This window comes from Miscanthus floridulus, chromosome 4 (genome assembly GCF_019320115.1).
Source record: "Miscanthus floridulus cultivar M001 chromosome 4, ASM1932011v1, whole genome shotgun sequence".
NCBI classification, from domain to species: domain Eukaryota; kingdom Viridiplantae; phylum Streptophyta; class Magnoliopsida; order Poales; family Poaceae; genus Miscanthus; species Miscanthus floridulus.
In genome coordinates this window covers 113,713,447-113,782,657 of record NC_089583.1, presented here as the reverse complement: position 1 = coordinate 113,782,657, position 69,211 = coordinate 113,713,447, and the positions used below count along the sequence as shown (strand labels likewise).

At 50.7% G+C, this 69,211-nt stretch overlaps 4 protein-coding genes and 1 long non-coding RNA gene across 13 annotated transcripts in view; 2 read left to right on the top strand and 3 right to left on the bottom strand.

The window, feature by feature from the left end:
• Positions 1-1,513, top strand: part of LOC136552698 (uncharacterized) — a 1,731-nt gene extending 218 nt beyond the window's left edge. Inside the window, exons 2-3 of one of the 2 annotated variants that reach the window (XR_010782868.1) lie at positions 1-86; positions 1,209-1,513. The exon at positions 1-86 is cut by the window's left edge and continues 7 nt beyond it. This is a non-coding gene — a long non-coding RNA (uncharacterized lncRNA). The remainder of the gene's footprint in view (positions 87-1,208) is intronic. The other variant, XR_010782867.1, reaches the window with a different exon arrangement.
• Positions 1,514-13,242: 11,729 nt separating this feature from the next.
• LOC136552696 (protein TIFY 10b-like) lies at positions 13,243-15,621 on the bottom strand. The gene is made up of 5 exons (XM_066544259.1): positions 15,273-15,621; positions 14,893-15,034; positions 14,051-14,310; positions 13,884-13,941; positions 13,243-13,793 (listed from the first exon to the last, which is right to left on the bottom strand). The coding sequence occupies exons 1-5, from the start codon at positions 15,391-15,393 to the stop codon at positions 13,667-13,669; spliced, it is 708 nt and encodes a 235-aa protein (XP_066400356.1). The 5' UTR covers positions 15,394-15,621; the 3' UTR covers positions 13,243-13,666.
• Positions 15,622-21,229: 5,608 nt separating this feature from the next.
• Positions 21,230-21,729, top strand: LOC136549119 (probable glutathione S-transferase). Its single transcript, XM_066540408.1, has 2 exons — positions 21,230-21,316; positions 21,388-21,729. Exons 1-2 carry the CDS (start codon positions 21,230-21,232, stop codon positions 21,727-21,729), a joined length of 429 nt encoding a protein of 142 aa, XP_066396505.1.
• A 675-nt stretch (positions 21,730-22,404) lies between these two features.
• Positions 22,405-38,498, bottom strand: LOC136550377 (pentatricopeptide repeat-containing protein At1g63070, mitochondrial-like). Of its 8 annotated transcripts, none has more exons than XM_066541925.1 (9): positions 35,604-38,498; positions 34,403-34,796; positions 34,159-34,310; positions 33,970-34,076; positions 33,802-33,871; positions 24,194-24,407; positions 23,762-24,011; positions 23,195-23,347; positions 22,405-22,887 (listed from the first exon to the last, which is right to left on the bottom strand). In XM_066541925.1, exon 1 carries the CDS (start codon positions 37,982-37,984, stop codon positions 35,801-35,803), a length of 2,184 nt encoding a protein of 727 aa, XP_066398022.1. In that variant the 5' UTR covers positions 37,985-38,498; the 3' UTR covers positions 22,405-22,887; positions 23,195-23,347; positions 23,762-24,011; positions 24,194-24,407; positions 33,802-33,871; positions 33,970-34,076; positions 34,159-34,310; positions 34,403-34,796; positions 35,604-35,800. The 8 variants fall into 8 exon arrangements, with proteins under 8 accessions (XP_066398022.1, XP_066398024.1, XP_066398025.1 ...); XM_066541927.1 differs by having other exon boundaries at positions 23,894-24,011; XM_066541928.1 differs by lacking the exons at positions 24,194-24,407; positions 33,802-33,871; positions 33,970-34,076; positions 34,159-34,310 and adding an exon at positions 27,593-27,678.
• A 1,752-nt stretch (positions 38,499-40,250) lies between these two features.
• Positions 40,251-43,261, bottom strand: LOC136552695 (uncharacterized). Its single transcript, XM_066544258.1, has 4 exons — positions 42,934-43,261; positions 41,865-42,819; positions 41,675-41,770; positions 40,251-41,036 (listed from the first exon to the last, which is right to left on the bottom strand). Exons 1-4 carry the CDS (start codon positions 43,131-43,133, stop codon positions 40,695-40,697), a joined length of 1,593 nt encoding a protein of 530 aa, XP_066400355.1. The 5' UTR covers positions 43,134-43,261; the 3' UTR covers positions 40,251-40,694.
• Positions 43,262-69,211: the final 25,950 nt, after the last annotated feature.

Genomic DNA, 69,211 nt, shown 5'->3' with positions numbered 1-69,211 from the left:
TTCGCCGCAGCAACAACATGCTGTACCCGCGGGAGGACAAGGAGACGCGCACCGTCCTCTACGCATGCCAATCTTGCGAGCATGAGGTGGATCCCTTGTTCGTCCTCAGATTTATCCATTCTTTTTCCAGATTTTATTATTGATTCGGGAAACCCTAGGTTCCCCTAGGGAGCGGGGGTCAGGTTGGTTATTTGAACAGCATACAGTTTCCCGTTTAGCATGTGGGTTTAGGCTGGGTTTAGTGATCTGTTGTGTAAGGATGGATGCGGATATGGCCTGGTGGTACATTGTTTCTGGGATTTCTTCATTCACGGTGAATGCTTTAGGCTGGCAATCACGCTATTGCCTTTTCTGCACCTGAATTTTGGTTTGTGATGGTACCTCCTTTGGTTCTGCTGGGAGTGCTGGTGCTTTCTTTCTTGAGCTTACACAGATGACTCATTGTTGCTTTAACTGTTACCTAAAAAAGTTCAGTTCGGCTCAAAATACTGCTGTATTTACAGCCTTTCTGGTTTGTGGTCTCCTAACAACGTGACCAGTGTCTGTGATACGAGCCTAACCCATGTTCAAGAAATACCCCTTAGTCAAAATGAAGCTGAAATATCTATAAAATTGTTTGTTGTAGACTTAGTTAAGTAGTGAGAAAATGAGTTTGCAAGGTTCTGAGATGCTTGAGGGTTCCAGGTTCCTTGACCAAGAAGAATTTCATGCCAAGAAAGTAGTATCCCGATCAATTCTGATGCTTTATTTGCCACGTCTCGCCTTACCAACCTAACTCTGTGACCTGTGCATGTATAGGGGGGGCGTGGTGGCCTTTGCCTTGTGGGTGCATAGACCTACTCATTGTTTTGGCATAGAAGGCGCATATATGGTGAAATTTTAGCCAAAGTCATGATTTTTTATATTTTTGATTGAGGGGGTGTATTTGCCCCTGGATGAAGGTGAAGGAGAGCCCAGCTTGAAACTGAATGGTTTTTAAATGAAGTCATGTATTGCCCTTGTCTTTTGAAGTTTACAGAACATATGAAGTAGATAGTTTTTAAGGTTTTCTTATTTCCCTAGATGCTCTTTCTTTTGTGTGCAGTGAAGTGTGAGCTTTTCTCATTGTTTATTTTAACATACAATTTTCATCCAAATTTTACATTCAATTAACAAGCTTGCTCGTAGTTTCGCTGACCGTTCCGTTTGTAAATCATTGATGTGAACAGGAGATTGCCACTGATACTTGTGTATACAAAAGGGTTATCCGTAAGCCTGTTGGTGAACCCAAAGATGTCGTGAAGGATGCAGCAACTGATCCTAGTCTGCCTTGCACCAGAAGTGTTAGATGTTACAACTGCAACCATCCAGAAGCTGCCTTTTTTCAGGTTTGTATCCAGATGTTTTTTATGTGCTTTTGTTGTCGTTAAAGGTGATGGTTGTGTTATGTCATCTATACAGCTAATGCGAAAAGCATGTTGGAGTTTGTTAGCACACTGATATTCATAATAATAGTGCGTGCTGTTGCATGATTTATTCAGAATTATTGTGTCTAGGGAGGGTTTGCATCTGCAGCCAAAGCCAAATTGGATGAGAATAAAAGCTCGAATCAACCTGTCCAGATGGAACCAAATCAGTATTCCACAAAATTTCCATTTCCTTGGAATCATAACCCTGTTCGCTTAGATCATTTTTGTGGCTTATAAGCCGGCTGATGCTGTTTTGTTGCGAGAGAAAAATACTGTAGCATGGCTGATATTCGCTTGATCGTATCAGCTGAAGTCACAGAAACGATCTAGCGAACAGGGATTGTTTTGTTACGAGGTTAGGCTGGAGACAAAATCTGTTCCTGACGTTTGTCGGTCACGAAGAATACTTCTGAAAGAATGAACTGTTACCACAAAATAGAATAGCATTCTGTCACGGAAGACATTATTGATGCTGTGAACCTATCCGTCTAGGCCCTCTTCTTTCTTACCTCAAAATCTGTTCCTCTAGGCCCTCATTCTTTCTTACATCAAAATCTGTTCCTTACCACAGAGCTCTCACTCTGAAAAAAGTGTGCCGGAAAACCATCAGGTCCCGGTGCCTTCGTCAGAAACATTTGAAATAATGCCTCCTTTACCTCGCCGATCAAGCAGTTTACTGTTCATCTCTGCCATCACCTTCGATGGTACAGTAGATAGCACCCTGTCCATATCCTCTGTGCCCTCTGATGTATATAAATTCTCATAGAACTGAGAAACAATAGATTTCAGCTCACTTTCATCCTCTCGGTGAACTGCCCATCCAATTTCTTCAACCTTGTAATCCTATTTTGTTTCCACCTCTTGCTCGCCCTGAGGTGAAAGAAACGAGTGTTCCTATCACCCGCTGCAAGCCACATCACACGAGAACGTTGTCTCCACATGAGCTCTTCTCTGTAGTTGAGCTCGTGGATCCGTTCTACCACTTTCTACCACACCTCATCCGGCGGCCCAGCCCACAGAACAAGTAAAGCCCAGGAGAAGCTGACGCAGGCGATCCAAGAACTCAGATGTATTCGGCCCAGACTGGTCCAGCAAGATGTGCGAGCTGTGCGCCAATATTATGTAATAGGGAATAGGGAATCACAAACTCTAACGTGGGCCGGGCCACACACGCATGCCCACGCAACCTAGCGCCCGCTCCCACGCACGCGGCTAGGGTTACTGGAGATGACGACGAAGAAGCGGCTAGGGTTCCGATGACGGCGGCGGCGATCTTCCCCAACTCCGGCGGGCTTAGAAGAGAAGGGGCTCTTGGGAGGCAGGCCGGCCAGGCGGTCAGGGGCCCTGGTGGCGGTGGAGGTGGCTAGGCCAGGTCATGGCGGGGGCGCCACAGCAGGGACGAGGACGACGGCAAGGGAGGGGCGCGAGGAGGGAGAAAGGGCCGGGGAGGAGGCGGACACGAGGTAGACGATGACCCATCGCATGTTAACGCCGTCCATAGGGAATAGCTGAGGGTAGGAAGTCTAGTGGATTGTAACCAAAATTTAAAAAAAATGAATTGTAACCAAACTCAACTATGTTCTTCCTCTTTGAGAATATCCAACATCACCGTCTTATCCCACTTCTCAATTCCTCCGAACAACCCTTACACATTCCTTACCATGCGCATATTCTGCTACACTCAACATCAATGATCAGTGTTCACCTACCAAAAAAAGCTAACAAAAGGGGCAAAACTCGAGACAGAGTTTGTTTGGCCAAATACACATTCTGTATTGTTTGTGCCAAAACTTTACAGGAAATCAAAACTCGCATGTAAAACCAAACCATCCTCGTAGCACTCGGTTTCGTGCGGAGCCATCATGCGCTACGACTGTTTGGCCTTGCTCTTTCCCCTAGTTTGGTCATCCGGCCTTGGTCTTTTCCCTGGTTCGCTATCCCTATTTATGTGTTGTTCTGGCCTTCTACTAGATACATGAAAGATTCTCTGAATTTGGACATACATGATGTCTAGATACATAGAAGATGTTTTGAATGTAGACACCTAGAAACATAGCCAGACCGACACATAAATGGGGACAAAGGGAGTATGTAATTGGTAAGCGTACGTCACGTCACTTAACCCACACATATTTTAAAAAAAGGCCCTCGCGGGTTTGATAATGTGTGTTGTGTTTCTTCATATATTGTAAGTGTTAGGCCCTGTTTGGTTCCAAGCTCCTAAAACTTTAGTTCCTAAAAGTTTTAGGCAGCCTTCTAAAACCTTCTAAAAGAGTGTTTGGTTGCACCTCCTAAAACTGACTAAAAGCAATAAATGTTGTTGAACAAAGACACTTTTACCCTTCTTTAGGAGAGAGAGAGGGGGGGAGGTGACAATAAATGAGGGGTAGTGGGGGTCCAGGAAGAACTTTAGGAGGTTTTAGGAGGGGGTGGAGCTCCTAAAGAAAAACCAGCCTCCTAAAACTTTTAGGAGGTTTTAGAAGGGGGTGTTTGGTTCTTTAGACAGATTCTATCCAGATTTTAGCTCCTAAAGCTTTTAGGAGGGGTAACCAAACAGGGCCTTAGTAAAGCTAGGGACTACGGTGAATATAAGGAAAGAGTTGTTGTGCTGCCCGCCTATAAAGCAGATGTATCGATTCCTCAAACCAGAGTAGTTCACATTGTCAGATTAGATTAGCCACCGGAAGTATTGCTCCTTGGAGTCGAGGAGGAGCTACCGATTTGGCGTGGAGGGTAGATCTCCACAAGAGGTACATATATATTCTGCAAAGTTTACTACGTGACTGGTCGCGCTCGCACCTACGACTGCGCGCCACTGGAGATGTAGAAGAAGACGGCGGCGGCTAGGGTTCCAGCGAGGAGTTCACCGGCGTTAGGTATGGAGATCTATTCCCCGGCGGTCTTAGAAGGGGGGTTTGGGGGGGGGGGGGCGGGCGCAACACGGAGGTGGAGGCAGGCGGGGCGGCGGGAGAAGGCGGTTGAGCAGGGCTGGCAGCGGGGGCGTCGCGGCGGAGGTCATCGGCGACCTGCCCTGGGATTAGGGAGGGCGGGGTCGACGGTCCGGGGCGGGAGGTGTGGTGGGGGCGGGGGCGAGGATGACGCCGGCGAAGGTGTCACAGCGGAGCTTTTTGGGGAGGGTGGGGGTGGGAGGTGGGCGGTGGGAGGCGACAGCGGCCAGTGGTGGAGGGTGGGGGAGGGGCAGCGGAGGAGGGGTGCCAGGGAGGGAGAAGAAGACGAGGGGGCGGGGCGTCGTGGCTGAGAAGATGTTCGCGTTCTCCCGGAACACGCGACCGGTCGCGCGATATTGGCCTCCTATATATTTTGATTCTAGTTTTTTTATCTGGTCAAGAAGAGTTGTAGATACGTATGTGCATCTCAAGGCTAACGAGAACCTATATATGTATCCTGTTCAGGTTTCTCTAGCAACGCCATTGTGTCGAGAAAGCTTGGTTATTTACGGAGAAAAACACACAAGATGCGTGGAATAGAAGATGCACCCACGGGCATGAGCCTATGGGTATGCATGCATCATCCTTGTAATCGGAAAAAAAAGGCACAGAAGGTGTAGAAGCACCCAGGGAGGTCTAGAAGGGCCAACAAGGCAAAACTGCATGACAAGATGCAGAAAGGCCGAGGCTCAGAGCTTCATGGGCATCCTCTTCCTGCTCGGCACCTTGCTGATCTGCAAGAATTTGGGTTATCTATGCCAAGTACAGAAGATATGATTTGTTTTGTGGCAGTTTAGATATGGTGTGTTCGTCAGGAACACCTACTTGTACTCGACGTGCATATATGTTCAGATGATATCAGTCTTAGAAAATAATCGGAGCTAATCGTTATTAGGATCCTGCAAGTTGTTGCAAATGGTTTCCAGTTCCTTCATCGGCAATCCGTCTTGAGAAAAAGAAAATTAGTGATTGATCCTGTTGCTTAGCAGATTTCTTGCGTACAGAAATATGCCAAGCACAGTTGTATCATGGAAGAAATATTATTACCAAGAATTTGCAGATGTTTTTAGCGGGTTTTGGTCATTTTTGGTTCAGGTGCCTCAAACCCACAATAGCAACTCATAGTTCAGCATTGTTCACTGATGTTAACCTTTGATTTTAATTTGTGTCCCAAAAAAAGTCAAAGAATGCTAGTTCAGCATTGTTCACTGATGTTAACCTTTGATTTTAATTTGTGTCCCAAAAAAAGTCAAAGAATGCAAGATGAGAGGAGCCTCGTCCGTTTCGGAAGTGATGGGGTTCTCTAGCTACCACCCAAGGCAGAAAAACACTCACACAGTTACATGTGCCCTGCGTGCGTGCGTTTGACCAACAAAGGAAGAAAAAAACAAACGAAAAAGAAAAGGAAAATAAACACCCGTCTGCTGGGCCATACTCTTACAGTTTGGCGGGCCAGTCCAGATCCAGGCCCGACCGCGCAAACAAAGGCCCCGTGGACACTGGACAGGAGCGAGGCGCGTGCTGCCGTGGGCGGTGCTGCGCCCGTGCCCCGTGCTGGGCGCGGGCGTTCGACCGGCACGCGTGGAAGTGCGTGGCCGGTGGCGGTCCCAAACGACGTCCCACTGCACGGTCCCAGCTCTCGCTCAGCTGGGGAACCGTATCCACGGTACACGGAGCGTTCTCAGGGCCGCCGGCGTTGTTACACGACGACACCTGTGGCTGCTGCAGCAAACCACGCGCACGATTACCTTGTACGAGCCTGAAGGACGCCAATGCAAGTGCGGGCGTGCAGGAAAGTCGCGACAACGTAATTCCTCCCTTCTAAACTATAGGTTATTTTAGTTTATGTTATAAATCTATACTATGTCTAGTTATCTGCTACCACCTAAAAAATAACTAAGGGCGCGTTTAGTTTGCCCTCAAAGTTGGCGCCGTCAAAAGCTCAAGGTACTGTAGCACACTGTAGCGATCATTTGTATTGGGTAACAATTGTTCAATCATTGATTAATTAGGCTCAAAACGTTCGTCTCGCAAAGTACAACCAAACTGTGCAATTAGTTTTTGATTTCGTCAACATTTAGTACTCCATGCATATACCGCAAGTTTGATGTGACGGGAAATTTTTTTTTTGCATAGTGCCAAAATTTGGATTCTGGGGTAACTAAACAAGGGCTAAAGTAATCGTCAGCGTCCCCACGCCTCCGCTCCACCCGGCGCCCGCGTTAAAAAAAAGGACTGCCTCAAGCCCCTAATTTTTGTTGCCAAGCAAAATAGAAGAGAAAGAAGGGTTCCACGTGAAAAAGTGCAAGAGAGAAAGAAAATGTGAAAGAATCTAAATTGAATTCAAGAAACTCGGGGATTCCTGATGTAAATGTTCAACCCACGTTATGTCTCAGCCTTTTGCACCAGTAGACTAGGCCGAGCCGTGGTCTGGCCCCCTTTTTTCTTTTTTTTCTAACAAAACAACAACTTGATTAAAACACCGTTTCCGAAAAAAAACATATACGGCAAAAAAATTGTTTCAGAAACAAACTCTTCTGCATCCCCATTTATAAAAAAACAAATACGACGAAAAAAAATGTTTTCAAAAAAATATTGTCGGGTATCGGTATTAGGAATACCCGAAGAAGGGATCTGAGGACCGTGGACGACAAACTCGCCTAGATAATCAAGGACGTATTTCAGCTTCGACCGACCCCGAAGGGACTGTCTCTGTCTCGCCCGACCTTGAGGGCACGGCCCCATGTCGCCCGACCCCGAGGGTACGGGAGCCATCTCGCCCGACCCGGAGGGCACGGGCTCCGTCTCGCTCGACCCCTCGGGGCACGGGCCCCGTGTCGCCTGAACCCAAGGGTACAAGAGCCGTCTCGCCCGACCCTGAGGGCACGGGCTCCGTCCCGCCCGACTCCTGGGGCGCGAGATCCGTCTCGCTCGACAGGAACCCATACTGTCTCCAACCACTACGGGTCAGAAGGTATGACCCCGGGGTCAAACTTCTGACACCAGGTGGGAAGCAGGCACGTCTCAACGCGACTCGTGGCCACTCAGGCCACGCCTGGGGAGGTCACATCGCCAACAGAGACGGATGCGTGGTCGTTGTGCTGCCTACTCCCCGTACGGCCGCTGACAGGCATGACGGTTCACCATGACGTCCGCTGGGATGGGATGGGACGCCACGACCAGCTCATGACGTCGATGCATGGCACCAGTGGTGAACAGGGGCTCGACGCAGAGCCGTCCCCGTCACCATCTACAGCGTCGGCGGGACCCGCATGAAGAAAAAGAAGGACCCAGCGGCCTTGGAGGTCTTCTTCCTTGCTTTTCTCCTTCTTTCTCTCTATAACCTGCACCTTCCCCTTCACCTATAAAAGGGGAAGGAGGACACCCCAAGAATGGCGAACGGGCACACGGTTGACGAGCTCAACTAGACTCAACTCCATTCGATCTCTTCACCAAGGACTTGGGAACTTCTTCCTCTCTCGTCTGTTTGTAACTCCTACTATAAACTAGTGCCAGTAATACGAGCAGCAGCAGCAAACTGGACGTAGGGACATTCCGTCCGAACCAGTATAAATCCTTATATCCTCCGAGCACACCATCAGGGGCCAGACGTGCAGATACAAATTTACTAGCCGGTGATCTGAAACACCGACAAATATATACAACAAAAAACATCAATAAAATCTATGCGCGCGCAACATAGATTCAACCTGCGCCGCCGACGGCGAGCAACTGCGACCTGCTGTCGTGCGTAGTCCCGCAAACGTCGCAGCGCGCCTCTCGCCATGGACGTGGCGATGTGATGCCAGTACGTGCTGGCGGCGGCCGCGGTGCTCACCACGCTCTACGACATGTTGGTCGTGTGCTCCGCGTCGCCCGCCCGCGCGTGCCCTAGCTCCAGCCTGTGCCGGCGGCGGCGGGCACCTGCAAACGCTCGCCCCGCTCGCCCGTCACCGCATGCACGTGTGCGTGTGCCCGCGTGTCTGCGCCCCGCTAGCCTCGTGCGCGTGTGGCCGCCGTCTACACCCCGCTTGCCGTCCTTGCGAGAGCATGAACGAAGAAACGACATGTCGTGGGACGAATGGACGGACCTCCTTGCCGCACGTAACAGACGAGTCTCTTGTGTGGCAAAAAAACCATTTAGAAACAAAAAATTTCACATCCCCGTTTCTAAAAAAAAACAAATACGACAAAAAAAAAGTTTCCAAAAAAATATATACGGCAAAAGAAAACAATCAAATCTATCCGCGCACGACCTACCTCTAGCCTGCACCGACGACGGCGCGCAACTGCGACTTGCTGCCGTGCGTAGTCCCGCATGCGCGGCAGCACGCGTCTCGCCATGGACACGGGCCATGCGATGCCAGTACGTGCTGGCGGCAGCTACGGTGGTCGCCACGCTCTACGACGTGTTGGCCCTGTGCTCCGCTTCCCTCACCTGCGCGCGCCCTAGCTCCAGCCTGTGCCGGCGGCGGCGGGCTCCTGCAAACGCTTGTCCGTCAACACATGCCCGTGCACGTGTGCCCGTGCGTCTGCACCCCGCTCGCCTCATGCGCGCGTGTTCGCCTTCTGCACCCCGCTTGCCCTCCTGCGAGAGCAGGAACAAAGGAACAACGTGCCCTGAGACGAACGGACGGACCTCCTTGCCGCACGTAATAGACGAGTCTCTTGCGTGATGATTAGCTACATGCCCGCATGTAACAATGTGGCCCATTAGTCTATCACGTCCACACAGAAGAAGGAAAACCTGAAAATTTTAGAAATAGTTTAGGGTTCCAAATACAAAAGTATTTATTAGATTTTTTATTATTTTTTGAAAATATAAAATAATAAAACACACAAATAATAATTAAAAATGAATATTAGGTTTCTAAAAACCAAATCCACGCAATATAGGTCATAAAGATCATAAAATATGCTCTATGTAATCAAATTTGTATATTGCTTAATATGTTTATCTAAATCACAAGCTATGTGCATCGTCATAGACATGGATAAAAAATTGTTAATATGTTCATCTAAACCATAAGACACGTATATCATTGTACACATTGATACAAATTTGTTACCTCGTGCAACGTACGAGCATATATATAGTGTAATAAAAAAATACGTATTTACACAAAATCAAAATAGTTTACAATTTAGAACGAAATGAGTTGGGACCCTCGATCGACGCCAGCGCACGTTAAAGTTGGAACGGTTGGTTGGACCACGGCGACAGCATGGATTGGAATTGGAATGGATAGACATGTGTGCCTTCTCGGTCGTCGATTCGAAACCACACGCCATGTACAGTGAAAGTACATGCATCTTTGTTAACAAAATTAAATCTACTAATAAAAATGTAAGCACAATGTCAAAGTCTATTTTTTTTCTTTGCTTCGCCCAGAAATTTCCATGCATGCTTGCTAGAGCACGTGGAGTACTCCGTATCTTTTGCTGGGCGCTCCGGGAGCCGGTTCGATCTCCGGATGGAGTACGTCCGGAAGCACAGTTCCATCACGAACGGTGGCGGCCCACGACGACGACGACGGCGCGCGGACGCTTGAGCTGAATGCCCGCCATGTGCCGCGCTAGCTTGTCCCTGTCTGCACCGCACACGGCAGACCACAGTGCGTGCAAGTGCATGCACCCCCGTGCCCACACAGTGACATTGTACTGAACTTGCACTATATGCTACTCCGTACTACTCCTATATAATACTTCCTCCGTTTCTGAATTTAATTCGTTTGACTTTTTTCCTCAAATTTGATACCTCATTTTATTTAAAAAATTTATGTAAATATAGTCAAATTTAAGTCATTCTTGAATAACTTTTGTTAATAAAATAAGCCACAACAACAACAAAAAAGTGATATTTAGCATAAATTTTTGAATAAAACGAATGATTAAATTTGGAATAAAAAAAATCAAACGAACTATAATTTAGAATGAATTTTGTATTATGTTATATATATTGCTCATCAAGCAATCCCCCACGTTGCATTGCAGCACAGCTCTGGCATAATATATTAATATAGAGAACACATTTACAATGGGCTGGGATGCGTCTCGTCCTTGACACGTAATTGACGTAAAAGAATATACGAAGTAGACTATCGAGCAGTGGAGCTGTTGTTGGCGCATGCCAGACTCCATCGAAAGTTGAAGCTGTGTATCACAAGTATATAAGGGCAAAATACCCGATACCTATTATCCGTACCCGAACCCGGACCCGAATTACCCGAACTCGAGGTACCCGATCACAAATTCGGATAGCGATTTTGATTACCCGAAATTAGTTTGGGTAATTCGGGTAATATCCCCCGGTACCCAAACTACCCGAACTACCCAAAGATTTGTTTTGTCTTTGTATTCATCATGTGTTGTTAGCTGAACCATTTAACTTATCACTTTATTAGAATATAATTTTCTCTATTTGAATGAGTGACTGTAATATATTATTCTCTACAAATTGCTATTGAAATTCTATACAAATTGCTGCTGAAATTATGTATAGATCGCTACTGAAATTTAGTGTAGTTTGTTGTTTTCTGTAAATTTGGGTATATCGGGTAATACCCGAACCTGAACCTGAATTATCGGGTACCCGAATTTGCGGGTAATGTTTTTTCGGGGGTAATATCGGGTAGCAATTTTTATTACCCGAATTTTGAATTACCCGAATTACCCGACCCGAAAAAATCGGGTAACCCGAACGCCCAGGCTTAATCACAAGGTCGCCACTCGCCGGCAGGAGGATGAACCCGGAACCCCACACAGGTCGACCGACTACTACTCCTCTTTTTCACCCTGTTCGCTGATTAGTTTTAGTCAGAGCTTATCAGTCAATTAACACTATTTTTCTCTCATAATAAATCAGCACCAACCGAGCTTATCAACTCAGAAATCGACCGGAGCGAATAGGCCGTTTGTTTAAACAATCGCCATGTGATGAAATGAGCCTGAACCTGAACAAGAAAAGGGACGATAGATATCTATATAGTAGTAGCAGCGAACTGGAAAGATGCCGGGCGGCCGGCCGGTGCCAAGAAACCGAGATATTCCTGCGTGCTGCCCATGCACGCATGTTGGTTACCCATCGTGCGCTGCGGTCGTGGCGTCGTGCCCCCATGCTCCAGTCCCAAGCTAACACCACCACTACCGAGAATTCTTCACTGGAGCAGTTGTTTACAACCCCATGTCCGACGACTCTATGTCCATTGACCACGGGACATGTCAAAAAATTTAAATATGGCGCGCCTCCCTCGGCGTCAAAAGCTTCCGTCCCCGTCCTCGTCCACGGTCCATGAGCGACTTTTTGCCTAGCAGAACCTCTGTTACAAACTTACAACGCATATGAAAATGAAACTACGAATTTGAATCTGTTCAGAGAATTTGCCATGGAACAGTGAGGTTACCTATACGGAGTACGTACTGCACAACTTGGCCACAACTTGTGTTGATTACGAGGCAATGAGAGGCGCGCATGTTCGGTACCAGTTCGTTCGGTAGGTTTCGGGGACCAAAGATGGGATCGGATGGCTCGCTCGCAGCAGTACTGGTCCAGGTCCATGCAAAGCGATGCAGTGGAGGCATGCAGAAACGTCAGTCAAAGCGGGACAGAGGGAGTACTCAGATTGCTATTGCTTGCTATTGGATGGGCGGGGCCACTACTGCTCAGTGCGACCAAGAACGCTCCCATCCCATCCTGAAAACCAGGGCACCATGTTCCCTGGACCAGCGGACGGTACGCGTTTTTTTTCCACAAAGAAATTAGAAAAAAGTTTGGCTTATGGACAAACCCGCACATGGCTCTTCCTTTCTCGACGACTTTGCATTGCATGCTTGGTTTGGTTTTGGTTGGTCATGCGCGTCACGCGAATAAACGAGTGACACACAAGCCAACCCAACCCCCAACACAACGCATGCACGCTTGCGATTGCGAGCAGCAGGAGTTGTTTACTGCACTTGTCTGAATCCCTGAACTATTATATGCAATGGTTTTAGATTCATTGGTTTAGATGTCAGCTCACTCGCGGAACCTTTTTTTGACGACATTCAGTCAAAGAACCAATGATCAAAGGAGCAGAAACTTTCCACAAGAAACAATCAAAAGCTGGAGAAAAAGGTTTGAAAAACCAACAGCAGCAGCGAGCAAAAGGGCTCTGAACTCTGGAGTCCTGCTACTAGGAACGAACAAGTCGATGGCTGGCAGTGGCAGCAGCAAGTTGCGCCGGCGAGGTGGGGTCGCGTGTCCGTCCCCGGTTCTTTTTCGTCCCCCCACGCAGTTTACAAACAACTTGCCGCTGCCTTTTCTTCTTCTTCCGTAGAGTATTGTATTGGAGACTTGGAGTGTTCTTATATTGTTCCAACGCGTTGCGTTAGCTGTCAGGAAGAGGAAGAATCCGTCCTCCCTATTTCTCACATGTGCTCCATCTCCATCGGTGCTCCTGCCTTTTGATTAAAGAATCCGGCATCAGGGACAAGTCATGCCCGTGTGTGCATCTTCCTCCCCCCTACCCTCCTCAGCAGTCAGCTATGGCCCTCTATCTTCAACCGGACAACGTCGCTCAACCTACCGCCTCTCTGACTCATGTGCTGCCTTCCATGGCTGTATCTATCTGCATGATTATTAGGTGAATCAAGATGGTAAAACTGTCTCATAGGTCATATCAAGATTGTGTGGGTAATATGTTCTTTTTTTTGGCAGCAAACTGTATAGTTGGAGGCGCAAGCAAGAAACAGAGACAGATTCTCATGAATTGGTTGTAGTTTTACAGCCTAGATTGCTCCAGTTATTACCATAAACTACCAAAGATTTGCAGCAGCAGGAACATAACAAGAATCCAAACAAACCTGGGTTTGCGAAGCCATGTGATCAGAAAACAACAATACAATGAGGATACTCAGGATCCATTACAATCACTTGTTCTGCATACATCAAGGCTAGAGCCAAACGATCTGGCTTTTAGAAAATACATATACTCTCTTTGCGCTATCATTTTCCTTAGCATGGCCAATTCAGAGTCGCGTGTGTTAAACACCCCCCAAAAACTTCTCTCGGACTCCCGGTGATGGTCATGACTGGCTGGCTACTTTTCTTTACATCCAGAACTATGTGACAAGAAGGCGTAGAACCACAACCTAAACAAAACACTAAAACACGACAACGAGAGAATATTTATGGTTTCGGTACTCGATCTAGCGGCAAAGCAAATTTCAGATAATTCTGCAAAAGGCTTGGTGAGGTTGCTGTGCCGTCTTATTTGGCTGTGTTGTTGTGTACTAGCTCAGGCTCAGGTTGGGCTTCACGGCATTCGGTCCTAATCCAAGCCATGCCTGGCTCTCGGGCTCCTTCTTGACTGGTGCTGCATCTGAAGGAGAAATTTGATACGGTGTCTTTGCATTGAGACTGAAGAAGAGAACAAAAGGGCACAAATTAGTTCCAAATACAACACTGAAAAAAAGAAATGGCCATACTGAAAAAACAATCACAACTTACCGATCCTTTCTCTTCTCAAGGAAGCGGTGAAGGGAGGCCTTCCTCATAATAGGCATATCTACAAAAGAAAAGACATGTTTCGATCAATAATCTGCATAACAAAGTTCACCAGTCATATTTTAAAACTTCAACTAAGTAAGAACAGAAACAGAGGGAAAAACATTTACCAGAAGCATTTGTGCGAGCAGGCTTCTTAGCATCAGCCTGAGCAGCAGACAAGCTGATGACCGGGGCCAGCACAGCCTTGTCGGTGACAGCAGCAGGTGCAGCAGGTTGAGGCAAAACAACGTTTTGTACCACAGGGCTGCCCTTGCTGGCAAGCTGCATCAGGTTCTTTGCCTTGTCGGCAGGGAAATCGTCAAACACCAGCACCTTCCCGCCATAGAAGATGGTGAGCTGCTTAGGCTTCTCTTTATTTTCTTGCTCCCTGACAAATATTACAAAGAACAACACTGAGAACAGCGGTGCTTGTACAACACTACTTCAGCTTAGCAAATCGATTGTCTACTCTCTTTTCCTTTCTTGGTTAAAAGACCTTATCTCACATGGACAGGGTTCCATCTCAGAAGATTAACCCCTCCTATGTTGTTACCAGCAAGGTAGTTCATGAATAAACATTAGGTACAATCTAAACAACTCTGAGCATGTTGGTTGCTTTGCCTGATAAAAGGAAACGTCGTGTTGCTTCTTGCAGAAGACACTTAAAAGAAGACTCCTACAAAGATACAGTTTTGACCAGGGAATATCACAGAAACCGAACTACAAGGATGCTATACACACGGGTCTGTCATTTACCATCCGGGTCAACTAGATTTCAGACCACCTTGTAACATGTTTCACCTATGAACACTCATTAAACTCAGATTACTATGTTTCCAAAGTCAAATTGCTTGGCCTTTTGTCCATGAGACCTAAGACAGCTAGGTTCAAGTTCTACTACCACCAAACAACTGTTGGGCAAACCAGAATCGAAGTGGATTTATAAATGATGTAAAGCAGCAGTACGCACCTAGGGGCAGCAGCATCCTTGACGCCGAACCCAGCGCTCTGCGGGAACAGCTCCATGGTCTCCTTCCTCCTCTCGGCCTCCTCGCCCTCCGCTCCGGGGAGCAAGTTAATTGTCGCTGGCGTCCTCTGCTGCTCGACCTCGCCTGAGAAGAAAAAAAAAACAACCGGATAAGGTAGTGCGAAATTCGAAGCCCGAAAACGAGGTTTCCAAACCGGATAACCAAGGCCCCGCCCAGATCTCACCACACGCCCCCCACAGGAATCGAAACTGGACCCCCCAGATTTCGACATCTCCCCCCACACCCAGAACAATACAGGAGGAGCCAGGTCTCACAACAGGGCAGACCCGGCCCGCCAACGCCGCCGGATTCCGGTGCTCACCTTTGATCCCGAGGCCTAGCTCGGCGGCCGCGGCGCCGTTCTGGCGGACGAAGCGGCTGAGGAGGCTGCACGCGACGGCGAAGCTGGTCGCCCTCTCCCCTGGTCTCGCGGACGCCGCCATCGCCGGTTGTCTCTCTCACCCCCAACCCCAGCCGGTCAAGCACAAATCTCCGCGCCGCCGGCTCCAACTCCGCCCAGGACGTCGTGCGCTGCTCCTCGCACTCGCAGGTCGCAGCTGCAGCGGTGGTTAGCCTCCCTTCTCTCTCTGGCTCGTGAGCGCGGGCCTCGTGTGAGCACGCCGCGCCCCCACGCGCTTATAAAGGACCCCGCGGTTTCCACCCAAATCCCGCGATTAAAAGCCCACGGGAATCGATTGCTCGAAATTGTTTATCCTCGTTTTCGCTGGCGGAGGGAGGGGGAGTAATTTAATTTATTTTAATGCCGATGGGGCCCGCCATTAATGCTTCGAGAGAAAAACGCGCACGTGCTTCGTGTGGGGAAGGGACAGGACAGGAGAGGGGTGGAGGTGGAGAGGAAAAAAGGTTTTCCTTTTGGGACGTTGCGTCCGCCGAGCGCTCGTTTCCGACGGGACGGATGGGGCCCGCGCGCCCATGTGCGCGCCTCTCGTGCGTGCGCGCGCGCGCGGTGGTGGCCTCGTGTTCGCGGGTGGGCCGCACTGAGCGGGGTCGATTGGACTGCTGGGTAACACGAGTTGCTGCTGGTGCTGGGTCAGGGTTGGGCCGGGCTCGCTCGCTTTGACTAGACCCTTTGGGTTAGGCTAAGCAGATTATGGTGCTACACTGCTCATTCACTGAAAGTGCTGATAAACGGGACGTACTGTGGCAGGACCTTCTGAAAAAAAAAATATGTGACAGGACCAGGTGAAATTAACCGTGCGTTTTTTTAGACCAATTCTTTTTATGGAACGTCTTTATCTAGTATTGGCAGATTGCATGGGGTTCAAACATGTGTGCGTTCGACTTCTTCAATCAAGTCAAAGGTGTGACCGGGAACCTTAGCAGCGCAGTTGGCAGAGGCCGGTGGCTGCCTTCGTATCGGTCAGTGTTAAGTCTTACTCGGCACCGGTTTTCCATGGGGGTTTCCCCCTTAGTGCAGGGAGCTCAGGCGCCTATGGACTATATGGGGAGGCGACGCGCCCGTCACGCTAGCGAAGTTGTGTCTTTGCAAACATCTTGTTGGCATATATGGATGGTACATCATAGTGGCGTGTGTTTGATGTGTGTCGAGTATGTGCGTGCGCGTGTTTGGTTGTACGTTTAGATACTACAACTTGTATTACCAGATCTGAGAAAAAAAAGTTAAAGGTGCTACTACAATAACCATACGTCAAGTAATTTGTCATTAGTCAACTTTTTGCCTAACTTTGGCAATTTTAGACAACGAGACAGTACTCAGACTCAAAGCAAAGGTTAAATTGTGCTTGCTGAGAGCATTATCTATTCCCTTCATTTATGCCATACATTGTATCACATTAGTAGGTGCATATTTTTTCCACGTAAACTATCAAAAGAATTTGTGTATAAAATTAAAAATTTGTAATTATAAATGGTGTTACCTAGAGGGTCTGCTTTACTTTGGCATAAGGGGACGGACTTGACTCGAAGTCCTTGAGATATTTATATATTCTTACTAAATGGAAAAAAAAAATAAAGCAACCCTAGCTAACACGTCCGGAGGAGCAGGAGGTGAAAGGGGCCGAAGCAACATTTTGGGCGGTATAGCACTATAGCTAGGTTAGTAGGTCACCACGGTCGTGGCACAAAAATAAAATAAGGTAAAGGTCGCTCCCACCATGAAACTTCCTGCTCTCTTCCTAGCCACCATCCTTTTCACCCTATCTTTGTCTCTGTCTGGTGAAATTCGTATGCGTCTGTCCCAGCGTGATTTTCCTCTTCTTTAAATGATATATCTCTTTATTAAAGGTGCTTAAATAGATTGCAGTTGCAGAGGAAAAATTTACAGGGTGCAAGTCGACCAAGCTTATGTACTGTATCATCTGTCATCCAGTGTGCTCATGCAGTATGTACCGTACAATACCGTCCTGTGAGATTTGAAAAGGCTATTTAGCCAGTTCTTGCAAGCATTATATATTGATTGACAGGAATTGATAGATCTATTTTACATCATCTTTGCTGATACATTCCTTCGTAACGTCCGGTGGTTTCTGCTTGTGGGATCATGTAGCATGTCTGTGTTGACCGTTGATTGATCTACGTATATACAAGCAGACGAGAGGGTAGATGTTACTGGTTTGTGTTGCTTTCTTTGGCTCCTTTTGCGCGACTGCTATTCCACAAGCAGCTGTCATCTCCGTATATAAATTGTGCTAAAAGGAAAGCGAAGTACGAGTGTTCGAGAGTGATGCTCCAAAGCCTCCACTCTGGTTTGTGTGCTCCTGGTTTCAAAAATTACCGAGGATTCAGGATTTCCATGTAGCCGTTGTAATGCTAATCACTGTAAAAGTTTTAATCCAAGGCTCACATAGGTTCTCGTACATGTCTTTATGCATGGAAGATAAAAAAAAACTATAGTATATATATTGAAAAATTATTTAATAATACCCTAATAACAATAGTAGGCGAATTTTGCTCATAAACACAGTTTTTGTATGTTATTAGCTAATACACACCGCCAACGCTTGGTTCCATTATGAAAGGATGTACCTTTGTCATTGGTTGTCGCAACTATTAAAATGATCATTTCTTTAGTAATGGGAGAGAGCAAAGTGTGTGAATAAACCAAATTGCCTCTGACACCTGACTCAACTGCATATTTCGACTGAAGCGAAAGCACGTACCTTTGTCATTGGTTGTCGCAACTATTAAAATGTTCATTTCTTTAGTAATGGGAGAGAGCAAAGTGTGTGAATAAACCAAATTGCCTCTGACACCTGGCTCAACTGCATATTCCGACTGAAGCCACGTCAACAAGACGGACCTAACCTATTCGGTAATCTGTTGTAAAAAAAACATATTCGGTAAGAACCCCCCCCCCCCCCCCCCCCCCGAGCAAGCAAGCAAGCAATGGGGCGTTGGCAAATGGAGGTTGAGAGGAGGGAGATGGATGGAGCCCGGCGGAGGAAGAGGACAAGGTCCTAGAGTGACACCTTGAATATTATTAAGGTCCTATTAAAGTGGATTCATTCACACCATGTAACTGAGCCCAGAAGCAATTTGTTGTATTCATCCGTCTTTCTCTCTCCCACACTAAGAAATAAATATTTTAGTGGTTGCGGTGTCCAATGATAAAGATACATGCTTTCCTTAATATTGTTGGGCAAATTTGAACATTGACGGTGTAGAGTGTAGACCAACCAATACCACAGAAGAACGGTGTTCGTGGACAAAGTTTTGCACTATTGTACAGTACTGCTACAAGATTTTAAAATGATAAGAAAGAATGGCTAAATGACATAAGATGCATGCGTGAAAGAATAAACTTAAGACTTGATCAGCATCGCACACCAGCAGACTGCCGGGGCAGTGCAAACCGCAGGAAACCAAATTTTATAATGGGCCGTGGAACTAACACCGAAGAACTTTTCAGTGCCACACGATAACATACATTGGCCTCCACGTATATAAAAGACGAGCTCGTTTTGCACGCATATACTTGAAGTCTCGAACCAAGCCAAAATCACAGCTATATCTACTTTTATATGGCAAATTGCAGCATCTTTCTCCCTCTTAGGTGAGGCGAGAAGGCCGACAGCTGCTTTGACGTAGACGATGCAATTAGTATCTTATAAGCCAAAGGAAGCACACTTGCTTCCTTAAAAGGAGTAAAAACAACAGATGGATTTGTTGGACCCAAGCTTCTCATCTATCGTCTATCTCTCTACTAATCGTTGATTAGTACGTGCACCACGCAGATGCATTTTTTATATGCACAATGATTTTATATATATGGTTATCTTTTGCCGTTAGTCATAAACAAGTTGATTGTAGATAATGACCTCTAGGTAACATCGGTCTTCATTGTCTGCAAGAAACCACCACTAATTTGTTGATTAATTACTCTCCCGGCCGGCTCACTACCTAGCCTCTTGCTGTCTTGCACAAGTGTCTGGTTCACATCCGACTGTTCTCGCTCTGAAGTCTGACCGTTCTCACCTGTTCCCAAATCAACAACTTGCTGTTCAGAGTTCAGACTAGTATATATGGTGATTAGGCATACAGGTGCATTATTGCAGACTTCAAAGAAGTGTGGTCTTTTTCCCCCACATCGAATGAATGGTCATTATATTTACTCATTAGAGTCTGTTGTTCATGTGGTGACTGGCTGGGCTTTCCAACAAAATTCTTGGGAGATTATAGTGTTCGTGATGTATATGTATTTCTTGAGCACTACAGAAAAGTTGCCGGGTCTAGAAGTACTAAGTTTCTTTAGGAGTTGGTGCTAGCTAGGACCGCTAGTCGACGTTCAATTCAACTCCAAGCGCATATGATGGTGCATTGTCAATGCAAAACACGGAGAGGTCGTACCAGTAGTCCAGGGAATAGTCCAGTTGCAGACTAGCAGTGCATGCAGGCATGGCTATTCCATGGCAGTGACCTGAGCGTATGCATGGGCCGGGTGGTTGCGTTGAGCTGGAGACCTGGAGTGTTGGTGGGTACAAAGACCTGCACACCCACGTACTTGACTCGTTCTTGAAAACTGGCGGCAATCTGTTACGTATGTATACATAGACCCGGTCAGTCGTCCTGGCATCTCATGCCTGGGCCACTCTGAACTTGACTAACACTAACGAGCTGTTTGGGTGTGCCAATGGAAACGCAAACGTAAATGAAATTGACCTGCGAACGTTACCGGCGGGAATGAATCTGAACTAGCTGTCGGCCATCGGATTGCCTACAGATAGCTAGCGGCCTCCTGCTGACGCAAAGCCCATCCACCGCGATCTGCGAAGGACGTAATACGTAGGTGTTCACCGGGCGCTGGTTGGCACCAACGCGCCCATGACGCTGCCCTGCGCGCGGATGCGCCTCGTAGTACTGTGCCTGTGCTCGACTCGACTCGACTCGACTCTTAGGTCCTGAAAAATCTCTCCACCCAGTCTGCGTCGCAGCAGTTGGTCCATAAATTGACGGTCCGTGTCAGTGCCAGTGCACCACGCTGACCTGCTGACCCGCGCCGCTGGCTGGCCGGTGGGTCCACGGCCGGTGGAAAATCGGCGCCCGATCTCGCTGGCCGCCCTCCGCTCCGCTGCAGCGGCGGGTCAGGTCAGGTCAGGTCAGTCAGTCGGTCAGGGAGAGAGTCCTCACTATCGGCTGCCCGTGCCCGTTGGTTCGTGTTCCGTGGAGCGGAGTCGGGCTGCTCGTGCTCGGCAACGGCAACTGTGGCGTGCACTGGGCGCCGAACAGTGAACAGTGTGGCCATTGGTGGTGTACGTACGGGTAGTAGTGTCGGGTACGACTGTACGAGTCCCCCACGCTGGCGAGCGTGCGACTAGCGGGAGGGGCCGATGAAACACGTGCGAATCAACAGAGCGTACGGAATGGCTATTGTGCAGTCTGTCAGGTACTAGTGTTACGTCAAAACACAACCTAAGTAATCTAATTAAACTAACAAAAAAATTAAACTAACAAAAACACACGTACCTATAGCAGCCGAGCGCCGACGTCGCTGGAGCACCAGGCGGGGGCGGTGGCGCAGCGCCCTCTGTCGAATCCGGCGGACGCCGACGAGGAGAGGCCGCCCACACCGCGGGGTGGCGAGCGGTGGCGACGGTGACAGAGAGCGGTCAGAGGGAGCGCATGAGGTGGGGCCTGTCGGCGGGGGACTTGTCGGCCTTCGGGGAGCCGATATGAATACTGGGCTGACCTGGCCCATTGAAGGGGACCTGTCGGCCATCGGATTACCGACGGGTACCTATCGGCCTCCGGGGAACCGATATTTCTGTTGGCCCATCAACCGCTCCGTCCCGGTCCTCCTCCATGGCGGCCGCGCCGTCTGCGAGTCTCGAGGCCTTCGCCTCCCACGGCGACGACGCCACGCCGAGGATCCTGCCGGCCGAGCCCTACGTCCGCTTCTGGGCCGGCTTCGTCGCCACCAAGTGCCTGAAGCCGCTGTGGCTGTCGAATTGTCGATGTAGGCGGACGACGGCGAGGCGCGGGTGCGGTTGGTGGCGGAGACGAAGGCGAGCCTGGCGGTGCTGGACGCGGAGCTCCAAGGCCATGGGAAGAGGTTCTTCGGCGGCGACGACCTCGCCGCCTGCACGCTGGCGCACTGGCTCGGCGTGCTGGAGGAGGTGGCCGGGGTGCGCCTCGTGGCGGAGGGAGAGTACCCGGCTCTGCGCCGGTGGGCCGAGCAGTACACCTCCCACGCGGTCGTCAGGCGGTCCCTGCCGGCAGGGACCAGCTCGTCGCCTTCTTCGCTGCCAACCAGGAGAGGTACAGGTCCATGGTCAACGCAGCGGTGCAGTAGGCAGGAGTAGTACGTAGTAGCTCCATTACGTCACATCACTGTGCGATCATGCAATTGCCTTTTCGTTTCGACTAATTCGTTGTGAAAGAAAAATATTATTCATTAACTAAAAAAAATATGACTTATAACTCAAGCGAACGGCTCCATGAGCCGTCACCATATTGAAATCAGGCCAAAGCGACACCGACTGTGTTATCAGGAGATACTACTCCAGTAGATAGTACTACTGGTAGGAAACAGTTTTCAAAAAGTAATGGCTGAAGTAAACAGCCAGTATACGAAACAGCCAAACTGTTCAGCTGGTATTAAAGTCGACTGAAGCTGATTTGTTATAGAAAAAAAATACTATAAATTCTAGCTGATAAGCCGGCTAAAGCTGCTCGAATCGCTGCTAATCTTGTTCTTTAGTACACACCAGAAGAGAAAGAAAGGAACTTGCGAGTAGGTCGGCAGGAAACGTGTTGCACCTGCCCTCGCTCCATCCAGATCTGAATTATTAGCATATCGCCGTGTCCAAGATGGACATCTGAATTATGAGTTTAAAAAAGAAAGATCACGCATGGATAATGAAGGACGAATTAACGCATGAGGAGACAATCGCCGTCCTGGAGCCGTATGGATGCTTCGCGGCCAATACCAGCGATGATTGATGATGATCAAGTGCAAACCAGACTACCTGCAAATATACTTTACAAGTATCTCAAGATTTTGCAGTTGCCATCGTGTGATTTGATGCAGTCACTTGTGACAGCTCATGATGGGAAGATGGAAAGCACGAGGCCAGGGGGGACAGGCGATATCTTGCCGATGGAGACGGCCACATGGAGCTTGGATACGTCGTCCCCGGTCCCGGAGCCGCAAGCACGCCGCTCACGATGGCCAAACCCCTCAAGTCAATTGTGGCGTGCAGGCCAACCGTTGGTTGCGCGAGACGAGACCCTGCTGCTCCCAGCCCTCGTCGACGCTGACCTCCGGCCTGCCGTGGCTCATACAAACTGAGAACGCATGTTCATCGCCATCGTGGGCACTCTTGACTCTTCCAAGCCTGCTGCCGAGCTCTGCGTACAAACAAAGGACTGTCTGAGGTCCTGCCATCGTGTTCGTGTGGACTGTGGACTGTGGAGATAGCAGCTAGCAGTGACATCTTGTGCTGATCAGATCCCTGGCGCTGCATGTAGTATGCGAAAAAATTATTTTATGGAACGAAATGAACCAAAACATAATGATACAATACAATACCAGTATGGAAACAAGTTATGCCTAATTCCTGATAACTCTGTCATCAAGGAAGGCATGACACAGGAATATATAAAATAAAACACTGAAGTTGTGGTTGTGGCAAGAGGGAAGCATAGATACATGCAAGGATTACTTAATACTATGGATAACCAGGCACATCAATCTTGGGACTAAAACTATGGTCACAGCATTGGCACAACGATGCGATGCGTTTGCAGTCCAAGTGTCATGCTCACCTGGCAACAGTCTGAAGAGTACCCGCTCACGCTCATGATGGTGCCATGGCAGACGGCTGGCCAATCCGACGCCATATGGATCCTGACCACTTCTTACAACAGTTGCTTCATCGCCAACTGTTTTCTGTCAGCAGATCCTTGCATGATCATACACTGAAAATAACCAAAATGAAAATATATGTATATGAGGTTGACTGGTTATCATCCTAATCCTACACCAAGTGATTTCTCAAAAAAAATTAACGCAATGCTCCACCCTACTTTCCAAAGAAACAGACTAAATGTTCTGCAAATCTACATGCCTTAAGTGTCAGCTTGATTTGAACTTTTGCTTTTGCTAGGACATACCTGTAATCCTAGAAACTTATATTCCTAAGCGGAGATACATCGCTAATTTCTTTCTACACTAAGATCACCAGACACTTCAAAGACGTGCTAATTTCTGCCACACTGAGATACATTGCCTAAGCAAGCATAAACAAAGAACACCAAAATACATGATTCAACTATGTAGTTCAAGTTGAAGGAAACAAGTATTTTCAACAACATCGAGGATCCACGATTTACTTTTTAAGCGATGTATCACGCCACATAGACAAACTTCTCACATGGATGGTTCATCTTGAAAAGCCCAATCAAAAAGGCAAACTGATTTCGATACAATTGTTCACCAAATGTTGAATCAAGCATCCTACATACTTCTCATTCTCAAGCGGAACATGATTGTTTTGGAAGGTGTGGTTAAGTACGATACAAGATCATGGAAGTGATGAGACTTCGGTTACAAATTCTGATCTTCCAATACTAACAGGGCGACCTGCACAAATAAAAATGATGTCACAAACATGTCAGCAAAAAGCAACGAACATTTGGGCCAAGAATGATAATGATAAATTGTTCCAAAAAATAAAGTGAATGATGAAATGATGAAGAGTACAAATAATGTGTATCTGTACAAAGAATATAACGATGAACAATAGGGCAGGGTATACAATCAACCTGCATGTCAGTAAAGGAGTATCTCTTCACGTGTTCAGGTTCAGCATTGTAATTAATCTAGTGTTGTATGTCTGGATCATGCTGTAGCTGTGCCGAGCCACAAGAAACTATCTCCTGGCTGCCACCAGCAGCATTTATATGTGCATAATCGCTTTCTCCCTTGAGATAACCTTCCTTCCTTGTCTATGTTCAGTCCACACGCTTTCGGTGACACCTTCAGAATGCTATATATCATATATCACTACAAAAGGAGCTTCAATAAACGGATCAGAACGGTCTATCATGTGAAGCAGTTCTGCGACGTCTGCGTGTTGACGAAGCAGAGGCGACTCCCCTTTCCCCAGCAGGCGAGCTTTCAAGCCAAGGAGAGGCTCGAGCTTGTGCACGGGGACTTGTGTGGCCCGGTGACACCGGCCACACCGGGAGGACGACGCTACTTCCTGCTGCTCGTCGACGACCTTTCCCGCTACATGTGGGTGATGGTCCTCGGCGGCAAGGGAGAGGCTGCGGACGCCATCAGGCGCACGCAGGGTGCTGCGGAGGCGGAGTGCGGCCGCAAGCTGCGCGTGCTGCGCACCGACAACGGCGGCGAATTCACGGCGGCTGAATTCGCGTCGTACTGCGCTGATAAGGGCATTCAGTGCCACTACTCCGCGCCGCATAGCCCGCAGCAGAACGGCGTCATCGAGTGGCGCAACCAGACGGTTATGGGGATGACTCGGGCCCGTCTCAAACAGAGGGGGATGCCAGCTGTCTTCTGGGGAGAGGCGGTGGTGTCGGTCGTCTACATCCTCAACCGCTCGCCTACCAAGGCGCTCGACGGCGGGACGCCGTACGAGGCTTGGCATGGGCGCAAGCCGGCGGTCTCCCACTTGCGGGTCTTCGGCTGCCTCGCGTTCGCCAAGGAGCTTGGCCACATCAACAAGCTCGACGACAGGAGCACTCCGGGAGTGTTCATCGGCTACGCGGAGGGCTCGAAGGCCTACCGCATCTTCGACCCAAAGACACAGCGTGTGCGCACGGCGCGCAACGTTGTGTTCAACGAAGGGCGAGGATGGACGTGGGACAAGGCGGTGGACGACGGCTCGGCTCCGACGTACGACGACTTTACTGTCGAGTACGTTCACTTCGAGGGAGCTGGGGGAGTAGGCAGCTCTTTTCGACGAGCGCGTCTACCCCAGTCCCCGAGCCTCCACCGACCCCGACGCCTGCTACTTCGATAGCACCACGCTCTCCAGCCAAGACCTCGGCTGCGATGAGTTCTTCGCCGGCTCCACCACAGCCGGCACCGCCACGCACTCCAGCACCGACAAGCACCTCTCCGGGCACGTCTACTCCAACACCAGCTTGTGTCGAGCACAGCCCGGTTGAGCTCGCTACTCCGCTCTCTCACGACGAGGAGCGCATCGACGCGTACCACGACGGCGAGCCGTTGCGGTACCGTATGATGGAGAACCTTCTCGGCGACCAGCCGGTGCTGGGACTGGTGCCTCACGACCTGGAGGTTTCGTGCAGCAGGAGGGGGTCGACTTCGACGACGCCTTTGCTCCCGTGGCACGGATGGAGTCCGTGCGACTCCTCCTTGCGCTAGCTACCCAAAAGGGTTGGCGTGTTCATCACATGGACGTCAAGTCAACGTTCCTTAACGGCGACTTGAAGAAGGAGGTCTACGTGCACTAGCCGCCGGGATTTGCGATCCCCGACAAGGAGGGCAAGGTGCTCCGCCTACGCAAGGCCCTCTATGGCTTGCGGCAGGCACCAAGGATGTGGAATGCCAAATTGGATTCCACGCTAAAGGGGATGGGCTTCAAGCAAAGCCCGCACGAGGCGGCCATCTACCGACGGGGCAGTGGAGGAAATGCTCTGCTGGTGGGTGTCTACGTCGACGACTTGGTGATCACCGGCACCAAGGATGCGGAGGTGGCGGCATTCAAGGAAGAGATGAAGGCCACCTTCCAGATGAGTGACCTAGGGCTTCTCTACTTCTACTTGGGAATCGAGGTGCACCAGGATGACTCCAGGATCACGCTTCTACAGACCGCCTACGCCAAGTGCGTCGTTGAGCTAGCCGGGCTCACCGACTGTAACCCAGCTCTCACTCCGATGGAGAGGCTGAAGCTGAGCCACGACAGCACGACGGAGGAGGTGGACGCTACGCAATACCGGCGTCTTGTGGGGAGCCTTCGCTACCTCGCCCACATACGGCCGGACTTGGTATTCTCCGTCGGCTACGTTAGTCGGTTCATGCAGCGACCGACGACGGAGCACCAGCAGGCTGTGAAGAGGATCATCCGCTATGTTGCGGGGACTCTCGACCACGGCCTCTACTATCCTAGGTGCCCTGGGGCGGCACACTTCGTCGGGTACAGCGACAGCAACCACGCCGGCGACATCAACACCAGCAAGAGCACGAGCGGGATCCTCTTCCTCCTTGGCAAGTGCCTCGTTAGCTGACAGTCGGTCAAGCAGCAGGTGGTGGCCCTGTCCAACCGCGAGGCCGAGTACATAGCGGCCTCCATCGCTTTGACTCAGGCGCTTTGGCTCGCTCGACTGCTTGGTGATCTCCTCGGCAGACACTAGAGCGGTGGAGCTCAGGATGGACAGCAAGTCCGCTCTGGCCCTGACAAAGAACCCCGTTTTTCATGAACGGAGTAGGCACAACCGGATGAGGTACCACTTCATCCGAGGCTGTTTGGAGGAAGGGAGTATCAAGGCAAGCTACATCAACACCAAGGACCATCTTGCGGACCTGCTTACCAAGCCTCTTGGGAGGATCAAGTTCCTTGAGCTCTGTTCCAGGACCGGGATGGTTCAACTTTCCCACAAGACGACGCACAAGACTTAGGGGGTTAATGATGGGATAAGTCTCTTGGTTGGCTGGTCTTTGTGAGGCTGTAGCATATGGTCCTTGTGGCTGCATGTTGGTCTTACTGCTCATCAAGGACAGCATCCTTGACTGGCTAGGACAGCATCTTAGCATCTAGGACAGCATCTTTAACTGACTAGGACAACATCTTAGCATCTAGGACAACATCTGTTTTAGGACATCATGTTACTATCTAGCATCTTGGCATATGCTTTGCTAGCTAGCAGCCTATAAATATGTATCCCTAACCCCTCAGGTTGGCATAACATTTGTGTGAGAAATAAACCAGAAAATTGCCCCAACTCCTGGTGTCATCCTCTCTCGATGAGAGTAAGAATTCTGCTACTACCAAGAGTAAGAATTCAGCGACTAACACTCATATCCGGCGATATGAGAACAATTAATAATAGCTCAACTGAGGAGCCGAGAAGCAAGATGGTCAAACCATACCAAAATGGCACACAAACTGAGGCAATACACTACATACCCAAAAATGAAACAAAATAGAGGGTTGTATGAGTTTTGTTACTAACCAATTTTCTCTAGATGTTGAATTATCATATCTGGAAGATCAAATTTCAGTATATCCTTTTCAGCTCTATATCTCATAGGAAATATACTGAAAGCACAATAAACACAATGTAAAGAGGTAACAGTTATAGTGCCTTACAAGATACATAGCACAGCTGAAGTAAACAAGTGGGTGACACATTCCCCATTGAATATTGATGTTTCAACTTTTTTTTTGGAATTAAACAATAGTTCTAAAACCTTAATGACTATTTAAAACTGTCACATTGCATATTTCTGATGAACATTTAACTTACTTCTAACATTGCAGCTCATGCATATCTTTATCCCTTTTACACTGCTTCATAGAGAATTTATGATTCTCTAGATGAACTCCACATTTGAAACCCTAGGAATGGCATTGGTGGTAGTAGGCTAGTGCAAAATTTACATTTGAACAACTGGAAGAAGCCCCAAGTGAAGCTACCGGTGAAGAATCTCCTGCAGCCCATGTTTCAAAGTTCAGATACACACATTTCAGGATCGGAGGAAGAACTCCGGCACAGTATCAGCGTCAGAGGGCGGTGTCAGTATACTTCATACTTGGCAATCATTTTCCCCTGCCGATTGTGCAAGCTATTGATGAGGTGGGCAATCACAGTGCCGCTCGGGTAGATGAGCTTGTTAGACTGCCATATTATGGGTTGTATCTTGGGTCATTAGCATTGTTGTATGGGCTGTAACGCCGTGGGCTTGGGCTGAGTGCACCTGTAGGCGTCCCTTGGGGTTTTATGGTAGATGATCTTGGTTTAGGCAAGGATCACCGTTGATTGGGTGTTTCTATAAACCCTTGACATTCCTTGCCTATATATATTGTATTCATTTGGTACCTCCATCATCAATCTACTGAGTTTTCGCAAGCCACCTCTTCTCTCATGGTATCACAAGTCTGGGTATTCACCCCGATTCCACCTCCGCTGCCCTAGCACGCCTTCCCCCTCGGCTGCGCTCCTCCCACCCATCTGCGCCGGCTTCCCCTGCTGTTCTGCGATGCCTGGGAGTCCTCCCCCCTCTCCCAAATCGGCAGCCGCCGCCGCCGCCCCCACGGTCGCCACAATATCCAGCCTGGACTCCGATGCCCAGGCCAAATCTGTTGCCGCCGCCAAAGCCGCCGATGCGGATGCCGCTGCGCGCCTGCGCGCAGCCAATCGGAAGGCTGAGCGCGATGCCGCCCTCGCGCGCGCCGCCGCTGCTGAGAAGGAAGCCCAGGCCGCCGCTCTGGAGCGCGACGCCGCCGCCGCCCGCGCTCGCGACGCCCTGGCACGCGCCGAGCAGGAACACGCCGCCGCTGGCGCTCCCGCGGACGGGGGCAATGAGGACGCCCTCTCCGATCACGCCTCCGACCACAACGACAACACCGATCTGCATCAAACCCTCCTTCTGCACGAGGCTGTTGCAATCGCCAACCTCCACTCCCAGGCAGTAGCGGTCCAGAACATCCGCAACCTTGTCACGGTTGTTCTCGACCTCAACGCCGGCAACTTCAATCGGTGGCGCGATCAGTTCCTCCTCATCATTGGGAAGTATTCTCTTCAACATCATGTCCTGCAGGACTTACCGGCGCCTGGTTTCCCTGACTGGCAGCGCATGGATTGCGTTGTCAAGTCATGGATCCTCTGCACCATCTCTGACGACCTCGCCGCGACGATCTCAACGCGCAACTCCACTGCCCGCGACACTTGGCACACCATGGAGTCCCAGTTCTTCAACAACCGCGAGACACGCGCCCTCGTCCTCGACGCCAAGCTCCGCAACTTCGTTCAAGGTGATCTGTCCATCACCGATTACTGCAAGGAGCTCAAGCGCATGGCGGACACGCTTGGTGACTTAGGTGAAGTCATCACCGACCGCACCCTCGTCCTCAACCTCATTCGCGGTCTGAATGAGCGCTTCAAGACCGTCGGCATGCATCTCCGGCGAGGGCGCCCCTTCCCCACGTTCCTGGACGCGAAGGCTGACCTCCTGGAGGAGCTGACGATGGAGAACACGTCGTCGTCTCAATCGACAACGCTCACCGCTTCCACCACTACGTCAGCCCCGTCGCGCCCTCCTGCTGTTCAGCAGCCTGCAGCCTCCAGTGCAGGCTCCGGGGGCGGCTCTGCTCCATCCAAGAACCACCGCGGAAAACGCGGCGGCCGGCGCGACGGCGCTGGTGGCAACCCGGCGCCCACTGGTACGCAGCGAGGTGCCCAGTCCAGCGTGCCCTCCGGTGGACAGTTTAAGCCTGGCAGCTCCGGCTCCGGGGGCGCGCCATGGCCCTCCTACCGCCCGTGGGCCGGGGCCATCCAAATGTGGCCTGGACCACAGCCTGGGCAGCGGCCTCCACTTGTGCCACTGCCCGGCACCCCTCAGCGCGCTCTGCTGGCCCAGCAGACTCTTCAACAGCATGTTGTGCCTGCCCGGGTTATGGAGAACACCGGGTCCTAGACTGCACCACCCCCCGGCTACTACCAACTGCTCGTCGGGCTTCCTACATGGGATTAGCCATCTCTGGCCTCGACATTCAGCACCATGACGCTGCGGCAGCCACAAAACAACAATGACTGATACTTCGATTCAGGTGCAACCTCTCACATGTCCTCACATTCCGATTCACTTTCACATACTACTTCGCGGTATCCTACTCCATCGTCCATTGTTGTCGATAACGGATCCTTACTCCCCGTTACATCCACTAGCTCTACAGTTATTTCACCGTCTTTACGTCTTAATAATGTGTTGGTTTCCCCACAACTTATTAAGAGCCTAATTTTTGTTCGCCAGTTCACTATCGATAACAATTGTTCTGTTGAGTTTGACCCGACTGGGTGTTCTGTGATGGATCTTCTGTCTCGAAACGTGATCATCAGGTGCTATAGTTCCGAACCATTGTACCCTCTCCGGCTGCCAGCTACTCACTCCTTGGTCGCCGCCACCGAGTCTTCACTTTGGCATCGCCGCCTCGGTCATCCTGGACACGAGGCCCTCTCCAAGCTTGCGTCGAGTCTTCCTACTTGTCGTCATGATACTACTACTGTTTGTCATGCGTGTCAATTAGGTCGTCATGTGCGTCTTCCATTTCATTTGTCAACTTCTCGAGCGTCCAATAACTTTGATCTGATACATTGTGATCTGTGGACATCACCTGTTCTTAGTGTCTCGGGCTATAAATATTACTTGGTTATTCTTGATGATTGTTCACATTATTTATGGACGTTTCCTCTAAAGTTGAAATCTGACGCTTTTCCGACACTCGCTCACTTTATTGCCCTTGTGTCCACTCAGCTCGGCACCACCATCAAGGTAGTTCAGTGCGACAACGGTCGTGAGTTTGACACCTCCAGCTCTCGCACGTTTTTCCTTACCCATGGTGTTCGCCTCCGCATGTTTTGCTCATACACTTCCGCCCAGAACGGTAAGGCCGAGCGTATCATTCGTTCCATTAACAATGTGATTCGCTCCCTACTATTCCAGGCTTCCCTACCACCCTCATTCTAGGTCGAAGCTATGCAGACAGCCACATATCTCATTAACATCTTGCCCACCAAAACGCTGATCTCGTCCACCCCGCACTTCGCCCTCTTCGACACAGCGCCCTCCTACGATCACCTACGCGTTTTTGGCTGCACTTGTTATCCCAACTTGTCCGCCACAGCTCCCCACAAACTTTCCCCTCGATCCACCTTATGTGTCTTCCTGTGATATTCAGCTCATCATAAATGATACCGCTGCCTTGATCTCTCTTCCAATAGAGTTATCATCTCTCGTCACGTCGTCTTTGACGAGTCAGCATTACCCTATGCTGAGCGTGCCTCCACTCCATCCCCGGCAGACTTTGATTTTTTGGACATTACTGACTATGTGTCGGCTCCCATCGGACCAGCACATAAGTTTCTCTCTGCAGGTACTGGTACTTTGACACTCGCACAGCCACGTGCGGTTGCGGCTGACACCGATGATGACCTGGCTGGTTCAACAGCGCTTGATGCGCTCCCAGCCGATCCACCAGTTGCGCCTACACCCTCGCCCGCATAGCCACGTGCGGCCCCTGCCTTGCCTTCGCCCGCACAGCCACTTGCGGCCACGATGTCACCATCGCCTGCACGACCACGTGCGGCACCGACTTCTTCGACCTCGCAGTCACCTGCAGCTTTGGCCGAGCCGCGCGGACCTCCGCCCGGTTTCCCGCCGCTGCCCGTCTTCCCGGTGCTCGCAGTCCGTCACGTCTACACGTGCCGGGAGCGCCCAGCTGCTGTCCAGCCAGCTGCTGCCCCTACGCCGCGCCGGGAGAGCCCAACTGCTGTCCGGCCAGCTGCTGCCCTTGCGTCGCTGCCTAAGGGTGATGTTGTCCCCCCAGTGACCAACCAGCACCCCATGGCCATGCGCGCAAAGGCCGGTTTCCGGATTCCTGCTCTCTATCACGCTACGCCGCTGTCTCCAGTGTCCAAGACCTTCCGCAGCGCACTCGCCGATCCGAATTGGCATGCTGCTATGGAGGAAGAACATGCTGCTCTTCTCCAAAACCACACATGGGATCTTGTCCCCCACCCCCCTCGGGCTAATGTGGTCACCGGGAAGTGGATTTTCAAGCACAAGTTTAACGCCGACGGGTCACTTGAGTGGTACAAGGCACGCTGGGTCCTTCGCGGCTTCACTCAGCGGCCTGGCATGGATTTTTCAGAGACTTTCAGTCCAGTTGTGAAGCCTGCCACAGTTCGCACCGTGCTTTCTCTGGCCCTTTCTCACCAGTGGCCCGTGCACCAGCTCGATGCGAAGAATGCCTCCCTACATGACACCTTGTCAGAGACAGTGTATTGTGTACAGCCGTCTGGTTTTGAGGATCCCACCCACTCGGACTTCGTGTGTCAGCTCAACAAGTCCTTGTATGGGTTGAAGCAGGCTCCTCGCGCTTGGTAGAGTCGGTTCGCCACTTTTCTGTTGTCTCTCGGGTTTGTCGAAGCCAAGTCAGACACCTCGCTCTTCATCTACAGGCGTGGCTCAGATATTGCCTATCTCCTCCTGTATGTGGATGACATCGTCCTCATAGCCTCCTCCCTGGGTCTCCTTCGACGGATCATTTCGGCCCTCCAACAGGAGTTCTCAATGAAGGATCTTGGCAAACTGCATCACTTTCTCGGTATGCATGTTCAGCAATGTAGTGACGGTCTCTTCCTTTCGCAGCGGCAGTACATGCTGGATATCTTGGACCGTGCTGGGATGGCTGAGTGTAAGCCGTGTTCTACTCCAGTCGACACAAACCCCAAGGTTGCAGCTGTTGATGGTCCTCCTGTGGCTGATGCAACAAACTATCGAAGTCTTGCTGGCGCATTACAGTATCTGACCTTCACACGGCCTGACATCGCCTATGTTGTCCAGCAAGTCTGTCTTCACATGCATGACCCATGGGAACCACACTTGGCAGCACTCAAGCGCATCCTTCGCTATGTTCGGGGCACTCTCCACTTGGATCTACTGCTGCGGCCATCTCCTGCCACTGATCTTGTGATCTACACTGACGCTGATTGGGCTGGTTGCCTAGACACGCGCAAGTCCACCTCGGGCTACGCTGTGTTCCTCGGTGATAATCTCGTCTCCTGGTCCTCCAAGCGTCAGAATACAGTCTCCAGATCCAGTGCTGAAGCTAAGTACCGCGCAGTGGCCAACGGTGTTGCTGAGGCCTCTTGGCTGCGTCAGCTCTTGCTCGAGCTCCATGCCCCTCTTCGGCACGCTACTTTGGTCTATTGTGACAATATTAGCGCTGTCTACATGTCTTCCAACCCGGTTCAGCAACAGCGCACCAAGCACATCGAGATTGATCTCCATTTCGTTCGGGAGAAGGTTGCTACTGGTAATGTTCATGTCCTGCATGTGCCAACTTCATCCCAATATGCGGACATCTTCACCAAAGGTCTTCCATCTTCGGTCTTCACAGAGTTCAGGTCCAGCCGGAACGTGCGCGGTGGCGACGATCAGACTGCGGGAGCGTGTTAGACTGCCATATTATGGGTTGTATCTTGGGTCATTAGCATTGTTGTATGGGTTGTATCGCCCTGGGTTTGGGCTGAGTGCGCCTGTAGGCGCCCCTTGGGGTTTTATGGTAGATGATCTTGGTTTAGGCAAGGATCACCGTTGATTGAGTGTTTTTATAAACCCTTGACAATCCTTGCCTATATATATTGTATTCATTTGGTACCTCCATCATCAATCTACTGAGTTTTCCCGAGCCACCTCTTCTCTCAGAGCTTGTAATCGACGATGATTATCTGAACACAACCAGCACCAGAATCTAATCAATAAACCGAGTTACAGTGACAGGATTGTTGATGGCATACAACTACTATTTTTGTGCTTTGCAACATACATATAGAAAATAGGAACAGCCATGCAAAATGGCAACAAGCACCAGGCAACGTTCAGCTAGCAACAGGCCAATTACTGGATAAAAACCAACAGGCTGGAGTGGACAACCTGCATACCAGGCAAAGGTTCAGCTAGCAAGAGGCCAATTAGTGGATAAAAACCAACAGATTGGAGTGGACAACCAGCAAACCTATGTTCAACATTGTTGTGCAGTGTACTCACTACTTCAGAAAAGGCATCTCATGAACCCCGAATTCCAGATAAAAATGCATGTTTGGTTTCAGGACAGTGCATCGCTGCATCTGTCTATTCTCGGCATTGCTCCAAGGGTAATATGTGCCACTGAAATGAAATAATAATTCAAGCGAGTTCTTGGGTGTGGATATAAATGCTAAATTATGTATTATATTCTGGTGCAAGCGGTAGAGTCTTACCGCCTGTGACCGGAAGGTCCTGGGTTCGAGTCGCGGTCTCCTCGCATTGCACAGGTGAGGGTAAGGCTTGCCACTGACACCCTTCCTCAGACCCCGCACAGAGCGAGAGCTCTCTGCACTGGGTACGCCCTTTTATTCCACAGGGCCCAGGATCTGTATATGCCACTTATGTAAAGTGTGCTTAATTGGCTGGAAACCATGCAGCCATCTCAAGTAAAGACACGTCTTTGGTGCTAAAGGCTAACTCCATCGGGAGCTTCTACTTCTTTCACATTGGTTGATGGTCAGTCAAGGAAGGGGTAACTCATCCCTAGGCTAATGTTGCCATTGCTCTACAGCCAGAGCCAACAGGCCAATCGAACAGAGTAACAACCATGCTTCTCAAAAGCCCAAGCTGTGAAGTTATGAAAAATATTAAAATATATTTGGAAAATATCATAAGAAGTAAACTTTCCACAGAAAGAACATTTTGATTCCTAGACTTCAGACATAGCGTACTTTCTACAAATGCAGAATAATATCATTGCCTTTTCATACAATTTGATTTATGGGCACCATAGCAAACCTAATCGCTTTCTACCAAACAATAATTTGTTCGAGGGATTTCAAAACAGAGCGGTGGCATGGTGGCCTGGAGTGTCTTGCCTCTTAAGCCATGTGGTGGCTTCAGTCAGAGTGCAGTGTCTTACAGCGAGGCGGCTCATACATCAGTCTAGAGAAGGACCCAAACTCCCTATGAGCCACACAGGAGAGGATATTTCTTAGATACAAGATGGATTAAATGAGGTTTTGTTCTCTTTGACGAGGATGAAAAGGCAGGGAAGGTGGTCCATTAAGCACCAATCAACTTATTAATGGCATGACATTGACTGCAGGTGTGGAACAGTCATTTGATTGCTTTCATGAATTGCTGTGATCTTTCAGTTCTGTCAAACTCATAGCTTTACAAGTGCTACATATGGTAAAAAAGATTCTACAGAAAAACAATCTAGAAATAACAGCATGGTTGAATGTATCGTAGAAACAAATGGAGAAAACCTTTCTAAACATGAAACTTGGAAAGCAGGGAAAATTTCAGTGTGATGGTATAGCTCAAGTAACCTGAAGTTAAAACTGTTAATGTAACACTTTAAACAAAAGGAGCATTTTTTAAATGCAGATTAATATCTTATCTTATTATTTGCATAAGACAAGGGCTAACCTGTATCGATTACACCCTCAGCTGTTGTCCATGGATTTAACTGACACTTTTCAGGTTACTGCTTTCCATTCCTTGTCCATAGAATGGCAGTGTGGAAGTGGAGGAAACAAATGGAGCCAACAGTGTCCTGCACTAGACGAGCTCAGAGCCATCATAGCGAAGTCCCTTCATCAAGTTAATAAATCTCTATGTGAAAATTATGTTACACCATTCGCTTTCTGAGAATCATCACAATCACCCCTGTCATTGCCAATGCCCAAAATGCAACGCAGCTTGACATCTGGAGAAATGCCTGCATGACGCATACTCTCATACATCATACAAGCTTCCTTCTCATCCCCCGTTTTAAGGTATCCAATAATGAGAGCTGTGTAGGTTACTACAGTAGGTTTAAGCTTTCTTTTTTCCATTTCTTCCATCATCAAGCGTGCACCATCCATTGCAAGCACTTTACTATAACCATCAATCATACAAGTATATACAAAAGCATCTGGGAACACACCACTTCTTTCCATTTGTCTGAGCCATTCATTAGCAGCCTTCATATTTAAACGCCTACAATAGCAAGCAATGATAGACGTGCACAAAACATTGTCAAGTAACAGGTCTTCCCCAATCATATCCCTAATCAATCCCATAGCTTCAGGAAGTCTATCATCATTACACAGCCCATTTATGAGGCTAGAATATGTAAATGTGTTAGGTTTTACGCCTTCATCCAACATCTTACGGTACAACCTTAAGGCCTCCTGCAACTTCAGAGCTTTCACGAAGCCATCAATAATAATACTGTAAAGGACAACATCAGGAACATAGCCCCTCTTTATCATGTCTGCTAAAAATTTCCACACATCACTATATTTGTTGGTCTTGCAAAGGCCATTGATAATAACTCTGTACATGCAAAGGTTTGGGACGATTCCCAATGACCGATGTATTCTATCCAGGAATAGGAAGGCTTCACCAACTAGCCCTTCTTTGCTAAACCTGTCAACTAGGATTGTGCATGTCACAATGTTGGGACTCAACCCATTTTCAAGCATGAGCTCAAACACTCCCAATGCATCTTGAAGGTTTCTATGTCTACATAATGCGTAAATCAGACTGGTATAATTGTAAACATCTGGAGCGATATCATGATGAATCATGTCAAACCAAAGGTCAGAGATGGCCTTGAGATCTACATGTTGGCAACAGCCATGAAGAATGATGCTGTAATTTATCTGGTCATGCTCAAAACCATGGTCTTGGAGGTTCTTGAAAATCTTTAATGCCAATGCAACCTGTCCAGTTTTGCAAAGGCCATGCAGAAGTGAACTGTAACTCACTTGATTAGGACATATTCCATTTCTTGCCATTTCATCAAGCATGTCATAACCTTTCAATAAATCCCCATGTTTGCAAAACCCATCAACTAATATGCTGTAGCTGTGGACATCTGGGACAAACCCACATTTCTTCATCCCATGAAACACTTCTATGGCTTTGTCAACCTGACCCTCGCTGCAGAAACCATGAATCACAGCATTGAAACAATAATTGCTGCAAGGGCCTCCACTCTGAGAAAGAGTTTGAAGAAAGTCCCATGCAGATGTTACCTGTCTGGAACGGCAAAGCCCATAGAGGTAAGTTCCATATGTTGTAGCGTTCGGTCTCACACCATTCGATTCCATTTCACAAAGAAGGTCAAAAGCTTCATTTAAGCATAACCTCTCTCCATGTGTGTACATACTCATCAAAATTGAATAAGAGCAGACATTGGGTGAAGGACCACAACTTTTCATGTCATCAAATAAACTCCTCGCATACATGATCCGATTCCCCTCGACTAAACACTTCAGCAAGAAATTGCACAAACGTCTGTCAACACCAACATTCTTGGCCTCAACATAAGTGAGAAGAGCATCCTCAAACATCGACGACTCTACAAAAATACGGATGACTACAGCATAAACTTGTAACAGCGTCATTGACTGACCCAAATTGCTGACCAACATAGGAGCCAACTCAAACAACTCTGACCCAGCATTTCCACAGTAATCAACAATGCTCTGAATCAAGCGTCGGACCTCTCTGATTCTCCGCGGCAAGAACGCCTGCACAATCAAAGCAAACAAACCAACTGACTGAGATGGCCCGTATAACCTCACACACTCCCTGAAGCTTATATTTCTGGCAGCATCCCAGTTCGAAGCCCGCACTGCTAGTGTGATCAAGGGAAGCAGACGACGACTTCTATAGTCACCATAAGCAGAACTCTGACTGGGCTCTTCGTTATCAGAGCTATTCAACCAACAAGCCTGAGAGGAAAGGCGCGACACTGGGGGATAGCTCCTGATGACAAGGGCTCGGCGCAGAAACAATGGGACCACCCGGCGCATAGACAAGGGATGCTGATCCCCTCCTTACTTTGACAGTACCAGCAGAAGCAGGGATGAGCTGTGCACGAACTACACTTCATGGACCAATATTACTTGACAAGTCGACGAAAAGGACCGCTGAGGCAACATCAAGTCCGGTAACCCCGGCAGCCGCAAAGGAATCGACGGCGCCGCGGCTTGGCTCGAACTGGAGGCTGGTGGCCCCAGTGGTCTCCGGGCCGCCGCCCCGCGCCCCGGGCAGCTTCAGTGGTCAGCTGCACGGCCCCGGTCCCCTGCTCCTCGCCCGCCGCGGCAGGCAGCGAGAGATGGAGGCGAAGACGCAAGAGGCGGAGCGAGGTGAGGCGGACTTGGCGCGGGCGAACTTCCGCTCTGGATGCCCTTCAGCCACGATGTGCACGGAAGGGGACTAGAGGGGAGGACGGCGTGGAACTACGGTGGCGGCGGCGCGGGTGAATAGCGCCGCTGCTATGGCCTGCTTGGGAACTTGTTTTTTTTTTTTAGGAAAAGAAGTGAGCCGGTGACAATGAGAAGTGGGATGAGTCTCTGCCGCGGGGACGATCCGTTCGTCGGAGGAGAGCAGGAAGGACCGGGCCACGAGCAACATTGCCAAATTGCGAGCCCAAAAGGCCCAAGTGACCAAACAGAGAAATAGCAAGGGCACGCGCTGCGCTGCGCTTCAGTTTTGTCCCAACTCGGCGGCTTTGAGCGCGCCTTTTGGCTAAGAAGAGAAGATCGAGTGTTTATCAGTTTAATATTAAGAGTGAAATACATTGACGGCCCTTTTACTTTTGGTCTGTATCAGTCCGGTCCACGAACTTGCAAACGCGGAAAATGGGCCCCTGAACTTGTCAAGTTGTTCACTGCAGGTCCATTTCCCATCCGGCGCGGCCTCCAGGCGACGTGGCAACGCCAGCGTGGCGAACGAAGCACGTGAGCCGCACGTTTCAATATTGAACGCGGCGGGGTGGCGCTGCGCCCACACTGTTTGGTGGAACGGGAGGCGCGAGACGCGGCGGCGCCCATGGCCGGCAACGGCGAGCTCGGCGGGGTGGCGCTGTGGAGCGCTAGCGTCTGTGCGGGCTACACGGGGGTGGAGAGTGCGACGGGGCGAACTCGCCTAGGACATTCCCCGCCAAGGTACGTGCGGCAAGGCGGCTCGCCCGCGGCGGTGCAGCTCCGGCGAGCCAGAGTGACGCGCAGAGAGGGAGAGGAAGAGCGCGGGAGCACTTGAGGGTGCCTTAGCATGCCCCGAAGCTCGTCGACAAGCTCACGCCTGCTGGAAAGCGGCAGAGGAGGAGATCGGCTGTGACGGCGGCGCTGCTAGCTCGGGATGAGGCGACGACGCCTATAGAGCGAGAGAGGGAGCACGGGGAGAAGCGGAGTGAGTGCGGAGTGCTCACGCGACACTCTGGGCACCATTTTAGAGGGAGAGAGAGACCGCGGGAGGAGAGGAAAGGCCGATCAAGGAGCTCGGCTCCATGCCGACAATGGCAAATCTCTGACTCGGCGCTGCGGGACGAGCGGCTTGGGGCGAGGGGCTACGGCGCGTAGAAAGGGTCCGCGCGGGGGTGCTCGGTCGTGCAGGGGACGCGGGAGAAGGGCGCGGTCAGGCGTGGTCCAAGCGCTGTCGGCGACGGCGTTCGTCCCGTGCGGAGCGGGAGGTAGGGGCGACCCTGACGTGAGGGGCCTACATTGAAACGTGCGGCTCACGTGCTTCGACTGCCACGCTGGCGCTGCCACGTCACCTGGAGACCGCGCCGGATGGGAAATGGACCTGCGGTGAACAACTTGACAAGTTCAAGGGTCCATTTTCCGTGTGTTGCAAGTTCGTGGACCGGACTAGCACAGGCCGACCAGTTAAAGTGCCGCCAGTGTATTTCACTCTAATATTAATATCTGACATGTGGGCCATGTGCTCATTTCGATAAAATTTTTTTATTGTGGGGACGCTTCAGCACAGTGGCTTGCCACTGGGCCCCTCCCGTGTCCCTCTGGGCGTTGCACTACAGACCGGGCTGGCGCACCCTAACCAATTCTCAATTAAAGCTTTTGTTAGCTCTAGTGGCCTTAATAGATTTGAAGCTTAGATGGGCTTTGAATATAGCAGGGCCCTAATTTAGTTATAGTCTTGGGCACCATATTTGGGCCCTATGGTCCCATTGATAACGAAATAAAACATACTTTTGGGCCCTGTGACCGTGCTGTATTTACCAAAAGAAAAGAAAACATTAGCTCCAAATTTGCATGATTACTGGCCCAACTTTGAAGGCCCAACCTTAGCTCCAAATTTGTATGATTATTACAGGTTACAGTTTGGGTGAAGTTTTTTCGTTCTTCTCTGACGCAGCATGTTTCTACTTACTCATGCAAAATCAGCCTTAGCTTCAGCTTTGAAAACCCAAGCTTAGCTCCAAATTTGTACGATTACAGTTACAGTTTGGGAGAAGTTTTTTCGTTCGAGAAGTTTTTTCTTTCTTTTCTAAACGCAGCATGTTTCTACCTATGCAAAATCAGCTAAATATCCTAGGCAAATAATAGCCTTGAGATTATATATCCAAGAAACGAGCAACACCGCAAACGAGCGTACAGACAGCTGCTACTCTCTGTATCTACGACATCTCTGGAGAGGCTTTTCTTCTTTCTTGCTGACGCAAAGCGTTTCTTGCTCTCGTACCCGTATCGTCAACCTCTCGTCGCTGGTGCTACACTGCTACACCCGCTTGCCTCCATCGCCGGCGGCTTTCGCGTACACGCCGGAGTCGGTTCTCAGAATGATGGTGGTGGCGTCCTTGGACACGGAGATGGCCCAGTTGTCCACGTACGACAGCGGGCCGGGCCGGATCAGCGGCCGCGTGTCCTCCACGTCGCGGTCCTCGTCCTCGCCCTCCTCCTCCTCGTCTTCCAGGTAGGCGTACCTCGTCGAGCTCTGCGAGGGCGCCCACATGAGGCAGACGGCGCACAGCAGCGAGAAGGAGATGAGCTGCCACACCGCCGGGATCACCCACGCCGCGCGCCACCGCTCGTTGTACTCGTCCGTCAACTTGAAGTGGATCTGCAAGCGAAGCGCATAGCAATTTGTAGATGGTCAGGCAGGATGTTTGGTGACCGCAAGTTTTGTCGCTGTCCAGGAAAGACGGAGTGCAGGGTAATGTACAAGAGTTCTTTCTTTCAGTTGCACATCATTCACATTCAGGCTTGTTAAGAAATCTCAAGGGCTTTTGTACTGAATAAGATGGGCATTCTGGAGGTACGGGACCAACCTGTTACCCTGAGTGCAGGGTATCGTCTGATCACTAACCTAGACTAGACCATAAGCATCAGGATTGTATCAGTCGCAAAAGATGGTTCTTTCCCTATCCATCATGCACCCCAAAAAATATTTACCAGCACATTGGCCGCAACAGGTTGATCGATAAAAGTCACAAGAAGAGGATTCTTTCGCTATCGATCTTGGACTGAACATGGGCTAAGATCCAAAGAAAAAGTAGCAATGTTGATTGTTCAATAGGATGGGTCAGGCTAAGGCTGTGCAATGCTCAACTCAAATTGGGACGTGTTCACTAAGCTCAGATGCTGAAAGGTACAATTCTGGAGCAGCGAGAGACTGGACAGCAAGAGTAGTTGAATGAATTCAGGCTCCTGCTTACACAAAAAAAAGATGGGGTTGTTTTGTTTGATACTAGAGTTTACCTCAAATGTGATCCAGCCGAGTGACACGGCCACCGCGATGATCAAGGCGTTGTTCAACCTCCGGTACATCTCCAGCTTCGCCGTCATTCGTTTCGCCTGCAAATGTTGAAAAGTTCCTGTGTTTATGATGTTGAAGAATTCTGAAAAAAAAAAAACTGAAACGGTCAGCCGGAACAGTGTTGCTCCTCACCTTAAGTTTGTTCAGCGTCTTCGACAGTGAGCTGAATATCCAGTACACGAACACCGCGTTGAGGGCCGCCACAGGGAGCAGCAGGAACAGCCTCCTCGTGGGCGACGGCGAGTGGTCGCTCACGGTGCCGACGTTCTCGCTGACCTCGAGCGCCTCCGCAGCGACGAAGAACGCGGCGCCGAGTCCGGCCACCCTGGCGCTCTTGAGCCACGACAGCGCTGGCCGCACCACGCCGTGGCCCATGGCCACGGCCAGCACCAGCACGCGGGCCGCCGCGCCGCGGAGCGCGCCGGACGTGGCCGCCCAGAACGTGGCGCCGCGGGGGCGGACGCCGGACTCGTTGAACTCGGCGAGGTCGAAGTACCAGGTGGCGGCCTCCAGCATCCCCAGCGCGATCACCAGCGTGGCGCAGCTCTGGAGCGGCACCACCTCCCGCCAGAACCGCGCGCACTGCGCGAACCAGTACGCCGCCAGCGCCGCGAACGCCAGCGACATGGCGCCGTAGAAGGGCAGAAGCGGCGCCATCCGCCCCGGGAGGTATCCGCGGCTGTTCTTCCAGATGGTCTTGCCCCGCGCGGCCACCTGCCCGCCGGCGAGCGAGGCGTCGCAGTGGACGAACAGGAGGGTGTACATGCCGGTGCGCGCCATGGCGACGGTCTCGTCCGGGAACGCCGCCTCGAGGCTGCCCGGGAGGAAGGAGGCCGCGAACACCCTGGGCCAGCCGGTGCCGTTCAGCGCGCGGTACGTCGCCGACCCCTCGGTGCACGCCCCGATCCTCGCCATGTCCGGCGTGCAGCAGAGCGCGCGACCGCCGGAGACGGAGACGTCCGCGCCCCCGACGGCGTCGCGGTCACCGGCCTCGAAGATGACAGCCGTGACCGTGGCCGTGCGGTTGCCGTCCTCCTCGGCCGCAGCGGCCGACTCGGGCGTCCTTCTGAACGCGACCTTCTCGAAGCTGCGCGCGCCGACCAAGAAACAAACACACCGCGTCAGCTTCGCAGCCACATCCCCTCGATGAAAGCAATGAAGCGATGAATTGATCCTCTGACGCGGTTTCATACGTACGTACCGGATGAACGCGGCGGCCTTAGCGGAGGCGTACACGCCCTCGCTGCCGCCGTGGAGGACGAAGGCGTTACCGTCGGCCGCGAACCGTTCACCGGCGCACTCGTGCACCGACGCGTCGGCGCAGAGGAGGGCGGACGACGTGAACAGCAAGACCACGGCCACCAGGAGGCGGGCGAGGCTAGAGGAGGCCATTGGCATCATACGAGGGGAGAGCGGCGGGCTTCCTGCCTTCCTGCGCGTGCTCGTGGTGCACTGGCACTTGACTGGAGCATCCGCGTTGAGTTGAGCAGGATAAGCGGGATTGGGATCCCAAGGAGAAGAGGAGTGGAGTCGAGTGGAAGAAGAACGGAAGCGGAGACTTTGACGTGGAGAAGGAACGAATTGTTAGGTCCACGCCCAAGCCGTTGCCATTGGCCATTGCCACAGCCCACGGGAACAGAGGAACGCAACAAGGGAACAGTTCCACGATTACTCGCCAGGACGATGAAAATCAGGCAGAAATGTGTTGGTGATGAGAAAACAAAAGCAAATAGGACAAGCGAGATTAGCCCATTCTGACCGGCATGCGAGGTTTTGCCTTGAGAGTATCTATCCTCACTGTTGGTTTCATTTTCACTACTTCGTTAGGCATTATGGGTTTTGTTTACGGAGTTTTTTTTTTTCTCAAATACGCAAAAGATTTGCACATCATTGTATTAGGATAAAAAAATTGGTTGTTTTTTACATCGATGTGTCGATGTGTCGATTGGGCGCACTAGGCGGGACAACTGGTTTACAATGAGCTCATCCCCGCCTTAGGACTAAGTACATGGTGACTATTCATGCAAGAGACAACCTAACTATGGGTTTTGTTTATGGAGTAAATTATTAGGTTCCACGAATAAATCTTCCAAGATGGTGCAAAGAAATTATTTAGAGAGTATTAGAGTAAATGCACAAATAAATTGAACATCTAAGATATGCATACCTTATACTAGTAGGAATAGGATTGCCAATAGAGATATGGGAGAAAGATATCTATCCCGTTCATTTCACGCGTAATAATCACAAAAGGAAACTAATAAATGACGAGGCCACCGGCTGGTCATATTTGTTTTGAATAACTAGATGGTACAACGCGTTGCTGTAGGAACTCTAACCTATCACTTATGAAATGGCCTATACATTTCGAGAGCACGTATGATTTTATATACTAATGGTCCTGTTCGCTTTGCTGGAAAAAAAAACCAAAACAATGTTCCAGTTGATTTGTTGTGAGAGAAAAACATTGTTTCAGCTGAAAAACAAGTTAAAAAGTACGAATTATAAGACAAGCGAATAGGGCCAATAACCCAAAATAATTGATGAAATTCATGTAATATCATGTTAAGCCCTTGTTTAGTTCGCGAATTTTGGATTTTGGGACTACTGTAGCACCTTCGTTTTTATTTGGCAAATAATGTCCAAACATTGACTAATTAGGCTTAAAACGTTCGTCTCGTAATTTCCCACCAAACTGTGCAATTAGTTTTTCTTTTCGTCTACATTTAATGTTCCATGCACGGGCCGCAAACATTCGATGTGACAGGTACTGTAGCAACTTTTTGGATTTTGGGGTGGAACTAAACAAGGGCTAAAAAGTAGAGTTATTACTGCAGGATTTAATATAGTAAATAAAGTAAAACCAATGTTGTGCATATATGCAGAGTGAACTGTGAAGTTACCATGCATTTGTATGGGAAACTAACAATAGATTTAAGCATAGGAATGATGCGTACAGGAAGATAATAACAAACCAAAGCAGTGCATGCTGAATTCCTGATTCGTTGACCGCAAGTTTCTCGCGACTCATTCGCCTCGCAGCCCCCGTTCCTCTCTCTTTCCGTCCTCTTCAACACAATGTCTCTTTTTTTTAAAAAAAAAAACATAATCTCTCCGCGTGGTTATCCATGTGCTGCTCACTTCCCTCTCCTTGGGCGCCGCTCCCGTATCGCGACGCCTCGCCGCTGTGCTTCGTTCCCCTGGCGCCGGTGCTGCTGACGGCGGCGGCGCTGCCCTTCCCTGCAGCCGCGCTGGAGGCCAGGACGCCGGTGCCACGGCATTGGTGCTGCTCGTGGCGGCGGCGCTGCCTTCCCTTGCAGCCGCACTGGGGGCCACGATGTCGTTGTTGCTCGTTGCGGCGGCGCTGCCTTCCCCTGCAGCCGCGCTCGGAGCCATGGCACCAGTGCTGCTCGCTGGTGCTCTTGGTGTTACCCACTTCATGGACTTCGCACGGCTCTAGGCATCCACCCTCGTCGCTGGTCCTTATAAATTGGTTGATAATTAATGGATGGGGATTTAGTGGGGAGTGTTTCAGCGTAGGGATTTAGTGCGTGCAAGTGGGAAGAAGAAACGGCAAGCATGCTCATGCGGCGAAGGAGAAACCGCAACTGATTGCAGACGATTTTTGTCCTGTGATCGATGATGACGTGGCTGCAGGAGAAGCTAGCAAAAGGGGTTCTCCTATTTAGAGCATCTCCAAAAGTTTGTCAAATTTTACTTGGCAAATCTTGTGATTTGACAACTTCCAAAATTATATGCCAAGTAAAAAAACAATCCATCTTCAAGAGTTTGGCATTTTTGACTTGGAAAAATAAAAAACCCCGTTAACAAAACGAAGAGGCCCGCTAAACGAACGAAGAGCCCCGGATGCCAAGCCGTATACGCGCGCGTATATTTGCGCGCGCGGAGGGAAGATTTGCCAAGTTGCTATTGATGCCAAGTTGTTTTGCCAAACTGTTGGAGGCTATTTTTTCTTGTTTTGCCAAAACGAAGATATAAGTCAACTATGCTAAATGACAAGCAACTTTCAAAATGCAAAGTAAATATGAAGATACCAAAATAAATAAGCACCTACCTCTATGCCTTAAAGCATCTCATGGAAGACCTGACGTTGCGCTTGATTAGTTACAAAGAAAGACCTTGTGGTAAACAATAAAAGTGTGTGTTTTGCTCACGGTTTTCTCGACAATACAAGAATCGATAATGCAATAGCTGACTCACTGACGACGCCTATAGAAATGCAAAGATATGCCTTAACCGACCTGCACCAAACAATATACATGCTTAACCAAACATCTCGTTAAAACTTAAAGCTGCCCACACACTTATTTTGTTCTTGATTACAAGGACATTTTAGTAAAATGATACAAGTTTGCTATTCGCTCAAAGGTGACTTACTCTTGATGTTGCAAAAATCGACGATGTGACGCAACAAATGACAGACCGACAATAAGAGTAATGGTAGATGCAGAAAAAAATTTACAACCAAAACAAGACCAGCACCAAACAATAGTCGATATACATGCTTATAAACAAATAATAGGCCAGTGGATATAATGAGATGGATAATCTCGTTTTTATCCAAGGCAACGTACACATACACTCCAACACATTATCAGCTAAACAAGCCCAATCGATTATGCCTGTCCTACGCTACGACGGCGAGGCACCAAAACGGCCGGATTGTGCGAATAAACGGCAGCACTTCTTGGCCGCCGAGAAGACCTTGGATATGGCAAGTTTTGACAAAGTTTTTGTTTAATACTCCGTACTGTACAAGCATCTTTGCTTGTGGCCTCGGCAAGCGTACATAACTGCGCTGCATCTAGCAATGGCAAGTGCAGAGCTGAAATTGAGGGCCCTTGACGTGCTATCAGGACGACCACGTGTCCGTCCCACCCCATTACAGCGGGTACAGCCTCAGCCATCAGCTTCATAATAAACGTCTAGCCTACGACGGAGTAGGGAGTACGTGCTGCCAAAAGGAACTTGTGAGTGGTCTGGCCAAACTCGCTGGAAAACAAGTACTCCGTCGTTGGTCAATGGGGCCGAAAACCACAAAGGGAATTGGGCAGGAAACCAGCCGGATCGATTAATCGTCTCCTGTGTTGTGTTCCGTTTGGCATACGGCCTAACTATGTTTATCTATCTATATCATATATCAATGCATCATGTCGCATTTTCAACGTCTGAGAGTATGCACTGTTACCAGCGCGGAAGTACCTTGCTTTGCAAGTCCATGGTCTTTGTTAAATTATTTTGAAAAAGGAAAAAAAATTACGTGACGGCGGGCATGGTGTGATGGAAACCATCCAAAGGTTTGAAGAAAACGGAAATATAAGGTCAAGTCTCTTTCTTTTATTTACTTTTAATAAAATAATTGACTTCTAGATCAAGTTAAACATACGTACTTTAGGGTTTAGTCGTTTAGACAGACTCTCGGATCGGCCAATCAATTGACTGTAACAAGTCAACGATTGCTTTTGTTCTCACTAAAGTTATTGTTTGTTTTCTCATAATAGTGAAATTTGTGAACTCTGAGCAGGCCCGGCTCTAGGGGAGGGCAGCCGGTGCGACCGCCGAGGGCCCAAGGAGCTAGGGGGCCCAAGAGGATATAGGTAATTAGTAGATATAATTTTTTATTTGGCATTAGCTTTCAAAGGCCGAACAAACATCAGCTCATGCTGTACCATACCTACCTATTTCTATTCTGCCGCGCAGGCCGCGGATCGAGCGAGGAGCTAGCGTTCGTTTTCTGCTGATGCCGGCACTTCCTGTTCTTGCTCATCGACGTGGACGCACTATTCTTGTGTGGAGATGGCGACTCACCTGACGTGGTCGCCGACTCGCCGACGCACCGCACACCGGCACACCGCCGTGGTGCCGCGACGACGCGAGCTGCAACTGCATGCAAGGACGGCGAACAGCAGATACGATCACAGTAAGCAACTCCAACATGCCAATACCCATGACCGATTAGTATTTTCCTATTTCCATTTTTTACTTGGACCTCTAGAAGCTAGCGCCAAAGACATTACCGTATTGAAGCCTATTTTTTCTTATTTGTTTAATTGTTTTGTGTATGCACTTTACTTGTACAGAGGTAGAGGTAGGGTTGTAAAGTTCTAATTCAATGTATTTATTTAGATACTTATTAAATGCTGCCTAAGAAGCATTTTTTGGGTGCTCAGAAAAGTAAAATATTGGAAAGAATGTTTTGGACCACATTGATCTTTATATTGTTCTTAAAGATTTTGCATCAATAAATGCCTAAAGACATTTTTTACAGGGCACTGAAGTATTATATTTTTATTTAAGGTAATTATAACAATTATTGTTCTTTTAATTTTCTTGTTGTACTATCGTTATCTTCTATATAAACTAAGTATATGCTGCAAATTAATTTTTATTATTTGGTCTTAGTTCAACGGTCCTTATCGTCTTGCTTGTCCAAGGGCCTTAAAATTGTAGAGCTGGCCCTGACTCTGAGCCCCGCTTCCTCCCTCCGGTGGCCACCCCGGCCCCGGCGTCCACCTAGCCCAAACCCCCCGAGGCCGCTGCGGCTTCCGCCGGCTAGCTTCCCAGCCGGCACCGCCTTGGTTCCGCCTTCCCCTTCGTCCCCCCTCCCTCCGGTCGCCATGAATTCCGACGGCTCTGATGACTCTTCCTCCAGCCTACCGCCCCTGGCCGCCGTTGCAGAGGCCGCCCTCGCCCAGGCGCAGGCTGCGGGATCGTCGCTCTCCCCCTTCGTCGAACCTTGGGTGCCGTCCTCCCCCGTCGCTGCCGGACCGTCCGCCTTGGGGGCGCAGGAGATGCTCTCCTTCACCTACTCGGAGGCCTTCTCCGACGAGTCGTCTGACGCCTCGCCCGTTGCCGCCAACGACAAGGGAAAGGCCGTCGTCGCGCAACTCCGGAGGTGGCTTCATGGCTGACGCCCGTCGCCGCCCACCTCCGCACACCCGTCGCAACCGCTCACCTCCGCTGGACACAAGGTGGGACCTTCACCTGCCGCGCCACCACGTACCGCGCCACCACGTACCCCGGGAGGGCGCTCGTGTGGACTCTAAGGGCTTCACGCTCGTCGAGAGTCGCCATCGTTGGCGTCGCCGGGAGCGCCCTCGGGTGTCGTCCCGCCGTCCCGTTCAGCCTACTCTGGTGGGACTCTGCTTCAACTGCTTGGCGGGAGACCATGTCGCTGCCGCCTGCCGCTTTCCGTCGCGTTGTCTCCATTGCAGGTGCACGGGGCACCGGGCTAGGGACTGCAAGCGCGGTCGCTCGCCCACGCGCTCCCTCCGGAACAGAGGCGCACCACGACGACGGCTGCTGCGGGAGGACCAGCGCCGTCCACCTTCGCCATCCAGCACCGTCTCCGGCAGGTCGCGTTCCACGGGCCGGGACACCTCTGCCCCCCCGGTCTGCAAGCCGCACTTCAGCTCTCCACGTCGCGAACCTAGCCCGGACGCGGGGCAGGCGCGCCTGATGACGAACCGGCCGTCGCCGCCGCCATCGCCCCCCAGGCGGGCTTCGCCACCTTCGGCCCACCCCTCCACGCGCCCCGTCTCAGAGATCGTCGTCATCCCGCGGTCCGCGGCACTCAACGAGGCTGAGGAAGCGCTTTCTTCCCTCGCGCTGGTGACCATGGTTGGTGGCACCCGTCCACCGGTGTCATCCGTGGACGTCCGCGCGCAGATGGAGTCATTCTACAACATCTCGGCGAACGCGTTCACTGTCAGCCGGTACTCGATGGAGGATTTCCTGGTGTGCTTCAACAACCGGGGAGACCTGGAAGAGGTTGTCCAAGCACCGGTGCCGCTGGGGACACCCTTCTACCTCGTCTGGAAGCGATGGCGCCGCCAATCCATGGCGTCCGCTGGTGCCATGCGTTACAAGGTCCTTCTCGGACTGAAGGGAATGCCGGCGCACACCTGGAGCACGGACACGGCTGAGCGTATTTTGGGCAGCTCTTGCGCCCGGATCGTCGAGGCGCCGCAGACTGCCGCTCGCGATGATCGGTGGGAATTCTTCGTCGCAGCGTGGTGCATCCACCCCATGTTCATCCCACAGCAGATGATCGTCGCCGTTTCGGAGCCTGACCTCCGCGCGCCCCAGGTCATTCAGTCCGAGCTGCCGCCACTGCGCTACCTGGTCCGCATCAGGGTCGTCGAGGTACAAGATTGGAATGCGCCACCACCCTCTGACGACGATGAGTCACCGGGGGACTCTGATCGGCTCGACCAAGGCAGTCGGGGCAACACCTGGCCTCGCCGGTTTCGGTACGGCAACGCCGACGGCGAACCCTCCGGTGAAGCTCCGGAACCACAGCTGGGACCTGGTTGGGGCCCAACCTTCCAGCAGGCGACACCTGCCGTCGTCGGATCCATCCTGTGCCCGATCTTCCCGGGTCCTGGTCCAACTGGGGGTGCCACACGCAAGCAAGGCTCACTGCCGGGTGTCGCCTTCCCCCTCCCGGTCACCCGAGCCAGCGCTGGAATTCGAATTTCGAAACACGTCGCAGCCTGAGATTCCGCCAACGAGGACGGACCCGATGCTCTGTGTCGCTGACACGGCAGCAACGGCTGGCAACCCGCCAAATTGGGCGGCACCGGCGCCCCTGCTTTTGGCCTACGAGCCGGATTGGGCGTGGCAAAGCACACCACCGCAGTCGTCCTGGGCAGCACAGCTGGTGGCTAACGAGCATGAGCTCATGTCATGGCCCGCGGTCACGCCAATTGCCGGAGATCCGCCTCTGTCTTCGCTAACGGGCAATGCGGAGCAGCTGGCAAACTCTGCTGAGCCTGATCTGGTCAGCAACGTCGGGATGGAGAAGGCTCCAGAACTTGGGTCGGACCCTATTGGACCTTCCACCGTCGACGCACGGCGGCCAGGGGCTGGTTGCTCGCGGCCAAACCTTTGCATCACCAGCACACTCAAATTGAGGATAGCCCCGCAGGAACGGACGGGCCTCTGGATCAGCCCACGATGGGGGGGCCATCGACGCCGGTCCCCCTAAACACGCCTCCTCCCGTTGCCGGACAGGCTACAGTCCTCCCAGCCACCGTCCACGACTTCATCGAGGGCCTGAAGCTGCCGCTCGACAATCCAATCATCAAGTCGCCGCCAAGCCTCCGTGTTTCACGTGTTCCGGAGGAGAACCTCGTTCCGCGTCGCAGCGACAGGCTCGCAGCGAAATCGGTCTACCGTGACCCAAAGCCGGAGACGCAGGCGAAACAAGTCATGCTGAACATGTGGCGGCCGTCGTCGACTGCTCCGCGTCCGTCGCCGGCGACACCCGACGCCGCCGTCGCCAGTCGTTTCCACGACACGTTCTAGGAACCACTGTCCTTTTCCAAGCGCGCGGCAATGCGGGAACTCTTCCCCAAGGCCAGCGGATGTCGTGGGCGGCAAACGAGCATGGCGCTCTGAGCACGACGCCCACAGTCGCGCAACAGGTTAATGATGAATACACAAAACGTCTTGGTGTGGAACCCCCGGCGGCCTCAACAGCCACGCGAGGCGGTGCGTCGTCAGAGATGTTGTCGTCAAAGAGCAATGCTCAGTAGTATGCTTGCAAGAAACCAAGCTTGAGTCTGTGTCTCTATCCATGTCTATGGAATTAACAGGACCTGATTTCGATTATTTGTGTTTGCCTTCGGTCAGGGCATCGGGTGGGGTGATCATTGCATGGCGTCGTGACTGCTGGGTCTCCTCACAGCCATGTCTCCGCAAATTCTCGGCCACCGTCAGGCTTCACCCAGTACTGGGCGACGACTCAGAGTCGTGGTGGCTAACTTCGGTCTATGGACCGACTACGTCGCACTCGAAGCTGCTTTTCCTGCAGGAGTTGCTTGATCTACAAAATACCAGCGCGGGCGCTTGGGTTGTTTGCGGAGACTTCAACCTCATCCTCCACGCCCGGGATAAGAACAACGGCAGGTTGCACCGTGGCATGATGCGCCGCTTCAGGAAAACCATTGACGACCTTGGCCTTGCCGAGCTACAGCGCACTTCTGGGTCGCTTGTGTTAGTTTGATCTCCTAACCAATAAGCCCAACGGTTTATTGGGTCTTGGTCACGCGCCCTGATCGGGGGCGTCCAACCCTACATGGTTGGTGGGCCCCCATCGCACTGCGCTATATAAAGAGGTGGGGACCGGCGGCTCAAAGCACGAGATTCGCCGTGAGCCGCAAACCGACCGACAAACCCTAGACCGATCTAAGAGGGCGCGCAGCCAGCGACAGGAAGCTCTGCTGATCCTCGCCGTCGTCACTGCTACGCCCCGACCGCACTGCATCGACGTCCGTGCAACCTCTACTCCACCCGTCGCTGCCCGTGTGCTGCCTCCATCACCGAACCAGCGATAGCCAGCACAACCGCGACTTCATCTGAAGGCTCAGGTTCATCACCAGCCCCTCTCTACCCTATCTCCCTCTCGGTGTAGTGTTCTAGGTCTAAATGTGCATGTGTTTCACGAATCTAAGTGTTCATCCGTCAAGATCTACCCTAGTCGATCCACAGAAAATCAACAATGGTATCAGAGCCTTTTCTAGCGGTAGATCTGGATCGGGGAAAAGAAATTAAAAGTTACCCGAGTAGAAAGTTGATTGGATCCGTGCGGATCTAAGCAGAAAAGGGTCGGCCGACGTTCGGTTGAACCCTAAACTCGATCCGTCGGATCTGAGAAAAGATATGGTTCGGATGAACCCTAAACCTAATGAGGTTAAAGAAAAAAACCGAAGGTGATTCGGGGAAAAGAAAAACAGTGTTGTGTCTAACCCTAACCCTAACCCTAATCGGGAAAATCGTTCAAAAATCTGAAGCAAAGAAACCGATCGGGGGAAAGAAGGGGAAGGGGGTGGCTCGGCTCACCTCGCCGTCGAGCACGCCGGCGCGCAGGGAAAAGAAAGGCCGGCCGAAGGGGGCACGACTCGCCGGGATCCGGCCATAGGGGCGTCGCGGCCAGGCCGCTCGACGGCGGCGCGCTCACCCGCTGGGGAGCGCGCACGCTGGCGAGGGGGCCGGCGACGGCGCCGGGACCTCGCTGCTTCACCGTGTCGCTCGGTGATGAACTGAGGAGCGAAGAGGAGAGCAGTGAGGCGAAGAGAGAGAGTGTGCGCGTGAAAATAAAGCTAGGGCTGAGGGAGGCGCGGTCGGCCGGGGTTTTTGTTGCCCCGAGCTACGCGCTCCACCGTCGATCGGAGATCAACGGCCAGGAGGGCTCGGGCCTCTTTTGGCCCAGGCGGGCGCTGCTGCTCGGCCGAAATCCCGGCCCAGGCCCAGGTTGCGGCCTGGGCGCGGGGGAGAGAGCGCCACGCGCCCTGGGCGCGGGGTGCGCTGGCGTGCGCTGCTGGGCCGCGGGGTGCTGGGCCAGGTGCGCTGGCGCGGGCACGCGCGTGAACAGGCCATGGGCCATTTTCGCTGGGCCGCGCAAACTGATTGATGGATCGGGCCGAAATGGCCAAATAAATAGTAAAGTCACAATTTTTGTTTTTCTTATTTTTCAGAAAACAGTTTGATCAATTTGAATTGAATTTTTATGATAATTTTTTGTACAAAATTTATCCAACGATATTTTTTGTTCAGTAAATAGTAAATTTGCTTCTGGAAAATAGGAAAAAGATTATTAAATGTTAAAAGTTTCCGCTGCGTATTTAAAGATGTAATTTTCATTATTAAATTTGAACCAACGGGAGAATTTAATTTTGAAAATGGATATGTTTTAAATTGATTATAATATTGTTGTTATTTTGACCAACGTTGATTAATGGTAATATTATAATGTTTTTGTCATACATTAATTCTATTTCTGCCCAACGGTGATGTAGAATTAGTGTAGAAAATAATTATATGTTTTAATTTTGACCAACGTTAAACTAAGGCATGCAATTATTGTTGTTATTTCTGTTCTCACCCTATTTGAATTGTGTTTTCAGAAGGATACAACTTAATGAGTTGTATCAAAGAGATCCCCACTCTAAAAGGTGATAATTATATTGAGTAGAAGAAAAAGATAGACCTGGCCTTTATCCTCGCTGAGGTGGACTGGGTTGTCACCACACCGTGTTCCAAAGAACCTGTGGCACCGGTGAGGGAGACAGATGAGACTGATGCTGCATGGCAGAACAGAGAGCAGGATTTTGCTCCCGTAAAAATATCCTATGACCTTGAGCATAGAAAATAGGTCACTGCCAACAAGAAGTGTTTGGCAGTGATAAAGAACACGATTGAGCCTGCCATTGTGGGCTCAATTTCAGACTGTGACACGGTCACAGAGTACCTAGATAGAATAAAAAGTCAGTTCACTGGCTCTTCAAAGACATATGCAACCTAGCTGATCAAGCAGCTGGTTACAGAAAGGTACTCTGGTGGCGGCAGTGGCATTAGAGAGCACATACTGAGAATGAGCAATCTGGCATCTAAGCTCAAACCAATGGATTTGGCACTCAAGGATGAGTTTCTTATTCATTTGATTTTTGCTTCCTTGCCCAAAGAATTTGACACCTTTGTTGTTAATTACAACATACAGCCTGAAAAATAGGATTTGGAAAAGCTCATAGCCATGTGTGTGCAGAGAAGGAAAGAATAAAAGTTTCCCAAGGTGGTTCAGTCAACTACCTAAAAGATAAGAAAAAGAACTATAATAACAGCCCTTCCTCCAAGTCATCTGGAAAAGGTCCCATGCAACAGTCTCAGAACCAGCAATCCCCAGTGGCTAAAGACCAGTGTCGCCACTGCAAGAAGACGGGACATTATAAAAAGAATTGTCCTAATTTCTTAAAGATAATTATGAAGAATAAAGGTGAGAACATTATTACGTTCGTAAATGAATCCTTGTATGTAAAGTTTTCAAAATCTACTTGGTAGATTGATTCAGGTGCAACTATTCATGTTGCTAATTCATTATAGGGATTCCGTTCGATGAGAACTTTGCAAAGAAGCGAAAGTTTCATTAAAGTCGCAAATGGAGTACAAGCAGATGTTGAGGCTGTTGGAGATCTTCCTCTAGAGCTTCCAGATGGCTTCATACTTTTTCTTAGAGATGTTCTTTATGTACCTTCTTTGCAAAGAAACCTGATTAGTGTATCAAAGTTGGACCATGATGGTTATGATTGCCATTTTGGAAATGGCAAATGTCGGATATTGTTTAATAATAAATGTGTTGGTCTTGTCTTCCGACAAGACGAGCTTTATTTGTTATCACATCGTGAAAATATGAATTCCGTATGTGATGTGAATGAAAATGTATCCTCATCGAACAATGGAAAAAGAAAACGAAAGAGAGCTCACGATGCATTGTTGAAATTATGGCACTGTCGTTTAGGTCATATTTCGAGGGAGAGAATAGAAAGACTAGTTAAGAATGATATTTTTTCTCCATTAGAGCTCTCAGAGTTAGAACAATATAGAGATTGCATAAAAGAAAAGTATATAAAGAAAATTAAGAAAGATGCCAAACGAAGCGTAGAAATTCTACAGATTATTCACACAGACATATGTGGTCCTTTTCCTATGAAAAGTGTGGATGGTTATGATTCATTCATAACATTCACAGACGATTACTCTCGGTTTGGCTACATTTATCCAATTAAAGAAAGAACAGAAGCGTTGGATAAATTTAAAATATTTAAAGTAGAAGTTGAAAATCAGCATGATTTAAAGATTAAGATAGTCAGGTCTGACCGTGGAGGAGAGTACTACGGTCGGCATACCCCATATGGACAAGTTCCTAGACCTTTTGCAAGGTTTTTACAGGAGAATGGTATAATCGCCCAGTATTCAACACCGGACGAACCTCAGCAGAATGGAGTAGCTGAAAGGCGTAATCATACACTGATGGATATGATGCGTAGTATGATAAGTTACTCCACTTTACCCACGAGTCTGTGGATGGAGGCGTTAAAAACCGTCATTCATATTCTCAATAGAGTACCAAGTAAGTCGGTGCCCGAAACACCGTATGAGTTGTGGACAGGAAGAGTACCCTCACTTAACCACTTGCGTGTGTGGGGGAGCTCTGCTGAGGCTAAAGTTTTTAACCCAAACATTGGAAAGCTAGATCCCAAAATAGTGAGTTGTCATTTTATTGGCTATCCAGAAAAGTCAAAAGGTTTTCGTTTCTACTGTCCTAACAGACATACAAAGTTTGTGGAAATGAGACACGCTGTCTTCCTAGAGGATGAAATGATTAGGGGGAGCATGGTAGCTCGAGAAATTGACCTTAAAGATAAGCGGGTGTATGCACCCACTCCGATCATTCATGAGCCATTTTTCTCACTACCTGCTGTTGCTGCACCAACAGTACAAGACACTGTGGTGTCAGCACCTGTTGTTATCCCGCCTGTGGCAACAATGAATGATGATGAGGAACCTGTGCCTCAGGATCCTATAGAACCTATTGCCACACATGAGGGGGAGCAGCAACAACCTCAAACAAAAAATGTGCCAATTGAGGAGGCCCCTAGAAAGTCTCAAAGAGTAAGAAAATCAGCTATTCCTGCTGATTATGAAGTGTACAACACTGAAGAATTTCAAATAGAGGATGATCCCACCTCATTTGAAGAAGCCATGAAAAATGATCATTCATCAAAGTGGCTTGAGGCCATGGAAGATGAGATGAGATCAATAAATGCAAATAAAGTTTGGGATTTGGAGATAATTCCTAAAGAAGCCAAAACAGTAGGCTGTAAATGAGTCTACAAAACAAAATTTGACTCTCAAGGAAATATAGAGAGATATACAGCCCGACTTGTGGCAAAAGGCTTTACACAAAGAGAAGAGATTGATTACAATAAGACCTTTTCTCCAGTCTCATGTAAGGATTCCTTCAGAATCATAATGGCATTAGTGGCACATTACGATTTGAAATTACATCAGATGGATGTAAAGACGACATTTCTCAACGGAGACTTAGAAGAAAATGTTTATATGGCACAACCGAAAGGTTTTGTCATAGAAGGAAAAGATCGTTTGGGATGCCGCCTAAAGAAATCCATTTATGGATTAAAACAAGCTTCAAGACAGTGGTACTTGAAGTTTGATCAGACAATAAAGAATTTTGGGTTTAAAGATAATGTTGAGGACAATTGTGTCTACGTAAAGTTTAAGAATGGGAAGTTTATCTTCCTTGTCCTGTATGTGGATGATATCTTACTTACTAGTAGTGATGTCAGTCTACTACTGGAAACAAAGAAGTTTCTGTCCTCAAAATTTGATATGAAAGATCTTGGTGAAGCTTCGTTCGTTCTAGGGATCGAGATTCACCGCGATAGAAGTAAAGGGGTATTAGGACTGTCACAAAAGGCATACATAGAAAAAGTCTTAAAGAAATTCAGTATGCACAAATGTAGTCCCTCACCTGCTCATATAGTCAAGGGCGACAGATATGGAGATTTTCAATGCCCTAGGAACCAATATGAGATCGATCAAATGAAAGTGGTTCCATATGCTTCAGCTGTCGGAAGCTTGCAATATGCTCAAGTGTGTACGCGCTCTGACTTGTCATTTGTTACCGGGTTACTTGGCAGATTCCAGAGTAATCCTGAAATAGAACACTAGAAATTGATAAAGAAAGTCTTGCGTTATTTGCAAGGAACGAAAGACCTCATAATGACGTATAGAAGATCTGATTCACTCCATATAGTGGGATATTCAGATTCTGATTATGCGGGAGATAATAGAAAATCCACGTCTGGATATGTGTTTACTCTCGCAGGGGGAGCTATTTCATGAAAAAGCTCAAAACAAACCGTCACTACATCGTCCACAATGTATGCCGAGTTTGTAGCGTGTTATGAGGCAACAGGGCAGGTGAACTGGCTAAAGAAGTTCATACCCGGTTTGAAGGTGGTTGACGACATCAATAGACCACTGAAATTATACTGCGATAATAATCCAGCAGTACAGTATGCTCACAACAATAGGTCAAGTGGTGCTGCTAAACACATTGACATAAAGTATTATGTTGTGAAGGATAAAGTCCGGGATCGAATAATAAGTCTTGAGCATATAAGTACCGAAAAGATGCTCGCGGATCCGCTTACAAAAGGCTTACCACCCAACGTGTTCAGAGAACATGTAGCCGGCATGGGTTTAAGGGAAAGCCTATGATTCCTATACTATAAAGGGCCCAAAAGTTAAAGTAATTATTTCAGATCAGAGACGTGCATTGTAGCTGTTAAATCTATCGGCGATTGACCGTGACGATGAGACATGCTCTATGCATCATCTGTGAAGAAATGAGTAAGGATAAAAGGATTGAAGTTTTAAAGTTTAAAGATAAAAGTAATAGTGAGATCAAGGGGGAGAATGTTAGTTTGATCTCCTAACCAATAAGCCCAACGGTTTATTGGGCCTTGGTCACGCGCCCTGATCGGGGGCGTCCAACCCTACATGGTTGGTGGGCCCCCGTCGCACTGCGCTATATAAAGAGGTGGGGGCCGGCGGCTCAAAGCACGAGATTCGCCGTGAGCCGCAAACCGACCGACAAACCCTAGACCGATCTAAGAGGGCGCGCAGCCAGCGACGGGAAGTTCCGCTGATCCTCGCCGTCGTCACTGCTACGCCCCGACCGCACTGCATCGACGTCCGTGCAACCTCTACTCCACCCGTCGCTGCCCGTGTGCTGCCTCCATCACCGAACCAGCGATGGCCAGCACAACCGCGACTTCATCTGAAGGCTCAAGTTCATCACCAGCCCCTCTCTACCCTATCTCCCTCTCGGTGTAGTGTTCTAAGTCTAAATGTGCATGTGTTTCACGGATCTAAGTGTTCATCCGTCAAGATCTACCCTTGTCGATCCACAGAAAATCAACAGCCTGTACACCTGGAAAAGCTAACGCCACAACCCCACCCTCGAACGGATCGACCGGGCGTTCGCGTCCGTCCAGTGGCTAGAACAGTACCCAACACACTCATTCTGTGCGATCTCGTCGGACTGTTCTGACCATGCGCCCCTCCTTCTTCTGCTCAACACCGAGCCTTGGGCGAGACCACGCTTCCGGTTCGAACTCATCTGGGTCAAGTTCGATGGTTTCATCGATGTCGTGCAGTTCGAATGGTCCCGGCCACTACATGATGTGGATGCTTGCCGCCGCGTAGACTGCAAGTTGCGCTCCGTCGCAAGGGCGCTCAAGAGCTGGAGTGCGGCGAACATCGGCAGCGTCCGACTCCAGTTGGTCGCCGCCCGTGTAATCATCTACGATCTGGACGTGGCGCAAGAGTCGCGTGCACCCTCCACCGAGGAACTCGAGTTACGACGAGATCTCAAGGCAAACGTTCTCGGCCTATCATCCCTAGCTCGGACCATCGCCAGGCAACGAGCGCGCAACCGTTTCGTGGCGGAAGGGGACGCCAACACACGTTTCTTCCATCTACAAGCTTGTCACCGGCGACACAAAAAACAGCTGCCGACCCTGTCGCACAATGGAGTCACGTTCAGCGCTGAGGAAGCCAAAGCGGACCTGGTGTTCTGGTACTACAACGAGATCCTGGGCAAAAGCTTCAGTCGCAGTCACCGAATTGATCTCGATCGTCTAAGCTTGCCATCGCTGGATCTCAATGATCAGATTGGTGCGTTCTCGGATGACGAAGTCTCCAGGATCGTTCGGGAAACGCCATCCGAGCGTGCGCCGGGGCCTGACGGTTTTAACGGGTGCTTCTAAAAGGCCGCCTGGGAGGTGCTCAAAACGGACATTCTGGAGGTCTTCCATTCTTTGTGGCGCCTAGACTCACGGAGCTTCCATCTCTTGAATGAAGCTAACATGGTTCTGCTAAGGAAGAACGAGGCTCCGTCAGGGCTACGTGATTACAGACCGATTAGCTTGATACACAGCATCGGGAAATTATTTTCCAAGGGCCTGGTTATGCGGCTGGCTCCAAGGATGAAGGATTCAAGGATCTCGTCAGAGATAACCAAACGGCCTTCATCAAGGGGCGCAGGATCCACGAGAACTTCAAATCGGTGCAGTTGGCATGCCGCTGGCTGAACGCTAGGCGCTGCCCGTCCATGCTCCTGAAGGTTGATCTCGCAAAGGCCTTCGATTCTGTCGCTTGGCCATTCCTGCTCGAGGTTCTCCAGCGTGTTGGCTTCCCGCAACGGTGGCGTGACTGGATTTCGGTCATCCTGTCTACTGCAAGCACCAAGGTAGTCATCAATGGAAGGCCTGGAAGGCGCATTTGCCATGCGCGGGGCCTACGACAAGGAGACCCGCTGTCGCCGCTACTGTTCGTCATCATAATGGAGGTCCTCAACGCGCTGATCACTGAAGGGGACGCGCAGCACATGCTCACTCCGCTGCCTGGTAATGCTATCAAATACCGGGCATCGATATATGCCGATGACCTCGTCATATTCCTCAGGCCACACCCGGAAGACTTCATCTGCATTCGACAACTCCTGGAGCTGTTCGCGGGGGCCTCAGGCCTAAATACCAATGTGGACAAGTGCCTGATCACCCCCATCCGGTGCACTGACGAGGAGATCGCAGCGGTGCAGCTTGTGTTTCCCTGCCAGGTCGCGCCGTTCCCCTGCAGATACCTGGGCGCGCCTCTGTCCCTCACCACACTAGGGCGTTTGGAGGAGCAGCGCCTAGTGGACGCCGTCGCTGGTCGCGTCCCAACTTGGAAAGCCAGTCTCCTCAACAACGCCGGCAGGTTAACGCTAACGAAGTCGACCCTGTCCGCCATTCCAGTCCATGTCTCCATCTGCTGTTGCCTCTCCGATTGGGCGCTCCAGCAGATCGACACACGCCGCCGCGCTTTACTCTGGACCGGCACTGATAAGACTACAGGCGGGAAATGCCGTGTGGCTTGGCGCATCGCTTGCTCTCCCAAGAGCTTTACTCTCGTTGGCAAACTCCTTCAATCCCAGTTTTCCAACTGAGAGCACAAATCCAGAACTAAAGGGCCTTTCTTTTAGTTCTGGTTTCTCATCCGGGACTAGAGGTGTACCTTTAGTCCTGGTTGATAAGACCAACCGGGACTGAGGCCTCCCGGCCTGGCCACGTGAGGCGGCCCTTTAGTCCCGGTTGGTACCAACCGGGACTAAATGTTTCCTTTTTTTGTTTCTATTTTTAATTAATGATTCGTTTTGGTTTTCGAATAGGTTTTCGAATACGCATTCTACGCTGCTAGTAATATACGTATTCTACATGTTTATAATGTTCGAACATTTTGTATAAACTAAAGTATAAAACTAACGTATATATTACATGCATATACATATATTGTACGTTATTTTATGTACATATAATATGTATATATAAATTACAAATAAAGCTTGCATTATATATTTTATCATATTCTTGGGATAGCAAATTCACTCCATTTAGTTTGGTTTTCATGTTTCGTTGACGTCATTGTAGAACTCGCCGGCGGGGTTGAGGACCTGATCATTAAGAAATCATGCTATGGTCTCTTGAATTGCTTTCAGTTAGTCACGTTGTATGACTTTTTCCTTCAACCATAGAGTCTTCAATAAACGTTAAAGAAAAAGTATTAATATTGTCGGTGCAGAAAGTGACCAACTAGTAAATATTTGTAGTTTTGCTGTATGTTGTGATTGGAGGTGGCCTAGCACACAATGACACATGATTTATACTGGTTCAGGCAACGTGCCCTATGTCCAATCGGGGTCGGTCGGCGACTTTATTCCTGAGCCCAGGTGCTCAAAGTCTGTAGTGGGGGTACAAACAAGAAGGAGGAAGAAGGTGGGATACAAGAGGTTCGGTTGGCTCCGATCGAAAGGGTCGCGGTCGGAACTGGGTGGTCCTGCGGTTGGGAGTGTTGATGTCGATCTAGTGAGTCTGAGCTTTAAGAAGTCGATCTCCTCTGGTTGGAGGGAGCGCATCCCCTTTTATAGATGAAGGGGATAGCTTTTTACAGGTGAGAGGGAGAGAGTACAGATATTTCTAAGCCTTGCTGCCTACGGTGATGAAAACTGGATAATGGTTGAAGCCTCCTAATATTCTCGATGTCGCTGTAGAATGTCAGATGTGCACGGGGGGGGGGGGGGTCGAGATATCTTCTTTAGGAAGGATGGACGCCGGTACCTGCAAATACTTCTGGATGCCTTGTGGCATGTGAGGAGCCGTGCTATGTTCACCCGATATGGCAAATCCTAGAGCCCATACCGCAATCGGTGTCCAGAGACACGCGGAGGGGGCTTACCATATGAGAGTTTCTACAATACTTTGTGTCAGGGTGGCTGCAGAGCATTGCTTTGCGCAGGGTATGGTCCCTGGTACAGTGGTGTTGACTTGTGAGCCATGCCTTGCCATTCTCCGCACGCCTTCTGGTTCTTTCCGAGCGGGCATCCCCGGTCGGATGGTCCCCAGTCAGTTATGGCGTGCCGGTCGGAGAAGAGCGGTGAGCAGGCTTCCTACGAGCCCCGGTCACGGGGTCGGAGTCAGAGACGGTCCTCGGGTCAGGCTTTCCGAGTGGAGGCCGTGCGGAGGCAGCCGGGGCCTGACGCTAGCGCTCTGATCGGAGAGGCCATTTGGAGCTGGCCTGAGCCTGAGTTAGTGCTCTGGTCAGAGAGATAGGACGAAGGCGGCTTGAGCCTGAAGCGAGTGCTCCAGTCTATTGGTCTTAGACTTTCGGGTCGGTCCAGAGGAAATGAAGGCCGTTTTTCTGGGTCGAGCTCTAGCCTGGAAGCCGGTCCCCGAGGGACCCCGGGTTTATGAACCCGACAGGAGCCCCCGAGCCCTCGAGCGATTCGGGTAGAATCGTCTGGGGGGTTTTTGTCTTGCCAGTGGATGCGCGCGAGCGCACCTGCGGGTGTAGCCCCCGAGCCCCAGACGATTCAGGCCGAATCGGTTGGGGGTGTTGTCTCAGCAGGCGTGTATGCATATTTTTTAGTTTGAGACGGAATTTTGTTTAACCATGGCATCGTTGCGCCGCCGAGGTGTTTTTAAGCGCGGGGATTGGATTGAGACAGAGCTTAATGATCCCGGCGTCGGTGCGCGCCGAGGATCGAACGAGGAAGTTTTTAGTTTTTGAAACATGCCCTAGCGTCGGTGCGTGCCGTGAACGGAAATAACTTAGTTTCGGATGCAACAGAGTTCGATCTTTGGCGTCAGTGCACGTCGTGGGATTGGGTAAGGTGGAGTCACGAGTAGACCTAGACGTCGGTGCTCGCCGTGGATTAAAAGAGTTAGTTTTAGTTAGTGAAGCCGTCTGAAGCCGTTACGCGAGTTAAGGAGTCGCGGTCCCAAGCCGTAGCCGGATGTCGGCTATCCCGTCGACGCGAATTAAGGAGTCATGGCCCAAGCCATAGTCAGATGTTGCCTATCCCGTCGACGTGAGTTAAGGAGTCGTGGTCCCAAGCCATAGCCGGATGTCACCATCCCGTCGACACGAATTTGGAGTCGCGGTCCCATGGCGTTTAAACCCCCTGATCCTTTTCGAGCCTTTGTGGGGGCTGAGTCATCTTTGCGCTACCCCATCCGGTTCCTCACAACCGAAGGGGCTGAGTTTCGTCGCCTGTCCCGATCGCTCGGGCTCGAAGACTAGCTCAGTGAGCTCACTAACGGGTGTGATCGAGTGGAATCCGGGTCTATCGTTCATGATGGGGTCGACATAGCCCTCTTGTGACATTCCACTACTCCTTTACCTACAACCCGGCAGATGCCTAGGTCGTTTCATAGACCGACCTATGTGGCCTGACGGCCTCCCCTTGATGGAGATTCTGTGGGCTTGCTGGGTTCAGGATCGAACGAGAAGGTTGAGATGACCCAGTTTGCTAGACCAGGCGAAGGCCGCACGAGGCTCATCTATGGTTTTCTCCCCTGGCTCTGTTTGGTTGCTCATGTCGAATGAGGTAAGCCACCGCTTTGTGGCGCAACACAGAGCGTTTTGGTGCATTTCGCTGCACGTGCGATGCTTAGTTCCCGAGCCCCCGGGCGGTTCATGCCCTAACCGTCCGGAGGGTTCAGGCGTATGAGATGAATGTGTGTATGGATGTATCAATGCTTTAAATTGAAATAGAGGGGCTTTGATAGTGTTTTACCTTGAAGACTGGAGAGACGGGGTTCGTTGGGCTCCAGTCAGAAACGGTCGTCCGGGACCTTGATGACCTAAGGGACGGGGTTCGGAGAGCTTTAGTCGGAGATGTCCGACCGGGACCCATGCTCGTCATTTCAAGATAGAGTCATCATGGCCCGCATGGGGTGCCCCTTCGCTTCCTTCCTATATCTCAAGTGCTTATCCTGAGTGAATCGATCGACTCAGGAGGCCGGAGCTTTAGTCACAAACGTTCGACCGGTACCTGCACTTGTCAATCATGGGTTAGCTCTCGCGTGAACAATTTTGTATTTAATGAACACATGCTCGCATTGAAGACCTGAGAGACAGGGTTCGGAGAGCTTCAGTCGGAAACGTCCGACCAGGACCCGAGCTCGCCATTCGAGACGGAGTCGGCACGGCCCGCATGGGGGCGTCCCTTCACTTCCTACCTATATCTCAGGTGCTTGTCCTGAGTGAGTCGATTGACTTAGGAGGCCGGTTGATCTATCCTGGGTGAATCGATCGACTCAAGGAGGTCTGGTTGTCTCTTGGTGGAGATTTCGTGTGGTGGCGCCTGCACGACTGGAGTGACGGAGTTCGGAGAGCTCCAGTCAGAGACGTCCGGCTGGTTGGTCTCTCCCGGTGGAGACTTCACTGTTGGATCTCTCTAGGTCACGCTGGGGGAGACGGGGAGCCATCCGCATGTGGTGACGCTTTGGTTTTCGTGCCCGACATGCGGTAGTGGCTGGTCATGCGGTAGTGGTGGGCCATGTCCCGGTCATGTCCCATCTGATTAGGAGCCATTTCGTCATGCTGGGCATGTCTCGTCGATCAGGGGGTGTCCCATCTGCATTAAATGAAAAGGGAGAGAGAGAGTTTCTCGCCCCACCGCTTCACCTTCCTCATCGGCATGCCCTTTCCTAACAGCTTGTCCCTTTCCTTTAAGTAGGAGAAGAGAGAGGGTGTTCGCCTCATTCTTTTGCCTATTCATCATCTGCCACCGCCGCCTTTCCTTTTCCTCCTCGTCGAGAGTGTTCCTGAGAGCTGCAGAGGTTTCTAGGAAAGAAAGGGGGAGAGAGCAAGGGAGAAGAGGAGAACTCACCGGTATGTTGGACTGGAGGTCGTCCACCATGAGGGCGTTGTTGCTGGAGGCGTTCGTCGTGAAGGGGTTCCTACCGCTGTGGGAGGTGGCGCACTGGAGGGTCCCCGGGAAGGAGGAGGAGTTCCCGCAACCTCGTCCCGATGAGGTGGTGTCTTTTCTTACCTTCCACGAGCGCGGGTTAGGATACCCTGTGCATTGGTTCCTACGTGGGCTCCTCAATGAGTGGTGTCTAGAACTACAGCACCTCAATCCGATGGGGGTGCTGCACATCGCTGGCTTCATCACTGTCTATGAGGCCTTCCTCGGGATGGAGCTGCACGTGGACCTCTTTTGGCTCTTCTTCTCCGGGAGAGCCATGACGGATTGGAGTTCGGCCGAGATCGCTCTAGTCGGAGGCTTCACCCTACAGAGGAAGCCACGCATGGGAAGCTCGTATCCCGTGTGCTCCCCATGCAATTCCAACCAGGGATGGCATGGGGAGTGGTTGTACATTAGGAATTCAGCGGGGGCACTGTTTCCAGCGTTTACCGGTGGGAGGCCAGTGAAGTAGAAGAGTTAGTCGTGGGGGTGTGCCCACATGGAGAGGCACAAGGTGGAGGTCATTGAGGAGGAGCTCCGAAAGCTCATAAGGGATGGCCTTGACGGGGTGCGGGTGTTCCACACCCTTTACCGCTGTCGGGTCGCGCCGTTGGCGGAGAGGACGCACCCGATGTGGAGGTATGATGGCTGGTCAGACCCTGACCGCACGTCACCAGAGGAGCTACCGGACGATGAGATCTAGAGTTGTGTCAGCCGAGTGCTGTAGCTAAGGCCTAACGAGATGGTGATGGGAAAACCCATACCGTTTAATGCCTCGATCGTGCCCTCGTTGGTATGCTTCCTCACTTTGCTCGTGCTTTTTCCTCTTCCCCTCTTCTTTTTTGATTTTGGTTCATTTGTTCCATAGGGGCTTGGGAGGTACAAGTCCCAGCCACACCTTCCCAAGGGGGTGGCGAGTTGGGCCCAGCAAGCCGCCCAGAAGGAGGCGGCAGACGCCCAAAAGAAGAAGAAAACTAAAGAGGTCCAGTGGAAGGAAGGGAAGAAGAAGGAGGTCGCCCGGTGCATGAGGGCCGGGGAATGTGCAAGCGACGTCGAGTCGGAACTCATGTCGGATGATCCTACGGATCTAGATGACATGGCCTTCTCCGACGAGGAGGAGAGTCGGGAGGTTGTTGTGACCTTAGTGGTGCGTTGTGACCCTATGGTGATGTCTGTTGGCGAGGAGCAGGAGGCCACGTGGTGCACGAAGGTTCTGGCATCGAGGAAGCGTGCGGCCAGCGCGAGCACTATTAGCGAGCAAGCGGTGAAGTGGACACGGTCACCGTGCCCCTCAGCGGTGTTGCCAGCTCCACCATTGCCTGTGGTGGACGCGGTTGGATGAGCTGGGCGGTCCGAGGAGCGGCTCGGTGAATGTGCGGCGGCGGGACCAGTGCCAATGCTGAACTTGTGATCGGAGGAGGCCCCGCCCGCCATGAATGCGGCCAAATAGTTTGGGCAGTCTGAGGGGTAGACTAGCACCCGATCGACGCATGACTCGTAGTCGGGGGATGCCTCGCCCACTGCTCCGATCGAGGAGCCCCAAGCCAGAGGTCATGGTGATCCATAGGCTGGGTAGGAGCAGGTTGGGTTGGCCCTGACCCCGTCCAAAGTGAGGGGGTGCAGGTCATAGTCCGGGAGCGGTCCTCATCCTATAGGCGCATCGAGGTCGGGGTCGGCCTTCAGAGTTGTGCCGCTCGCCACCCGGTATGTCTTTCTCCATTTTCTTTTAGTTTTTTTGCTGGCTGAGCTTTTTGTTGGAGTGTGACTGACCCATACCTTCCGTTAGTGGCTTGGGGATGCTGGGGGTGAGTATTGCCCCGACTGCCATGCAGGAGACCTGGAAGCCCGTCCTACAGCGTGTCATGGTGGCAAGACCTTCCGTTCTGAGGATGGTGCCCTCCGGCTTGGCTGTCGAGGAGGCGGCAGCTGTGGCGATCTCGGTGTCGATGGCATCGGTGGCATCAGGGGTGACTCTCGTGGCGGAGGCAAGGGAAACCAAGCTTCCTGCCATGCCGAGTAGAGGGATGCGCGGCTCGCCCTTGCCATCGGAGCTGAAGGCACCGAGGAAATACATGGCCAGGCCAGGGTCGGGACGCCTGGCGGTGGCCCAGGTCGACAAGGTGGTGGAGATCCCATTTGATGACGAGGCGGATGTCCCAGTGAAGCCATCAGCGCCGTTACAGCAACCCGCCGGTGATGTCATGGCAGAGCCGTTAGTGCCGTCGCGGAGCCTGGCGGTGGTCCGGTCGATGGCTGGGACCTCTAGCGGGCTGGTGGTGTCACCGCAGGACTTGGCGGTGGCATGATTGGAGGCTGGGCCCTTCGGTGAGGTGCCAGAGGGTGACCTGGAGTGGCCCTGCCCTGAGCATCCAGCGAGCGCGTGGTTCATCCTTCGGGACTCCCGAGAGCGTTAGCTCTAGGATATCTTTGGGGGGCAAGGGCACGTCACGGTATTAGAACTCACCAAGCTAACCGCATAGCTTGGAAGCGCCCGAAAGTAGGCTCTGTTTGCCTGACAGTTGGTTGAGGGCAACATGCAGCTCGTGGCGGAGGTGAGTTTCTGGTATCTATCCTTTTCCCCTTGAATCCCCTTGTCGGTTGTTTTTAGCGTGCTTACCTTTCATAGGAGATAAGGAAGACGTCGTCTTGCAAGTCCCACTTCCTCCGGTCGGAGTATGCCCAGATGGCTGAGCTCGAGCGTCAGGCGGAGTCCGCTTACCGCGAGTCCTAGGACCGGGCAGCCGCGGCGTGGGCAGAGGGGCAGCGTGCGGAGGAGCGGGTGACTGCAGTCGAGCAAGGGCTCGAGGCAGCAAGGGCCCACCAGGCGGAGACTAAGGCGGAGTTGTGGGCGTCCATGGCGAACACCGAGGTGGCGCTTCAGGAGGCCTTAGCGGCCCTTGATCCAGAGCACACCACCCTAGAGTCGACAGAGAAGGCCCTAGAGGTGGAGCGGAGGGCCCGATCAGAGGCGGATCGAGAGGTGGTCGCACTCTAGGGCCGAGTGATGGAGACGGAGGACACGGTGCTCGGCTACATGAGTAGGTGGCCTAGCTGCACGAGCAGGTGGCTTGGCAAGTGGAGGATCTCTCCACCCTCGAGGCTTCTCACGTTGGTATGTACCCTTTTTGTTTTTGTTGTGTTGGCTTTTCCCTCAGCCTATTTCTGAGCTCGTTGCTCTTCTCACAGAGCTGGGTGGAAAGGTGGAGGTGCTAGAGCGGGACCTAGAGATGACCAAGGCAATGCTTGGCCAGCGTACAGAGGAGCTGGCCAAGTCCCATGAGGAGCATTGTGCTCTTGAGGGGGATCTCAACCAGATCCGCAACGTTGCCCAGCATGTCATCTTGAAGATCTTTGGGTCGGTGCCGAGCACCAGCGTGCCTGCTGTCCAGCTAGCGGAGGTCCCGGGGGAGGTCCGAGATCTCATCAGATCTGGGCTGTTCTATGGAGCATCAGGGATGCTGATCGCGATGGGGACGCACCATCTGCACCTGGACTTTGCCACCATATGTAGCGGATACGTTGAAGGTATGAGCATGGCGGACATCTAGTCGATCAAGGAGCGCTTGCTGCTGTACATGCGGTCGGTGGCACATCAAGTCTCCACCGAGTGGGTGATGGACGTCCACCGTAAAGATTTGGCCAAAAGCACGCATGGAGAGGATGTTGTAGAGCTCTCAGATGGCGAGGAGCCTGGGTTGGAGGTGGATGTCACCCCGGTTTTGGCTGAGCCGGATGCTGTGCCGTCGGGAAGTGAGCAACCTGCGCCTTCATCGGTTGCACCGTTGTTGGATGTCGCCGGGTCAGCCTAGTAGCATGTAAAAATATAATAGTAGTTAATAAATGTAGGAAGTTTTAAGTTCGTGGGGAAGCCCCCGTGTAAGACGTTTTGTGGTGTGTCTTAATGACTGCAATTGGTTTTGTTCTTGTGATGGAGTCGCTCTGCTCGGGGAATCTTGTTTCCTTTCGTTCCTTAGTTTTCCCTTAGCATAATTTTGTTTTAAATTTCTTTCTACCTCGTACCTACCTGTTTGTTTCGTAGGTCACAACTTTGCGAGCCCAGGGCATGGCCCGCAAGGCTCGGCCGGTCGTAGCCATAGGAAAAGGCGAGGTGCAATCAGTCGGAATGTTGTAAAGCAAAGTTACGTAAGGCAAAGCAAAGGAATGAACTACCCCCTTGTTGGGGTAGGAAGGAACTTCTCCATACAAAAGCAAAAGAGTACTTAAGGTAAAAACAACAACAAAGGGGTAGTAGAGCCCCCTAGTGGTGCCCCTAAGCGCCCCGAGCCGAAAAAGTGTTCGG

What these genes read in the sequence shown, in the direction of transcription:
- LOC136552695 (XM_066544258.1), bottom strand. Translation starts at nt 43,133, where the DNA reads ATGATGCCAATGGCCTCCTCTAGCCTCGCCCGCCTCCTGGTGGCCGTG. An exon ending in AGACGCTGAACAAACTTAAG is followed by an intron (nt 41,771 to 41,864) that starts GTGAGGAGCAAC and finishes CAACATTTGCAG; the next exon opens with GCGAAACGAATGACGGCGAA. An exon ending in TCGGCTGGATCACATTTGAG is followed by an intron (nt 41,037 to 41,674) that starts GTAAACTCTAGT and finishes CTTCGCTTGCAG; the next exon opens with ATCCACTTCAAGTTGACGGA.
- LOC136552696 (XM_066544259.1), bottom strand. Translation starts at nt 15,393, where the DNA reads ATGGCGGCGTCCGCGAGACCAGGGGAGAGGGCGACCAGCTTCGCCGTC. An exon ending in GCTAGGCCTCGGGATCAAAG is followed by an intron (nt 15,035 to 15,272) that starts GTGAGCACCGGA and finishes TTTTCTTCTCAG; the next exon opens with GCGAGGTCGAGCAGCAGAGG. An exon ending in AAGGATGCTGCTGCCCCTAG is followed by an intron (nt 14,311 to 14,892) that starts GTGCGTACTGCT and finishes AATATTTGTCAG; the next exon opens with GGAGCAAGAAAATAAAGAGA.
- LOC136550377 (XM_066541925.1), bottom strand. Translation starts at nt 37,984, where the DNA reads ATGCGCCGGGTGGTCCCATTGTTTCTGCGCCGAGCCCTTGTCATCAGG.
- LOC136549119 (XM_066540408.1), top strand. Translation starts at nt 21,230, where the DNA reads ATGGCGGCCGCGCCGTCTGCGAGTCTCGAGGCCTTCGCCTCCCACGGC. An exon ending in TCCTGCCGGCCGAGCCCTAC is followed by an intron (nt 21,317 to 21,387) that starts GTCCGCTTCTGG and finishes TTGTCGATGTAG; the next exon opens with GCGGACGACGGCGAGGCGCG.